Below are 60,948 nucleotides of genomic sequence, written 5' to 3'. Positions count from 1 at the left end.
CATGCTGAGGCACTCAGCTCCACACAGCTGTGCGTCCTCTGTCCCTTCCCCTCTATGACCTGTGACCCCTGCACAAACCTCAGCTCTCTTACCTGCTGCGGTGTAGCCAATCAGGAGGAGGAGGAGTCCAATCGAGAAGGTGGGGGTTCGAATCATAGTGAGGAGGAGGGAAGTGAATCCTGGAGGACAGCTGGTGACAAAGAGCGTGCGAGGAAAGCAAAAGAAAAGAGAGAATTCCCAAATCTCTTTCAGGAACAGAGTGAAAACTAAACGATGTCACTCCTTCACAGGTTTCCCTCTGTTTTCCCTGCGTTCTCTCTCTCTCCTGCTCTGGTTGCGCCTACTTTCCTCATGAAAACATTAGTTGAGCAAGAAGCTCAGTGTCTGAGAATGGGCGGGAGGGACGGACTGGGGAGGGGACTCTGAGGGTTAATGCAGGGGAACTCCAGTTATTCTTATATTATGGTTCCCTTTTTGTCTTATATTCTTTTCTTTTTTTTGTATGGATAACGCTCTTTACAGTTTTTTTGGAGTTTAACAATGTTGAGCTATACAGTCTAAACAAGGCAATCAGAGATAGCAGACTTCACCCCATTCACGCAGCAAGCCTCTGGCGCCCTCTGTTGGTCTTAGTGGCAAGTGCAGCAAGTGCGGAAAAACACACGCACACACAGACACACAGAGCCACCAAAAACAATACTTAACGAGTTTTTATTTTGTAGTAGTTGCTTATTTTCACCAGCAGGGTGCGCATTAATCACACACAAGCGATACTCACGGTCACAGTTCCTTTGTTTTTTCCCGGCTCGTCAGTTTTTTTCTTGCACCAACACCAACGAGAACGGACACGTTAGGACTGAGAGAGCAAGTTAATGTTGATAATTAGATGAAGAGTGGATAAAACTTTGTTTTGTTATTGATTCTGAAAAATATCCGCACCTGTGAGAAGGTTTTTGGTTTGCCGGACATCGCCGTTTTATCTTTTGTCGAGAGAAAACTCCGGTGAGTAGTAACCATTAACGCTTAGCATAGCATGCTAGCGGCTACCGACACGGGTTATTACCCACTCATTTCATGGATATATCATTATTATGTGCCGTTATGCTTCTGAAATTGTTTTTAAAACCAACCGGAAGTATATAAGAGTGTGTTGGGAGAATGTGGTTATTTTGTATTTCTGTGTGGATAATTGTCTTGTGTTAATCGAACTAGTTCTATGTGTTAGCAATTTGGCTATTGGTGTTACTGATATTTGACCTGTGCTATTGTGAGCTAATGCTACAAAGCTAAACGAACCTGCAGTTTTGTGTTATTGAGAGACAATCATTTACTGTATCATTCTCAAACGTAATTGAGCTATGATATGTATGGTAAACGTTAAGAACATTTAACAATATGTATTATACAATACACTGTCACTGTGAATGGTTCACGTTCATTGAATTAAGATTAAAAAGAGATAAACAATAATAATAATGATAAACTGCTGCTTTTTGGCGTATGAATCGATTCTGATGGTTAGCCCGGACCGAGGAACGTGGAGCAAAACACCGGCTTACAGGCGTGTGACGTCGGAAGCAGCTTCATTGAGCATCTGGAGAAAGCGCCACCCAGGTAGATGAACAATTACAACATCACCAAATACACAACCATACATTGAAGGACTAATACACATACACTGATGAACTGTGGACACTAACTTATCTGGACGGTTGACTTTATTACTTTGGGCCATTTTTTTATTTTATTTGCACTTTGAACAGCGTTACTTCTTTGTTCATATTGTCAGTCAGTCATCATCTACCGCTTTATCCTCTGCCAGAGGGTCGCGGGGGGTGCTGTGCCAATCTCAGCTACATCGGGCGATAGGCGGGGTACACCCTGGACAGTTCGCCAGTCCATCGCAGGGCCACACACAGATAGAGACAAACAACCAGTCACTCTCACACTCACTCCTATGGTCAATTTGGAGTGTCCAATTTACCTATCCCCACATTGCATGTTTTTGGACCGTGGGAGGAAGCCGGAGTACCCGGAGAGAACCCACGCACACACGGGGAGAACATGCAAACTCCATGCAGAAAGGCCCTTGTTCCAACCGGGGCTCGAACCCGGGTCTTCTCGCTGCAAGGCGAGAGTGCTAACCACTACACCACCGTGTGGCCCTGTTCATATTGTAAATTTGTTTTATTTTGTTATTTACAACTGAGGTTGTTTATTGCTAAATTCTAAGTTGATAACTGATATTTGATATATAAAGAAATATAAATTCAATCATAGCTGAACCATTTCATTTGTTGCAATTGAAGAGTGGCTTCCTGCTAATTATATTTTTGTTACTCTTTTTTTTATATACTGTATCCTCCATCAGCGAAACTATATCTTCTGATTTGGCCTAAATTTAAAGTACATGGCATTCACCACAGCTCATGTACAATAGACAGTGTTACATCTGTTACATATGTATCTACTTGTGAACACAATTAAGTGTTAATAAAAATGAAAACAATAATGAAAATAAAAAAAACAGGACATGAAAGACACTTGTTTTGTAACAAATGTGATTTGTAGCAATTCATAACAATCACATTAATATATTAGTCGTATAATAGGGTTCAGTGTTTCCCCTACAATATATTTATTAATAAGTAATGATGTTCTTGATCTTATTTAAGCGATTTTCTTCATTTCATTTTCTTCACCGTTTTACAATGGGTGGATCTCCGCACTGGCGTACACACTAACAAACACGTGAACACACACCTACAGCAGTGGCAGCCCTGAAAAATATTATTCACACCAAGGGCATACCCTCAATCTTAATCTTTGTCTTAGGAATTGGTCATTAGTTGGTCAGTCAACAAAAGAACAATGGCTCAATGATTTGGAGATGGTTTGGTTTTAAAGAGTCGGATGACCGGCAGCAAAATGTTTTCTGTAAATGTCGAAAACCTGTTGTAGGGCTCTCAAATCTGGCATTGAGCCTGACAGTCACGCTTTTCGGTCTTTTGTCACGCACTCCAGCCACACATTGTATTTCTCATGCGGAAAAAAAAATGACAATATAAATTTCTCTGTGGTGCGCGCTATCGCTATGGAACTGAGAGGAAACTGTTCTCTCAGCCCTTTGTCCTACTGCTAAGGGACTGTACTCGTTCCTTGCCACCCATCCCTTCATTGCCGCCCTCCACCTGCAAGCTGATGTGCTCCCTCACCTGGCACGCCTCGCTAAACTCTTCCAAAAAGAGGATGCCATGTTCCTGGCAATCAAAGAGCAGGTAACATTACTAACTCAAATCAGCCGCCATGTTTTATTTTCATGTTTATTTTGCATAAAAATAGGTTATTGCAATTGATCTTTTCACATCAGTCAATTTGGTTAATTTTCCAGGTCCCTGTCACCCTGGCCTTAATTAAAGGCATAAAAGTTTCTGGTGATCAGCAACCTGGGTCATAAGTGAGTACGCTCAATCAAAGTCTTGATGACCCTTTGGGATTGGGGGCATTCAGCATCTCTGCTGAACAGGAGAGAGAAAGAAGAGGAGAGGATGATTCAGGGGACAGACGGCAATACTGGCAGAGATTTAAATCGCAGGTATGATTATGTAGCTTTCGGCTGACTGTATTGATGTAACTTCAATTTAGTTGCTGCACAGTTTTATTTACAGTAATAGTTTACTGACGTTTTTTTCTTGCTGTTTGATCAGGTGATGGATCCATATTTGGATGGCCTCATTGCCCATCTCGAGAGGCGTTTCAGTGAGGTTGGAGTCATGGCTGCATTTGGCATTATAGGTCCACAAGCAGCTACACTCCCTGAACTTTAAAACCTGATATTGTCACATAACGTTATCATGAACGCTGTTCTGTGTTAATCATATCATTGAACTTTTGCCATAATGTCCATAATTTCTGGCCATAATGTCCGACCTGTCTTCCAAATATGAAGAGTTTGGTGTCCTGTACCCAACCATGAAGTCTACTGGTTACCATTGCAGGGACGGTCCCGGTCAGCAGTGTAAACTGTGAGAGGGACTTCTCCACCATGTACAGGGTAAAAAATACCTCTCACAATGTGATTTGCTGCTTTAAGCTATCAGTAATTTAAGCTATCACTTTTCAAGCTTAACAGTTAATGTATTTGCAGGTCAAGACAAACATCCGCAATAGGCTGCAGGCGGACCATCTTGCAGCCTGCATGCGGATCACGATAAATGGTTCCTGATGTGTCTGATATTGCATATCAAGAGACCCTGGAAATGTTCTTCCAGAAGCCAAAAAAAAGATCCACTGTAGCAACAAAAGATGCACACTTTGTGTATAAAAGCATTGCAAATAGTTGTAAGTAATTGTATCTGCAATTTGTACAAAAGATAAAGATATTGTAAAAGTTATTGTAATTGTTGTATTGTTATTAAATATAAATCCTGTTTGTTAACTGTCAACCTGTTTGGCCTGTTGCTCCTGCACCACACCCCAACATCTCCTTGTTCATGTTTGGCATTGTCTCAGTCCTTAGATCTGAGCTGTTTCCATTAAAGCTTTTCAACTTAACTCATCACTAACTCCAGAAATTCCATCCGTGGTCGGCTCACCTGATCAACAAATCTCCTTAACTTACCTTACCTTCTCCAATGTAAAGCTTAATAATACTTGTTTCAACCAGTGTGCAGCAGTTGGATTGTAGATCCTGTTTTTCCAGAATAATTAAATATCTCTTTAAGCATGTAGAAGACATATCTATCATTATGAGTTTATTCTTGTGTTTGCAGTCTTTTGTATAATGCTGTAAAAATGAAATAAAGACTGAGACTCGTAATAATTGAATATTCAGTTCACAGTGTATCACACAAATGCTGAGACTGATGTAGACGAGCTTCTGTTTGACTTAAACTGCACTTTTTGATAAAATCAGGCGAATAATAAAAGGGTGTCAAACGTTTCTCTGAGAAAATCAGGCTCTTTCTGTTCGGCAAGAAGTCTGACAAATCAATTCAGCAGCACAGAATGCCCTTTGAAATCATATTGATTGGTTCCTGTTATTCCCACTGCACTGACTCTCTCTTTCCGTCTGTATGTTTGAGTGACTCACACACAACTTCCCACACCCGGAGAATCAAAGCTATAATGAAATAAATGTGGTCATTTGCATTATTCCAGCTTGTCTTCAGTGTTGTGATCGAGTTTTCCCTCTTGTCTGGTCTCATCAGCAGGTCTACAGCTTACACAGCATAAAACAAAACCGGAGGAAAAGTGAGAGAATGGATCAAGTAGAAAAAAATACAGTCTAAGAGGACATTTTTAATCATAATAAAATATAACTAATAATACCAGAGGGATTTAATGTGTAAAAATGTCACACAATAAGGAATTTGAAGATGTTTTTGTCCAAATATCTTCTTCTTTTCCTTTCGGCTGCTCCCTTCAGGGGTCGCCACAGCGAATCAACCTCCTCCATCTCACCCTGTTCTCTGTATCCCCCTCTCTCACAGCAACTAACTTCATGTCCTCTTTCACTACATCCATGATTATTTCATTTTATGTTAATTTTAACTCAGTGGATCAAGTCAAAAAGTAAGAAAAACATCTTTTATTTGTTATTATTGGTACAGATTGATACAGAATTGCTATTTTTCAATTGTAATCATTCATTAGTCTGTATACAATATTAATGAAGATATTCAATATTAAGCTACAATAAAACATACAAATTACAACTGGCAACATTAATATTAAGTGGGATATTGATGTTTACATGATTTATAACATTCTTTTCCCCCCAGAAATTACAAAAGAAATGTACCATTCAAATATAAATAGGTGTTAATAAGTATCATGAAATAAAGTTCATCCTGTGACTCTTCATTAATGTATTAGCTGTTCTAGTTAAAGTGGCAGACCCATGCCAAGCACAGAGCGTCTACACGCACACAGAGCCAAAGGATCATGGGTCATCTGCCGTCACGCTGGAGGCAGTGTGACCTTCTCACAACTAATTCTGTCTTTCTCCAGTCTGTGTTTGCTTCAGTGTATTGTCCACCTGTAGTTATGATAACCCAGTGTCCTCACAAGCATTGACGGAGGAGGAGAAGCCTCATCTTCCATCATCATCACCTTCATATTTGCCTCACTACACCTTGTTTATGCCAGGAAGTCCACTCTGCTTTGTACCCGTGTGCTCCCTGGCCAACAGCAGCTTCCTGTCATTTCTTAAGGAGCTAAATCTAATTTGGATGATGTGTTTGTTTGCGTGTGTGTGAGTGAGTTGTGTTCCTCCATCAATGGATACAAAATCCCCCCCCCACTGCGTTTAAGACAAGGCATTAGTTGACGTTAGGTTTTATCTGTGCTGTGTTCTAATCCTATTGTGGATTTGCTGTACTCACAGAAACTATCAGCAGCTCAACTGAAACTCTGACTCTTAAGTAGAAGTCATGACCAAGCACAGATTGATTCAAGACCAGGTTTATACTGTGTATATATATATATATATATGTATATCTATATATACACGTGTGTGTGTGTGTGTGTATATATATATGTATGTATATATATATATATATATATATATATATATATATATATATATATATATATATACACGTGTGTGTGTATGTATGTATGTATGTATGTATATATGTATTTATATATATGTATATATACAGTATGTGTGTGTGTATATATATGTAACAGAATTTATTGCTCCCTGATACCTGGGTACAGATCTGGATTCAGGATGTTTTACTACTACTTTTAACTTAACTTAAAGAGATCAGGGAATGTGTTGACAGTGTTGGAGGGGGGGGGTGGACCTTGACCAAGTCAATTTATGCTTATCATTATATGTCAGTGCACACTGGGCATAATCAAAACTATGCAAAGAATCTGCAAATTCAAATTATCTTAGCAGCACTGGGAACTGTCAAAATGATATATTTTTAAATTTACTTAGAGATATTCTGCAGCACATCTGGGTGGAGGTAAGCCAGAAGATTCTGTTAATGACTTGACACAATCATGACTAAGGATTTCAGACAGTCACATAAAACACTCTGAACAATCGTCAGTTCTCTGTGGCCGGTGTGGAACTTGCTGAGGCAGAGAACTCTGCTTATATAACAGTCCCTTCACTACACTCACACTTATTCATGCTGTCTAATGAGATTAGATGTGATTATACATGTTGCTGTGGTGATCTGATGATATTTCCAGTGCCATTTCTTTTGCTCCTCAGTTGGGGTCTGTGCGACACGTTGGACATCCTATCACATCTGAATAGCATTTGGACTTCCTGCCGAGTTCAGTCAAGAGCCAATTTACTTCTCCTCCACTTTCCTGAATAGTCTGTTATCTGTCAACTGTCTGGCAGCATGTCCCTCTCCATAGCGTGATTATTATTATACATACAGTTTGTGTTTAAATTTATTTTAGGAAGACTTCCTGCTTCACTTTTCAGGCACTGACTGATGACTGCAAAATGTCATCTACTGCTGCCCTCTATATGGATGTAAAATATTTTTTCTTTCACAGCTTTTGGTGACACAAAAATGAGATGTTCTCTGCATAAACCTACTCATTTTACCCCCTCACCCCTTCATCTCTGATCCTCCACCCATAGCTGTACCCTCACCAGATCACTGGTCCTTAGATAAACCCTAAGTCTACATCTATCTCCTTAGACCGTCTGATTAGCACTAAGTCTTAGAAAGGGGAAGTAATCCCAGTCTGGGCCCATGAATAGAGAGCTGGGAGTGGCCAGGTCAGTGGAGAGATGCTGCTGGGCCCCAGTGCATGTCTCCCTGGGTAATCCTGACTTAAAAAGCCCATGGGAAGGTGAAGAGGGAGGGAGCTAAGTCAGGGGGTGTTACACCGTGGGAGAAAGAGCAGTCAGTGTCCTGTCATCCCTCGGACACCCTACACCAGCTGGCACAAGAGAGGGATTCGGAGTCAGATTGTTGTTGGATTGCAGCGGACAGTTTTTGACCAGGATGAACTTTGCTGCACAATTATTCTACTCAAGCTACTTGAGTGAGCGACTTGAGCGTTTGTACTCACCTAGACCTGCAATTAAAGACAACGAGGAGAATGACCCCTTCTGGCAAAGGTGGGAAATCACAACATGTAAGCTCCTGAATCCCCCAAACATGTCTCCCTTGCCCTGAACCGCCCTGTAGTGACAAATTGTGGGTTTGACTTTCAGACTGTCAGAGCTTCTATCTTCTGTCGCTTCTATTCCTCCTCCACATTCTTCCCAAGCAAACACATCCCTCAAGTCTTCTTGTTTCTTCCTCTGCCACCTACACCACACATTTATGACAAAAGAAAATCAACAAAAACAACTTGTTCTTTAAATCCAAATTGTGCTGTTATTGTGCTCAAATCTAAATTCTATGAACACCTACCTCTCACGTTTCCCCCAAGCTTCTCAAACTCCATCCAGGTCCACCACAAAAGGTCTCATCTTCCTATTTCTTGTCTCAGAATTCTTGTAGTGGAAAGACCCTCCTTACCTTTTCTCATTCTAGTAGACTTACTCCTTTGCCTGGTCTTCTCCTCATTGTTCCCATGTAATTGTGACTTTTTTTGCAAAATGCTCGTAAAAACTTGGGGAAAAAAAAGATTAAAGGTGTTTGATTGATTAAAAAAAAGAGTACTTAAAGTACAGCACTGTGCCACTGCTGTGTGCAAAACAGAAACTACATTGCATGTTGGGTCAGTGTTTGTCTTATAAATAAATAAATACCATTACTGCCAGGATTCAGTAGAAGAAAAAACTAATTTGGGATATACGTTTCATTACATCTAACAAGGCTGAAACAAGCCTGATAAAGAATGAAAGAAGGTTTTTGCAATCTGGGCCTGAATAACAAAAATATAATAACTGCAGCAAAAAATCAATCTGCATCAAACACAAAGATGATTTCTTTCCTCAGTCAGAAAAGGAAGTGGTACAGCAGCCAGCTGGAAGCACATCAAAAAGTACAGCTAGAAGAAAGATGAAAGCCTGATGGACTGAAACACTTTGCTTTTTGATGCTGTCCCTTCTTTTTTGTTTGCACCATTTAAAATGTTATGCACACAATTTTGCACCTATCAGCTTTTTATTCCATCTTCCTTCATTTTTGAGGCTTTGTTCCCCGCTGCCTTGCTGCTTATTTAACTCTCTGATGTTGTTTTGAAACAACAAACCCACCATGATCACAGGTGCAGACTTCTCGGGCTTCTCTGTCCACAGCTGTGTTTTATGGAGCAAACTGTGGATGAATATGGAGCTGAAAGTGGTTGATAGGTGGTCCACGGGGCAGTAATGGATCCAGAGGATGAGGTGAAAGGTTATGAGTGTGTTTATGGCAGATCACTGTGATATAAATAGACAGGGATTTTCTCTGGGTGCTGGCAGCACTGAGGAGGGAAATGCAGCATCTTGTGAAAGCTGCTTCAGTCTTACTCAAGCATTTTCTTCACAGGGTTCTTTTTTTTTAATGTCTTTTTATTCTTAAAAACTTACTCAGCTCTATCTGGACTGCAGCGAAACCAATCTGTCTTTAGGCTGCTACTTTTTTTTTGCTTGCAGAACAAATACAAAAAAACATGGACGATCTGTCTCCCCTGCACAGCCTCATTCAAAGTTTCAAACTTACTTGTTAACCATTTGTGATCCACTTTAGTGACTAAGTGCCAGGGTTAATCTCCAGTGAGTGTAATCCTATTATAATAGTTCTACTGCATAGAGCTGTTCCCGTTCAACTGTGAGCTATGGGATGCACCCAAAAGAAACGATCCTGGTATTTAATTGGGTTTTGTGCGATGTCATTTGAGAAATGAAACAAAATTCAATGATTTCATTCTGCTTGATTTTACACAATGTCCATTTACTGAGCTGCTATAAATCAACCTGTCCTGCCTTTGGGGCAACATTTCCACTTTAAACGCTGGATTATTTAGGAAAAAAAAAAGAGAAGCTGAATGACCCAATGAATCATAAGTTGACTAATAGATGTGATCTGTCACATTGAGTGGAAGCTGGGTTGACAAGAAAGGTGAACCAATTCATCTTGTTTGAAGGATTGGGCTTGTGTGTCGGCTCGTTTACGCACCTTCACACGAGGGTCGAGGTCAATTTCATTTAATTTCTTACCTGGGTTTGAGAAAGAATATCTAGATTCATAAAATGCAAGTAAAATTCTCTTGAGGAGCCTTGAGGAGTGATTTACCTACTGTCCGTTTATATATAACAATTCTTGCAAGAGGTCAGTTGAAAATAAATGTAATATATGGCTTTCACTTTGTTACCCAGAGAGGAGCTGCATCTGGGCCCCAGTCATTGCGGTGCCGTTCACAAATGTGGCCCCGTCAGTAATGGCACCAGGGGCCGCAGACCCACGCTCATTGAACCAGAACGTCTGAAGGACTTCGGTGAGGAGGAGCTTCTTAACGGCGATGTGAAGGTCCATGAAACCAAAGTGATGGAACGTCCTGAGGTCATGCTCATGGAGCCGCAAAAAACCAGGAGAGTCAGTGAGTTCCAGATTGTCTCCAGACCTCTGCCCCAGTACCTTCGCTTTGAGGACATCAGTGCAGCGGCCTTCAGGATCCAGTCAGAGATACAGAAGACACCCTGCACGGTACATCAGCAAACTATGTACACAAAATATAGTCTGTTACAGATTTATAAATCTGATGCTGCGATCATCCAAGTTTCCTTGAGTTACATCAGTTTTTATTTTTGTTATGCATAGCAGGGTAGATTGCAGGGCAATACTTCACCCATTACAAAGTCTCTCTCTGTGTGCAGTACTCCAGACTGTCCAAACAGTACGGGATGGAAATTTACCTGAAGAAGGAGCATTTGCACTACACAGGCTCGGTGAAGGAGAGAGGAGTGCTGTACCTTCTCACCTCCCTAACACAGGTAATACAGGAGCTGTGCACATATTTTGTTACCTCTTTAGAACCGTGTCTGGTATAAACACTAACCTTGTCAGGACTAGTAGTCCTCATGGAGACTAAACCTCAGTCCTAATGAGGCAGAAACTCATTTCTGAGATCAGGATTAGGATGTGAAATTGTGGTTAAGGTTAAGGTTAATGTTATGCATTAAAGGTCTGTTGTGTAAGAATCAGTAATATCTAATGGTGAGACTGCAGATGGCAACAAATAGAGAGAACTCCTCCACTCACTCGGCCTTCAAATACCAGAAAGGAATGTTGTTACCAACAAGCACGTACAGCTGTACATCAGCTGATGAGGTTTCCATCGAAACAGATGCTTGAAAGTTAAGTTTGTCCATTTGGACTGCTATAGAAGCAAGATGGTTGAACTTAGTTAACTCAGTTAAAGCACGTCCCTTGCCTAAAGTGTATACTGTATATGTAATAGGCTTATTTTAAGGCAACAAAAAATATATATATATATATATATATATATATATATATATATATATATATATGCTGGAGTTCTCGTGTGTGTGTATACTTGTATTTATTACCTTTTCTACCTCTTTACTACTGGTTTAGTCCTCATAGAGACCAAAACCTGGTCCTAAGATGTGAATAGTGGTGCTTTGTTTGAATCTAAATGAATGGAAATCAATGTAGTGTCCTATCTATCTATCTTTCTATCTATCTATCGATCTGTTACTTATTTACAAGTACCTAATGACTATGCTGTATGTTGGAACGTCATATTCAGTTCATTTAAGGCCAAAAACAAACCATAATACATCGTATTGTACTGTGTAACTTTCTAGATTCATCTTTCACCTCAATAAATATGTAAAGTACCATGAACATTTATCCACTCTGCAATTGCAAAACGCAATAAGCTCTGCAAAATCGTTTTCTCTCTTTAGTTATTTATTGCTAAGTATTTTAAGCTTGTGTTAACGTGCCCGCAGGAGCAGCAGAGGAATGGTGTGATCGTGGCCTCGGACTGCAACTTCTCCATGGCCGTGGCTCACCATGCCGTGGAGATGAAGATCCCCGTGTTTGTCATCATGCCATCGAGCTGCTCCTCGCCCCGCCTCAGGATCTACAGAGACTACGGCGCCATGGTCATCTCTTACGGCAGCACCAGCCAAGATTCTCAGAAACACGCTCGCCATCTGGCCAAAGAGAATGGATACCTCTATATGGAAGAGTCAGTCCCACTGATACAGGCCTTTTTGAAGTTAGATGAAGCAAAGCTGAGAATGTGTTTGTAAAATCTACTGCATTAATAGCTTCTTTCGTGACTTGACGTACTGTCTGTTCATGGTGACAAAGAAAGTATATATGAAACGTCAAGTCAGCTGATCATCATGATGCTCTGCAGCTCTTCACCTCACCTGCTCTTTCTCTCTTCCTTCCCTTTTTTTCTCCCATTGTCCAGAGATGAAAGTGCAGCGTACCTGGCAGGACTGGGCACGGTGGGCATGGAAATCTATGAACAAGTGCCCAAACTGGATGCAGTGATTGTTCCAGCAGCTGGACAGTATGGTCTACTGGCTGCCACTGCTGCTGCCATCAAACACATCAACTCACAAATTCTTGTCATAGTAGGTTTTGACTTTGACAATTCATGGAAGTGGAACACAATGATCTTTTTACATGGACAACAATATTCTGTTTTAAACCAGATTATGACAGTAGTCTGACTCTGCCAAAAGCATTTTTATAAGGTCAATAATCTGATTACTGGTGTCCATGACTATAGTACTGTTAACGATGAGGAAAATAAGGTAATTTCTCCTACATCCTCACTTCTTTTTGCAATTTTTCCCATGTTCCACTCTTTGCCCACAGCTGTCACAAACAGCTACAGCTCATTTTACACTGGGAGCACAGAGAAGCACTATTTCTATTTTCAATTATAAATATCATAAAATTGTGTGCTGTGAGACTATCAATCACATTCACCGTGGAGTTAGATGCAGTGGCGAGCATCATGAAACGCAACATTGGGGCTCATTAAGGCAGCCGTCGCGCACAGATTTATGACTGTAATCATCATAAATGTTTTATATTGATTGATATCACTACTGAAGATAATATAATGACATGTGATCAGGGGACGCTGCACATTTGTAAACAACGTCTTCATCAGCCTCGCTTGCGTATTGCGTGACATAGAAAATGGTAAATGTTAACATGCCAGTGTGGTGAAATGAGGGTGAGCACAATCATTCAAAGCTCCGTTGTGACTGATTCCATTTGGTGCCGTGGGTCTATAACTCTGTGTGTTGTTTATAGACGCACCGGAAAATGTTTCTAACACGTGGTTCCATCAACAGGGGATTGAACCAGAGGGATTCCCTCTGCTGTCAAAGTCTCTGAAAACAGACAGTCCAGTCAAAGACATGCACTGCAACCCCAATAAGAGGCTCTACGGAGGTAAGATTGCGAAATCATTGTCATTATCCACACATTTTCCCCATGGGAAGCCTTTTAATTTTCCTCCTGCAGTTGGTGAACATGATAATAATAGATCATTGGATTTATGTAACTCAGAATAACAGAATAACATGTTGATCTTCTGTGTGTTTGCAGACCTTGTGGCGCGTTCGCTTGGCGTAAACACTTTCCACCTGGCAAAGAAACTAGTAAATAAAGTCATCACCGTCAGGTAACACTTTATTTTGTCTCTATTCTTCTTTTTGACTTTTATGTCAGAAATCCATCACTGATCGATGGTTTACTTTAGACTGAAATAGAGTTATGGTATTTAAGAGGAATGAAATTTCATTGTCAAAGCTTCTCTGATTTTTTTTCCCCCCATTGCCTCAAAGTGAGGAGGACTCACTGGTGGCGATGCTGCGGTTTCAGGAGTTTGAACGCTCCACTGTGGACACTGAGGGAGCCATGGGGCTGGCTGCCATCTTGGCCGGACAACTGCCAGAGCTGAGAGGAAAAAAGTGGGTCAGATTTGTTAAAATTAGGGCTCCTCAAATGAAAATAACCCATGTCTGTTTAAAGAAGACAGAAGGACAGATATAAATATTGGAAATGCTCTAAAGTTTACGTTTTTATGGCATATTTAATGTAATAAAAACACAGGTGTATCATTTTTGAAACAGCTGAGGCCTAAAAAGCTCACACTTTGGCAGTAAAGCAGTATCACGTGCGTCCGTTTCAGGGTCGCTGTCGTGGTGAGCAGCGCCAACATGGAGCTGGAGATGGTGAGGCGGTGTGTTGACCGCGCCCTGGTGCTGGATGACCGGGTCAGTAAGTTCTGTGTGCAGCTGGGAGAGTGGCCAGGAGACATGGCCAAGCTGCTGGACGTCCTGTCCAGGGAGGACGTCAGGTAGAGTCAGAGCCTGTTCATTCTAAGAGCCTTTATTTCTGTCACATCATGCTGCTGTGTTACGTAATGTCCCCCTCTGATGCCACCTTTTTAATTGCTTGCTCTTTTTCTGTCATTTCCCTCCTAGGTTGCTGGACGTGTGCCATCGCAGACACAGTGATAAGTCAGATCTCTTTAAAGCAAAGGTAGGAGACTTTAATCTCTAAATTCATTTGTTTTACTCGCAATCTGTTCACCTACCTTTTCGTAAGTGCCCTTAAACTCTGGCTTGAATTTGGCAGAACTCAAGTTTGAATATGGCTCATTTAGTGAGATATAAATACAATATAAAACATTTTAATGCCGTCTCTTGACCTATTAACATTTTTAGAAAACCATACACTGCTAAGTGTTTCTAATGGAATGGCGATATTCATAACTGCCAAACATGCCAAAAAGAAAATATAAACAAAACAACTTATTTCAAAACAACCTTTATAAAGGGTTTTATGTCACTTTGAGTCTGTGGGAGACTGTGAGTCATACAAACACAAATAGTCAAATATTCATTGTATGAAAACATTTGAATAATTTAGCCTGATATGAGGTTTTAAAGTCATTTGTGAATATTGCAAAGGTAATTTCCTAATATTATGCACTCAGACACTGCGCTGGTCGGATACGACCATTAGGTTACATATAAAGTCATAACTTGGAGCGACTATATTAAGTTATGTCTGTTTTCCCTTTATGCGAAAACAAAGCCGCCACTGGATGGAGACCAACGATTCCCAGTGCAGAGAAACAAATCTTCTTGAACCAGTTGTTTTATGGCTTTCCTCTTATCTTTTTTTTTTTAAGCTTAGTGAAACCATTAAATTGTGTTGAACCAAATACAACTGTCTCTTTCTGCCTCTGCATTATTACCTCTGCAGTCCACACTGACAAATTGGCTCAGCACTTATTTACCAGCAATGTCAAAAGGTGAAATGTGCTGCATAATTAACTGGCCTAATTCTCGTGTGTGTGTGAGTGACATCAGAGGACTAACAGTGTGTGTGTGTGTGTGTGTGTGTGTGTGTGTGTGTTTACAGGTGGAGTGTGTGGTGGAAACCAGGGATAAGGCACAGAGCATTCAACTGCGCAAGGTACTGAGTGAGCGCTACCCTTCTCTATGCTGGCTGGACCGGTGATGGACACCAAAACAAACCGTATTTGATGATGATAGAATCAGACGACACAGCGTACACTCACTTGCAGACGATCACTATCATTAATGAACTATGTTAAGTGAAAGTCCTTAGGAAAATGGCTCTCTCAGCAAACCCAATATATTATTACAAAGTGGAGATCATTAATGCTGCTAATGCTTTACTTTAATCACGACACGCTGTGATTAGAATAAAGTGGTTAGACTGCATTCAGAATATAGTTGTTATAGTTCAACCATCAATTACTGCACTGAGACGACAGGCTCGGTCCTGTGGTGGTCTCATAAATGCACACTATATACTATTTTCCATCCAAATCCATTTTGTTTATGAACAGTTGTATATATTTCTGTATTTATACTGTCGTGTCAACAAGGAATAAAACTAGACAAACTCTGCACCTGACTTGATTTGTTGGTGATAGGTGGATGATAGAGACACGAGATATGAATGAAAGTGCATTGTTTCTATACTATCTGACCCTGATTATTGGCTGGAGAGAGCTCCAGTGGAGACTGTTTAAGAAGAGCTAATGCTCTTAAGTTCATAAGCAGAGGACACTGTGACCCTGTGACACCGACTCAGCCTCGTTTACGTCTGTTTACCCATGTGACACAAACAAACAAACATCTCCTGCTGTTAGAGCTTGATCCAAACCGACATCTCATACTGTGGATATGAAAAGAAAAAACAAACAAATCCCTATAGGTTTTCTGAAAGTACTTAAAGGTGATAAATGTAAAAGAAGTGCAACAGCGACCTTCAGTGTTTAAGATGGTTACTGCAACACTTGAAAACATTACAGGGGTGTGGTTGCCAGATTTTCTATAAAAAAAAAAACATTAGTAAGAAGATGCATTTTTACCCAGCATGACACTGTTCATGCATCCACATGTAGTATGTAGCATTGAGTACATGTAGCACTGACGTGCTATGAGCTGTGTTAAGAGTTAGAATTTGTGGCCCTGAAATGAAAGAATATTTTGTGGCTGCACCAGTTATGTGTTGTAATATGCATGATCATTTAGTGTCTTAATATCAAACATTTCATACATGTATCACCTTTAAGGCTCCATTTTTCAATATTTTTTTATCAAATTACTATTGTGATTAATTAGAGATTGTCATCTACTGTATATGTGGCTATTATGAGGTAATATCTCAACCCCCACTTTTGTCCAGGATGAAATGTCTTTGCGGCTTTTGTATGATTGCCACAGATTTGATTCAGAAATTAACAATCCATTGACTTTTTTTCTTTGGAGCACTAAAGAAAAAAGTGTGTCTGCCACTTTTAGACTGTTTTTAGTCTTGGGTCCTTGGTTTTATGTCATTTTAATTCCCATTTTGATTATTTGGATTATCTGCCAATCATTTGTTGCAATGTACCCTTATGAACACATTGCATGTGAGCTCTGCTGCAAGTCTGACTGTAAACTCTTAGTATTATGTTTAAATACTCTATTCCAAGCACTTTGAGAGGAATAAAAACAAAGGAATTCATCTGTAGTTAGTCAGTAGATTTTTCTTTTTAATACTATTATCGTTAAAACATTGGCACCACCATGAAAGGAAAATTGTATGCAGCTGTTCTCTTCCCATTGTTATTAATCCTGGAGAATGGTGGTGGCAGTGAACCGTCTGCAACCTCTCTGCCATTATTATTACAGGGGATAAAATACCCCTAATGCCACCGTGCATGCTGGAAGACCCATCATGTACAGCACTACATGAAGTCAGCTCAGGTCAGATTCATGATTCAAGAGAACCAATGATGAAAACTGTTAATGTCATAATCAGTAAACAATTAAAATAGTACCTAAAATCTATGGAATACAAAAGTTGTAAATCTTCCACATTTTAAGAGAGAAATATTAGCAGCATATCTTAAGTTATGTCTCCACTACAACAATATTGTATGAAAAGAAACACTATAGGAAAAGGGCTCAAGTGTCTTCCTCCAACTGTGGAGGAGGACGAGGCACAAGGAAGCCACTGTCATGGAAATATCAGCTTATGCAGGGCTGTCCTGTAGGTGTCTGCTCCCGCGGTCAGCGTTGTTTAGGATGCACAGGCTTGTACTTGAGGAGCAGGCCGAGAGAGGCGAAGCCATAGAGAAGTGTCTGGATGAACCACAGGCAGCGAGTGGTTGAGTTGGTGATGCCTTTCTCGCTGTGGCGACGCAGAAAAAAAAAAGAATTAGCATCTGTGGCATCTGTTACATTCTGGGACTTAAATATAAATTGAAAACTCATCTGCCGAGTTTATAAAGTGCAACTGGGCTTGTAAAGACTTTATTAATTATTATCTTGTTATAACCTTCTTCAATAGCAATATAACACATACAAGTTTGTGTGTGGCGCAAACACACTTACATCAGATGTGATCAATGTGTTGTTTTCTGTCCAGAACACATTTAAATCCACAATTTACTAGATTTGTCACCTTAACTTAAGCAAAAGACAGTCTTGAATCCCCTTACAGTGATCATAATTAAAGATATTGACTGATTTGCAAATGTTTTTCATGGTCATGTCATTGTTTGACATCAGTGTGAGCCTTTAAGGCTACTTCTAAGGAAACCAAAATGCCATACACGTTTGAGTGGTTTATTTTAAAAAGAAAATGGGACCACACCGCCATCTAGTGGACAGTAGTTCTTACCGGCACATCCTCATAGCAATAAAGGCCTCAAAGGCATGAACAGCCCAGGCTGCACACCACCTGTAACAGATGAAAAACAAATTAGATTCTCTCATATCTACATGACATTAAAAACACAACAGTTACATGCACCTCAGTGAAACTCCTTCGTTGTTCCTTTGACAGAGATGAGTAACATCCAGCTGCTGCTACATCACTTTATTTAACAGTCACATGACAACCTAACGGACCAACCACTTCACACATTTCAAACCACAAATGTTTGAACAAACGACCACCACTTCAACCCTCTTCACAGAAGGAAACACTCTAGTTTGAGGGGGCCCGTCCTGTGTGTCACGTGACCCATCAGCAAAACATCGTCCTTAGATTGATGTCTTTAAGACTTTAAGTGTCAACATTGAGGAGCTTGTGACTGGGGGAATTTGCTGTAACGATCTGCTTAATGTGAAAAACATTAAGGTCTCAGGTGATGAAGAAGCTTTTCAGCCTTGTGTGTTTACATTGCTCTTTAATTCCATTGATGCTGCACTCAAACATCTGTGAAAGTGATTTTTTTCCCCACTCTAAACAGGGAAATCTCACAATATTTCTGCAGTCTATGAAAACAAAGAAATGACTGTATTCCCCATTAAACTGTTCCTGTGACTTTTTGTCCTATTTGCCAACAATGGTTGGTGTAACAACAGCTTAACCACTTACCCTTTGAACATGAAGCCAGCATGATTTTCTGCAAGGTGTTTGCAGAAGCTGCCAAAGGCACCAAGTTGAGCAAATGGGACTTTTTCTGGTACAAACACGGTGCACTAGAAAACACAACACACGGCATTAGAGCATTGACACACATGAACTACATGAACTGTACACATATGCGTTACAGTTCGACTGAAAAACAAGAGTTTGTCTCTCTAAGAGCAGAGCTGCTCATTTTAACCTCTGACCTACTGAAAGTCTATGTCAACTTATGCTGAATTTATTCCACAATGTTCTGTCTCAGAAAAAACTAAAGGGCTTTTGTTTGTTTGATGACTATATAATAATCTGGCCTAGAGTCAGCTGACTCTGGTCCCGCTGTGCTGGTACATTTAATTTTAGTACTGGGGTGCTTAGGTTATTAGACAAGAACTAAGAACTGTGTTGGGAAAAGGCAGCCTTTGCGAGATCTTAATATATCACTTGTTTTACATCATAATGCAAAACAATCCAATTTCATATAAACCCACAAAATAATTACATTTTATATATTAAAGAAAAACTGTTTTCAACCAGATATTATTTAGTTGATTCAGTGTATATATGTGTAGTTCTGTCTTCAAGTCTGCTGGTGACACAGATCATGATAAATAGCTTCACATTTTGATTGTTGTTAATTGTACATTTTCCAAAAGATTATTTAAATGTCCTTTTTATGAGGATAATAGAGGTTTACACATGAATGTTTTCATGACATGAAATGAAAGCTACACACATGGACTCGTACAACAAACCACATGTCACACTCAAGTCAAAAAGACTGACATGTCAGGTACATGGATGGTGTATGGGGCCCTCAGAGGGCTATTGTTGGAAGAGCCCAGAGGGTTTATAGCTCACAGTGAAACTGCAAAACATACAGTTCAATGCTTAAACATGCAAAACATGTAAAAAAAAAAAAAAAAAAACACAACTTAGTTATTATGATATACATCAGACTCCACTGAAAATGTTTTACAAGACACCCTTTTTTCCCAAATCTATTTTTTTTTTTTTTGTTATTTGCTTCTTTTTCTCCACATTCTGGTCAAAATTCCTCAGCTCCACTTCTATCACATACCCTGGTATTTCATCCAAGTACCACCAGAGGAAGCGTGTGTACCACTGATGGTACATGTAACTAAACTAGCTAAAAATAACACCACAAATATTTATTTACTAGCCACAAAATTAGAAAACTGTTGTGTAAATAGCTGCCACGGGTGCAGGTGTGTTATCATATTCTGACACTCTTTTCTTTCATAGGACAACGGAAGATAACACTAGCTGGAGTTGGCTAACAATGACAGTTGTAAAGCGGACTTTGCCCCCAACGTTTGTTTGACCTTTAGCTCTAAATGAACCCTGACCAGGCACCTTAACAACAGTAACCTCAGAGTCTGCTTTTAGTAGTAATATTAGTATCATACAAAACAAGCGTTGAGAGGCGACACAGGTAAAATTAAAGTGTATGTATGAAACGGAAGACATTTAACGCAACACAGCACGGTGGCGAAAAATGCCACATATACAACACATTTCTTCTATTAAAAACTTGTTTGGTTGACTTACAGTAAAAAATCCCATCGAGACTGTCACCACGACAATCCAGAACAGGCTGGCTCTTTTAAAGTAATCGCACCCATCACTTTTAGCCATTGCTTTAAATGCTGCTCCGCACTGGTTTCACGCTCAAATACGACCGTAAGGAAACAACAGTACTAAGAGGACACTGGCGGCACCGTCACAGCGGGGAGGTGTGGTCTTTTTTTCAGACCACACGAATAAATACAATTACACATACGTCACATATATACAACATACTCGTTACAACATATACGTATTAACAGTTTTTGGTACAGATAACACAAGCAGCAGAAAAGAAAAGAAGAATAATACACGGCCCACGTCAAGGCTGCCCCCTAGAGGCTATTTGCTGTGTCTGTTCCATGTAACTGAATATGGGGACTCGAAAAGGAAACAATTTTGTGCATAGAAATAATAAACGATTGTTAGGCAACATTCTGTGTTGGTGATTTCATAATGTTTAAAATTTAAGAGAAAACATCTATTGGTTTTGTTTTGTGAAACACCCATGAAGCTGTTTCACCACAATATACAGCACAATTTCTCCAAATAAAGCTTTGGAGCCATTGGAAAGACAAACATACAAAGTGCATGTACAAATAAACAAAATAACTACATAAATACATCTAATATAAAATTATAATAAATGTTTACATACTGTGACTCTGTGATGTCATACACTGGCAGCATCCCTTATTTGCAGGATTATTCTAATTCATTTACATGAGGAGATAAGCTGATCAGTTGGTATTTTGTTATTCTGACATACACCCCGCTATAGAGACAAGACAAAACTAAACTAAGCTCTTTATACTAACTTTGCATTAGCTGAATAGCCTTTGGGCTGCACCAGTGTTCGCTTTTATCACTTGACTCTTTGTATGTAAACTTGGGCTCAGCAAGTATTTGATTTGCTGGACTGGTGCATTGATAAGAGTCTTTCCCATATTATTATCTTATCAGTCTAATTTTAGATAATGAAATACTGGGTCCAATTTGTTTTAAATTCTATATATATATACCTAGAATTAATTGAATGTATTACTTCACCTCAGGGTGTTTGGCAGCTTCCACTTCTGCCGAAATGTTGCATGTGGCGTGTAATTGTATTTAAATAAAGCGCAGGGCGAGTCGGTGGACAGTCAGGAGCCGTCTCCGCACATGGAGACATTGATTCTGCTGCTTGTCCAGATAAAGTTAAAAAGAAAGGGTCTGAGTCTGTTGTGTTTGTTCAGATTACCGTAGTAGACTTCAAGCTGCATTGTCTTCCAGTGAACCTAAGTAGCATAAACCTCTTTTGGTACTTTGTACTGAATGTGTTGTTTGACTATTGACTCAGTTTACTAACATTTACAGTACAGCTACAGCTGATAGTATAGATGTAGGTAAATTAAACAACTAAAGGTCAAGACTTAAGTGTCAATAAGAATAGATGACATATATATTTTGATTCGTGTAATAATGTGGATGTTTTTGAGCAGCGTGTCACTCACCAGAGCAAGGACAAATATGACATATTGAGGTTAAAGGCTGTTCAAGGCCTCGGCATTTCCATACAGCTCGGTCATGGCCTGGACATGTTAAGCCATTTGACAAACTTGACACCCACTTTGATGCACTTATTCGCTGTCATGAGCATGGTGTGTGGGGATGGAGTAACTGTCCAATTAATCACAGAATAATTAGCCACCTTTGTTTTTGTTGGTGTGATAACAGGGAGCTGCTCTGCACGTGAAAAGACAACAGGAGCCGCTGATAGGCTTCAGCTCAGAGAGCTATTATGTTTTTTGCCAAAGGCTGTAAGTTAAATATTTCTCTGAGGCTATTGTTGCCTGATCAGCATTCAACAGTTTGCAAAGCTGCCCGTGTTTGTCTTCCACACTCATCACATGACTCACAGTCCACAAATTTGAATTTAATGGGGAGTCACTTTCTATAATGTGTCTGTGGTCTCATCTCACAACATGTACATGTAGTTATATGCGACATGCATTATTATGATATATAATATATTCAGTCACATAATACTTTATTCCTCTGTTTCCATGGTTTATGGTTTATTTGGTTATATTCTTCTTGTATGACTGGTGTATAATATAACGTTTTCTATTCTATTCTACTTTTTTTCCGTCCCTTCTTGTACAGATTTTTACATGTTTTTAATGTTTTAAATCGTATTTTATTCATCATACAGTATTGTGCTTAGTCTTAGGACACCTGCAGCTTTGTTGTTTTTATGTCTATCAAATTTTGACATTTGGCATTTGGATTAGAATGATGTGAAAACATATAACATGATATATACTATAAATACTCAGCATACCATTATTTATAAATAGCGAAAAATGACAGAAATTGCATGGATGTCTGTCTTTTGTCTTCTGATCACTATTAAATGTATATATATTCCTTGGCACCAAAACAACATGATCACATGTAAGTCGTTTTCTGCGGTATCGATGGGGCTAATTACTCCCAAATTGTCCTTACAATAATGTCAAATTTGCCTTTGACCTTGCCACTGCTTTGATAGTGATTAGGTGAGAACAGGGCTCCTGTTAGGCGCCCATACTCAGCCCCCTCACCCTTCACTGAGCTTTGGCTTTACTGCCATGGCTTTCTGAGGTCTCAGGTGATCAATATAAAAGGTCCCCTGATCCTAACACGACTCACACTCAGACAACCTCAGTGAAGGAACCACACTATCCAGAGCTTCATTCATTTAACTGCTGCAATGTGGAAGGATTCTATCAATGGTAAGAGCTGTTTTATATAAATGTGTATAAATGTGAGCAAAACAAGGAGGGGGCTTATTTAGATGAGACATCTTTTTAGTCTATCTTGCTTTTTCTACTACACATTTTTTTTTAAAATGTGAAACTTTTGGAAGAACTAGTTGTAGTTGGAAAACAACAAATCAGTGTTTATTTACTAGGTATGTGGTGTCGGACATTATATTGGTGCCAATATAGAACCTTCAAATGATTCTACATTGTCTGCATTAGGAAGCAAGGATGGGCTGAAAGATATAAAATGTTGATAACTGGCTGAAATTATCCGGACATTATTTTGGCTTCCGTCTGATATATAACCTGCTCTCCTCCCTCAGATGATGCAAAGCCTGCAGCCTGCTCCTCTCGCAGCGCTAGCCGCAGGAAGAGAACCAGTTTCTCCAAGGAACACGTGGAGCTCCTACGTGCCACCTTTGAAACTGACCCGTACCCTGGCATCAGCCTCAGAGAGAGCCTCTCCCAGACCACAGGCCTGCCAGAGTCACGCATCCAGGTATACAGTCATTTTTTATTTATACGTACAGTATATAACACAAAACCTTTCCTGTGGAATAAATATGATGAAATGAATGAAAATGGGTTATTTATGGCCAGGGTTTTTAAATCAGAAGTTAAAAAATGTATTAATCTTTATGGATGCTGGTGTTGTTCTTAAATGATATAAATACATCTAAAAACATACAGCAAACATATTTGTGTTGTGAGGTATTTTGGGCTGTGGTTTGTTATCATAAAAAGCCTCTGTTCAAATTCACCCGACATAGAATAGTAGATACAGCTATCACGCTATCTCTTTATTTCTTTATCTTAAGAGACACAAGCTGCTTTTATCAGGGCCTTGTTTGACTGTACAACAGGCTCTAACAGCTGAGAACTACTACATTCGCTCTGTGCACCACCGCCCAGTGAATGATTAACGTGACAGAATGTGTTGCCTTATCTTTCCCGCTTTCAATCTAACCTCTTTATTTGTATCTTGTTCCTGTCCAGGTGTGGTTTCAGAACAGAAGAGCTCGCACCCTGAAGTGCAAAGGCACTAAGAAAGCCCTGTGGCAGTCTGACAGTCCAGTCCGGGACGCACTCCCTCTACATCATGGTATTGCCAGCAGGGGGCCCCAGGTTGGCCCTATCCCCCTGCCACCTCAGGGACCTCCCCCAGCCTACCCAACCCAGGTGAAGGAGGAGATAGAAGAAGCCTGCTACTATGGACAATGTCCTCCAGCGTACTCCACAATTGAGGAGCATGGACATTACGGCCCCATGCATGGGGTCCAGCAGGGCCGGCTCCATGCAGGCTTCAGCAGCAGCTCGAGCCCCCACCCAAGGGGCTACTGGTCCCATACAGGCAGCCAAACCCCACCAATCACTCCACTGTGGTGCCACTCTCCCCTGGAGATGAGAAGCTCAAGCCAAGCACCGAGCTTCATGTATCCAGGATCAGCAGAGCAGCAGCTGTACATGACCTCCTCCGCCTCACACTCCTCCACCCCTGACACTCCTGATTCTGGATACTGGGACGTCAGTCTGGAAAACAGCCCAGGTCAGTACTCACAGCTGGAAGATTCGTGGAGTGGGGTTTCTTTGGAAGGCTACAGGGAATCCAGACATCTGGAAGGGGTCCAGCTTGCCCCCCTGCCTGAGCTGTCTCTGCAGGAGATTCTAGGAGAGTTGGACGAGGACTGGCTGGGAGGAGGAGGAGGAGGACGACAACTGGACATCCATACCACAGATGAGAAAATGGCTTTCTGTTAATGACTCTGTTACAAGGATTTTCAGTGGACACTTTGAAATCATGTGTATTATTTTGATTTTAGTCATTTGATTAAGCTGTGCTGAATTAATGGACCATCAATGACCTTTTACTTCTTCCACAATCACTACAGGTTGTATGAGTTTATGTATTTATTCATCTATTCTCTATTTATGATTTTTCTGCACTTTTATATATAACAAAAAAAAACAAAAAAACAATAGTAATAAAGAATATTTCAGTTTCATTTGCCTTTCTCTCCGAGTATTTTTGGTTTCTTCACAACTAAGAAGCCATGGATTCCTCTGGCATCCAGATGTGAAAGGTTTGCTGTTACACTGAGCTGGGATGAAAACACAGATAGCACACTGCAACCAGTAGATGGAGCCTGTGAGTTAGCAGGAGGAGGAGGAGACAAGCGATTTCTTAACAACTGAAACCCATTATAAAACTATGTCGTAAAAGTAATAGCTGGTACGAATCTGCAGATTCTTGGGACCGCTGCAGTTTCATCAAAACCTTTCCCATTGCCATGTTATACAGTCATATGACCTTTTACACATTTAAGCCTTTTGTTTTTACTTTATTCTGCAATTCCTCATTAAAAAAAAAAAAAAACTGGTTTTGTTCAAGAGCTTGAGTCATTTACGGATTTAAAGTTTCACAGCTTGTTCCAATGGACCTCAGTTTGTCTGCCAAAAGGTTAAGTTTTCAGGTCAAGATGAAAGAATTATCATATTGCTAAATCCCCCCAGTGTGTATCAACCTTCTTGATCCATGACCTGATGACTCCAACACAAAAAAGCCCAGGACAGCTCACAGGATGTTAGGCTCACGGCTTCACACTGTTTTCCCAACAGTTGGATGTGCGTGTGTTGTTTACACTGTTTTGGCCTCCTGCCTTCATCCTCAAGATGGGAGGAAGGGTGTTGTCCTTTGGTTGGGGTCTGGCGTGGGTTCCTGTCCCCAGAAAAGAACATACAATAGGCAGGAGAGAACACAGCTCTTCAGCTCGCTGTACTCACTAAAGATAGCTCGGCGGAGGAAGCGTCGCAGACTGTCGCCATATGACGTGTGTCGGGCAGGTGTCCACCAACCCGATACTCAAAAAACAAGATGCAGACAGCTGAGGGAAAAGAAAACTGCTCATAAATCAAAGTGGCATTTCATGAAGGACTTTCTTAAGGCTTATGTTGGTAACAGCAGATCTGGATTAAAGGTAAAAAGAGATGTGGTGTCTTTCTTTAAACGGGACTTCTATGGAGGGTAGAAAAGTCGATAATGAACGATTTATGGATAAATAATTCAATTCAATTTTATTTGTGTAGCGCCAAATCATAACATATAATTATCTCAAGGCACTGTACATAGACAACATAATGGAAAGCAGAGAAACCCAACAATTCACACAATGTGCGGCCAGATAGTACAGATGTGCGGCCATCTGCCTCGACCGGTTGGGGTGAAAGGAAAAATGGGGGACAGTGGAGAGGTGGGGGACAGAAATGGGGGAGAGAAGAGGACAAGAGGGAGATGAGGTAGAGACAGAAGAAAGAGACCAGGTTGTAGGTTTATACAGGTTTATACAGTTTATACATTAAAGATACAAATCATTTAACAGTATTTGCAGAGCATGAGTACATTTATTAACAACTATATAACTGATTGCACAATCAGTGTTTATATCAAAATAATCAATTTCTCTGCCATAGAGATGTGGTCGAGGAAAATAACCTTGTGTCTTTACTGGCATCTTTCCACTGTTACCTCTTTAAAATAGCGACAACCGCTGGGTATATAAAAGTTGTCTGATGACTCTTCATTAAAAAATGTACATCACCATATAATAAAAATAATTGAACATACAACTTCATTTTATCATATCTTTTCTGTGCAAAAGTTCAATTAAAGCAAACTTGTTATCCTATTGATTTGATTGACATCATCTTTATGTCCTGATAGCATCAATAAATAAAGCTCTGACATTAATCACACAGAAGTTATATAACCGATACACCATGTTCCACATTTACAATGATACACCATGTTTTCAAATGGAGGAACCTTGTCTGTTCTCATCATGTGTCCATTTCTGGGCTGGTTCACGCTCACCTTTACGGCGACGCACGCGGGCACACATCCAGTTTACTCACCCTATACTCACTGACCCTGCAGCACTCTCTGGTGGCACACTCTTATTTTGGACAAAAAAAAAAGACAATGGAGAAGTTGGTAACCATGGAAACTTGCTTGAGATTATGAGAGAGGAGGATTCACCTGTACCCACTCATGTACAACTCAGTGCTCAAGGAATGGAATAAAAGGACTTTCTAAAAATGTGAGACCAAGCAGACGAATAAGGAACACCACAGACTGACGTAGATCCTTGTTAATGAACAGCACAGTCGGCACGTACACAGACGGGAAATGTGGAAAGAATGACTCGGCCCTAATGCCGTCATTCTACCATGATCATGATGGGAATTTTACTGAAACACTGGTGTTGAGAATGGTAATCATGTTTACTGTGATCATTGTCTTAGTTTAGCATGTTTAGCAGGACATTGGTTCTGCAGGGGTATTCTTTCACTTAGGATTTCAAAGTTCAGGAGTTTATAAAGGTCATGTCTTCATGTCATGCTCAGACTTTTTGTGAAAGTAATTTCCTGTTAAATGGCACTCACACACACTCACACACACACACACATTGATACAGATTATTTATGGGACAACTCCTGGAATACTTTGTTGAGAACAAGCTTTCCTCCAACTGCAAATCTGTTATTACATTAAATTCAATTTAAAGATACATGGACTTTATCGCAGTCTTCATCAGGAGGAGCCGGAGCTAATGCATTTTACCCTGTGTCAGCTGGGATTGGCACCAGTGCCACCTCGTGACCCTCATGTGGAGGATAAAGTGGTGGAAGATGAGTGAGTGAGTGAGTGAATTCTGTTGATTTCAGAAAGATAATCCAGGTGTGCCGCTAAGCTCTCACCATGAATGTGTGTCTGTGAGTCAACAATGGAAACCTTGTTATCTTTCAGACCTTCAGATTTCAGTGTAAACAGGAAATAAGAGACATTTATCGTGTTAATCAGCTGCTTTTCTAATTCTGACCTTGTTACGGTTGGTAGTGACGCTTCCAGACACGTTGTTTGTGAACTTGCAGTCAGCTGAGCCGTTCATGTGATGAAGGTTGTGAGGGCGTCTGTGTCTAGTGATGTTTTGGTGTGACCATCATGTCTGACATGACTCACTACTACTTCTACTCTTCTCCCCATTTTTACCACTTGGCCATTATTTGACTCCTTATCTAAAGACGTCTTAGTGTGAACACTATTGTATTTGTGAATACTGAAACCCCAGATGAAACAAGGAAACAGAACACTGTTTATAAGTGATGGGTTAATTTTATCGCTGCTCACCAAACACACACACACATACACAAGTATTTACAGCTCTGGTGTAGAACAAACTGGGGGCAGACAGGCGTGTGACTGATGGTTCTCAGCTGTTGGCAGATACACGGATGAAAACTAGCCTTCACTAAAAATATGGCTTGTAATTTAACCAAACCCTCGCAGGGAGTCCACGTTGGCCACGCGCTCTAATTTAGAAGCCTGTTTGAGAGTGTTTGTGATTGCACTGCAACACTCTCTCCTGTCTACTGCTGCCTCACTCTCAGTTTGCAAGATTGTGATTGATGTTAGTCACTGACAGGGAGGAAGTGTCTGTGTGTGTTCGTGTGTGTGTGTGTGTGTGTGTGTGTGTCTACTCATTTTTCTTATGTTTTAAGGACCTCCTCTGAAAAGAACAGAGACCTTGCCTGGACCAGTCGTCCTCATAGGGACCAAATCTTGGTCCTGCTGAGGCAGAACCTCATTTCTGAGGCTGGTTAGGTTAAGTTATAGTGTTAGACATTAACTGGTGACGATTAAGTTGTCAAAATGAAAGAATGTCAACACAGATTCCTAAAATAGTTGTGCGTGTGTGTCTACATGGGAGATCCTATGTGCACACTATATAGAAGATAATATCTGGAAACTGGATCGGAGACATGGGAGTAAGAAGCTCTTGCATTTGTTTGCCCATCCCAAAATAGAACCGCTTCCTCGCCAGACTGCAGCCCTCTGCAAATAGAATAAAGTAATTCAATACTATTGAATATTTGAGTTTCCATTCATTGTATATTAAATACGAATAAACACAATTCTATTTCCGCATCAACATCACCAGCTCTGCTGAGAATACACCACGTAAAGCAGCATGTCCTGTCTCTAAACACTTTTTTGTATTATGCCGAAATACACAATGCTGCAAACCCCAGTACGTTTTTATTGAATGCTCCACCTTTAAACTTAGCTCATACAGAAATAGAGAGTTCATATTAAATGTCAGCCACACGGGAAATAAGGTCAGCGGGCTCATTAATGAACTCCTGGGCAGCAGTTTCTTCTGGTACCTGCCAGTGCTAACATACTGTTCGGCAAACTTATAAACCTGACACCCCAAATGCCCTTCACATGTGGACACTTTTACATGCACAAGTCCTCACAGAAATATAATATATCGATGTTTTTGTCATACCATCGTAAAACGTGGCTGGATAATGTGCCAGCAGAAACTTATTATCACATATTATCAAAGTGAAACTTTCAGTATGAACACATGCGGAAAAACAAACACAAAAGGATCATGGTTTGTTGGTCTTCGTCCTTATTAGACTGAAGACAATGGGGAACATTTTGATGACACTAGTAATCAACTTCAGATATAAACTGTCCTTTATTTGTGATCAGATCTGTTGTGGCTGTAATGCAAACCATAGACTAATAAGACACAAACTAACAACTTTTTCATTTTGGACACCAGAGGACAAAATCTGGACTCCATTGAGGAGATGGGTGAGAGGAGGATGTTGGCCAAGCTGACATCAATCATGGACAACCCCTCTCACCCTCTGCATGAGACTGTTGGGGCCTCTAAGCAGCTCCTTCAGCAACAGACTGCTGCACCCACGGTGCAAGGTGGGACGGTGCCACCGGTCATTCATCCCGACTGCTGTCAGACTGTACAATGTAACACTCTAACAAGCTTTACTTGCACTGCTCCACCACTACTACCTCCACCATCTTGTGCTTACTGCCTGTACACCAGTGCATTTATCCTGTGCAATAGTTAGAATATTTATATTCTTTACTCTTCACTGGATTTATTTATGCATCTACCTGCAACGTGCAATATTCTCTAGCCTTCATTCCATGTATATAATATCCATAACCTATAGTTCTTTTTCTGTTTTACCTTTCTTTAACCCTCGCTTGTCTTGTGTTGTCTAATTTTGCTTTTCGGTCTTAACTGTTTTTGCTGCTTTTTGCTTGAGTGAATATCCCAAACTCACCAGCCACTGTATGAGGCACACAGGACAGGAGTGGCACTTGGTGTGGTCTTCTGTTGCTGTGGCCCATCTTCTGCATACTGTACTTCTGTATACTATGGCTGTGGTTACTGATTCTATTATTTCAAACGAGTCTGGCCATTTGCTGAACTCTGACATGACATTTTTGCCCAGAGAATTGCTGCTCACTGGATATCTTTTTGTCTGATCACTCTCCTTGTGATAGTAATACGTGAAAATCAGCAGTTTCAACCTTGTCGTGACCATATCTAAATAACTAAATCCATTTCAATTGGCTGATTGAACAAGTGTAACTTATAAAGTGACTGGTGGTTGACAGAATGTACTAACTACAGCTTACTCAGTCCCATGTTGACATTTAAGACGATATTTTATGGTGTAACATGACAGTGGCTGATGTCAGGAGTCTTAGCATGGGTGTCAGGTGCATCCATCAGAGATAATCTCAGCGGGCTGAGGTTAGTCATCCCCCTCCCTCCCTCCCTCCTTCCCTCCCAACCTCATCGCCTGCCTGCCCAGCCCAGAGCAGAGAGCCAGTGCAACACCTTCAGCAGGAGTACTACATGTATGAGGTAATTGTTGTTTGGTCATGTGAGCTGCTGCAGCAGCTGTCAAATGTGATGACAGCAGGAGAATCCTCAACTCCGCCCCCAAGAGCCGATTGGACACATCACAGACGTCTAGGGACCATCAACCAGGAGGAGATCAATCTGTAGAGGGGGCACAGAGTCCAGTTTCAACTGTAAAACACACAAAAAAAGCAAGATTAGAGAGGAAAAAGGTTTACACATATGATGTCTCGCTGTCTTTGGCCTTTATTTGAGTTTATCTTTGTACAGGAACACAAACACTTTCATGACAACGCATTTATAAACAAAGTCCTGCAAAGTCCAGCAAGTATTAGGCAACATTTTTTAAGAAAATATAATGCTATGACTGCCATAAATCCTGTGGCTCCCAACGGAATTTCAATATACCTGGGGTTTGAAGAATACCATTTACATGAAAACACAACTGACCAAACTTATTTTCAAAACAAGAGCTTGGTTTGTACGAAGATGCTGATTGTGGATAGATAGATAGATGGATGGATGGATGGATAGATAGATAGATAGATAGATAGATAGATAGATAGATAGATAGATAGATAGATAGATAGATAGATAGATAGAAAGAAAGAAGACTAATAATATGAAGATTGTTTCTGTAAACTAATAATCGGTGACTTTGGGATCAACTGATGGTTTTGGCTTTTCCAACTTACACTATAAGAACATTTGGCCTTGAGGGCAGGGCGACAAAGTCAGGAAGAGATATGATCTGGCATCTGCTGACTCATTCCCACCCTGTTTGTAGAAAGGCGTGCTTTATTAAAATGGTTATAAGTGGCCTAATTCAAGAAGACAGCCCACACCTGGCTAAGTGCTCTACAGAGGTCATACCTCTGTACCCCACCCTCCTTCTTTCATAAACACATACCTTCTCCTGTGGCTTCTCCATCTGCAGCTCCCCACTCCCATATCTCATCTGTCCCATTCACACACACACACACTGAGAGCACAGCAGCACAGGAAGAGTGGATCATCTGTTAATGTCCTCAAGTACAAAGTCATGTGAAAAGCAAACAGAGTTCCCTAAATTTAGAACTTGGAGTCTGACTTGAGTTACAACATTCTGGTATCTAAACAAACAGGTGGGGTATATTCTCATATGTTATGCTGAAAGACTCTATGGTTGGACAGATGCACGTCTAGCCAAAATTAGGATCATATTACATTTGTCTTTACTTTGGGACTGAGTGAGACTTGCAGCTGGCTCGATGTATAGGCCCAGGAATACAAATATAAATTGTGAGTGACTTTAAAATGATATCTAGCTTGCATCACGGTGAGGAAAATCACAAAATTAAAGGTCCATTCTGTAAGAATCAGTCCGGTTTTAGTCGGTCTAATACAATAATTCTGTTTTCTTAATGCCATGACAACACATTAGTCCGACTAAATCGAGCTAGTCTTAGTCGTACTTGGATAATACGATTCATAGTCCGATTACTCCTGCATGTATACGCTTAGTCGGACTGGAATTGGACTTGGCGTTCTGCGTATGCAAGAAAAACTTCCTCCCCGGTCTTTGACCCGGAAGTAGAAGGAGACGGAGTCAGACGTACACGGCCAATAAATCGATTTTCTCTGCATGTATACTCGGACTGTGCAAATTGTCCGATTGCCAGTCTTAGTCGGACTATGACCTTCGCTCGGTTAAACTGTGCATGTAAACATACTGAGTGACCGCTCATGTTGTGACTGCCAAGACCAACAAACTCCTCTTATCCCTCCCTTCCCGAGGGTCAGTGATTTTTCAGAGGGCTGTGATGCCGGAGGTGACGTACTGAGGGCCGTAGTGCGCAGGCCCAAGGGCTGAACTACGAAATATAGCCTTTACCGAGACGTTTTTTTTTTTTACTTGCCTAACCTTAAACCCTGGGGTGCTCTTTTCCCGAAATTTAGTTTGTTTCTTGTACATGACATAGTTTTTGTTTCTTCTTCCACTTTTCTGAGATTTCTCTCAAAATCTTCTATTGTAGTGAAAACTTTGGGACTTCTATCTTGGGGAATAGTTGCCAGCCGGCCCTTGGTACGTCACTTCCAGCACCACAGCCCTCATGCAACACTTCCCCAGCACTCTAGGGAACTACACTGGTGTACACTGGTGTTCGATACAATAAAGTTCAAGATGACGGACTCCTTAAAGCAAGGCCCTTGCATAATGTACACATACAGGGCTCAATCTAAGGCTAAAAACAAGATTATTTTTTTAAACGGTTGTACATTTATACAAACACACTTGTGGGCAATATGTTCAATTGGTCTTTATATTAACAAGTTGTCCCATGGAGTTGGATAGAGATGGATAATTCCTGTTCTCAAATATCTTCCTAATACTCATTGTCTTCAGTCCACACTCTTCCACCAGGCGGAGTGTACTTTATACAGAGTCCCTTAGTTTCAAACCCAAACTCCGCCCTCTCCCAGTGCACCCACCTTGTTCACCAGCAGCAGCAGCAGCACACAGCAGTAGCGGTAGCAGCAGCGCTGTACACCGGGCAGTCGGAGGAGCACAGGCGTGGGGACACACCGCCGGGGAGCGGGCACCAGAGACCGGTAACACCACGGCGGAACTTCCCGGCCGTTTCTTGGTCGTGGGGAAAGCGCGTGAACACCGTCATCATATGACTGAAGGTTCCTCTTAGTTTTATCAGCTGTGAGACGGGAACTCCTTCAGGGCCAAATTTGGGAGTAACGTAGCCGCTGGTGGTGTGGAAGAGGAGGAGGAAAAGGATGCAGTTCCAGCTCGTCTCCGAGCGCCGCGCAGTCCGCCTCCGACGCTGCTGATGCCCGCCGCACGGGGATCACCGCCCAGCAGCAGCAGCAGCAGCAACAGCAGGAGGGGGTCAGGACCACAAGGCGAAGGGGACTGGTAGGGATGATGAGGACGGTCAGGTCGGGATCATGGCTAACGGAACCGGTACCATAATGTTAAAATGCGTCGTGGTCGGAGACGGTGCAGTGGGCAAAACGTGTCTTTTAATGAGCTATGCCAACGACGCCTTCCCCGAGGAGTATGTGCCCACAGTCTTTGATCATTATGCAGGTATGCTTGCACTTCCTCTTTCCTTTATTTTGAGAGTGTCAAATAATAAACCGTGAAGTGTTGAAACTGTTACTACTCTTGTGTTCTGCAATGATTTCTCGGAATAAACGACACAAAGAGAAAATGCTTGAGTGAATTCCCCCCATTTCCTCTGCTTCTTCTTCCTCCAACTGCATTGGCTTGCATCTGTTGCTATAATCAAAACCACTTGTTTGCCTGCTTCATAGCAGAGAGAGAGAGAGAGAGAGACTGGGGGACCCTGGTCCACCCTCCCTCTTCTTGCTTCCACCCCACCCTCATTCTCTGTCCTTCCTCCTCTCAACTGCTCATTTGTCATTTTCTTGCAGTGAGTGTCAACGTCGGTGGAAAGCAGTACCTGTTGGGACTGTATGACACAGCTGGTCAGGTACAGTGTGTTTTTTTTTTGTTTTTTTTTTTCACTCTGGCCAGGTGCCAAGCATGTCAAGGACAGACACATACACATACTGTCTCCCACCTCCTGTCCCCCCCGTTCTATCTCTGTCTCCGTCTCACAACGCACTCCTGGGACCAGTAACTACCCGACATTGCCTCCTTTCACGCCCACAGGCTTCACATTAACGCCAGACACTAAGCTGCAACAGGTGATGGTTTTTTTGCTCGTGGGTTTATTGCCAGAGTCTGGTGTGCCATGGACAGTTATGGCAGTGAAGGGGTTTCAATAGATGTATTATGTGGAGAACAGGGCTCCTATGTTCAGTAGTGATGTCACAGGTTTGTTAATAGGGCTGCCTAATGCCTGGGCTTTCTCTTTACAATGTGCCATTCAGTGGGCAATAGTTAAAACTGCACACACACACACACACACACACACACACACACACACACACACACATTCACACAGTGTTACACTTAAAGATACAGTCTAATTTTACTGATTGCGATGGTAATGATTAACTGCTCAGCGCCAGCACAGATTTAATTAAGAATGTGTTAATTAAGCAAACTACAATGTCGGTTTTTTACCTTCCGTCTTTTGTGTTTTCGGATAAAGTTATTAAATACGTAATTAGCAGAGTACGAAGCTGTCTCTGAGCTTCACCTTCACCTTAGTGTTACCAAAGCTATGGTGCTGCTATCCCGTGAGGACCGTTACTTTTCAAACTGGGCTGGAACAGAAGTATAACTTTTTTTTTAAAAATCCATTCCTCTGGAACAAAACCTCTTGTCGACTTGTGGAAAACAAAATGCGTTATGACTCCTGGACAAGAAATGTGATAAAACACATGTCGGAGAGTTTCAGAGTGGGAGTGAGCCTGTGGTCATCTGTCGCATAAAACAAGTGTGTCTGTTTGTACTCATCCGAGGACAGGAGCTCAGGATGGAGAGCAGCCATTCCACATTCTGAGTATTTTATGACCCTGCAGATGAAACTCGACAATGAAATACAGTGTTTTTCCAGCGATGTTGTGTAACGAAGCCTGTCCGTGAAACATTTTTCCTAAAATATCTGTTAAACAGTATTCGTATAATAGCTAACCCTGATCTGAAGCAGTGCTTCTCAACCCTTGAAACCCACCAAACCAATCAGGCTTAGGCCTGCACCTCTGTCCCTGCATTTTGATTCCCAGCTGTTCTGTTTCTGGTTGGTCTTGAACTTGCTGGCTGGTGACCCCCAGTAATGGTTGCAACCCAAAGTTTGAGATCTAGAGTGCTTGCTCAGGAACATACAGTAGTTCTCTCAGTCTCAGGACAGGAATTTGACCCAGTCGTGTCTGTCAAACAAGGTGGTAACAATGGAACGTTGCTTGAGGTTATATAAAGAAGTCTACCTGTATCCACACTTGTACAGCTCAGGACTCAACGACTACAAGGAAATACAATTGAGGGTGAGCTCCTTGAGAGAAATTGCCACAATTGGAATGGAGTGGATGCATGCATGGAATGCTACAATAATGCAGACCCTCAAGTATAAGGGTCAAGTATAGAGCTGCATCTATCGATTATTTTCTTGATTAATCGTTTGGTCCTTGTCAGAAAATGTCAGAAAACCTTAAAAAATAATCGGTGTTCATCAAACCTGGAAATGATGATTTCTCAAATGTCTTTTTTTTGTCCACAAACCAAACTGATTAACTTTTAATGATTTCTTTGTTATCCAGAGCAAAGAAATGATGAAAATACTCACATTTAAGAAGCTTAAACAATCGGAAATCTTTCGCTTTAATCATGAAAAAAGCTTTGAAGCGATTAATCGATTGTCAAAATAGTTGTCGATTAATTTAGTAATCGATTAATAATCGATGCATTGATCAGTTGTTTCAGCTCTAGTCAAGTCTGAAGGGAACTGCGGGCATCTCGTACGCACATGTGGAAACGTGAAGTCACTCTCCACGGATGTGCTAGGGCTGTGTGATGCATAAATATGACCTGGCCCTAAAACTAGGATTAACTTTGTAACAACGGTTATCGGTATATAAAAAAACACTGATCTACTAATAAATTGAAATATTTTCACCGACATTTATATTTAAATAGGTTTATTATATATTAAAATGAATCATAATCCAAAACCTTATCAAAACACTGCAGACATTACAGTTAGTGAAAAGTATGTATAAAACTGAGCAAAATGAACATTAAATACAGTTTTAAAAGAACTGTGTAATGTTTATAATCGCACTTACAAAACCTTACATAGGTTAGATAATAAGAGTAAGTTGGACAGAGAAAACTTGACATACGTCATGAACTGAAGCTTAAGGTTAATTTACCCTCAGTTGTGGATTTGATCAGATTTTGTCCTCTTAGAAGGGGGAAAAATGCCCGAGGACAGCTGCTCTCACACCCTCACTCCACCATGTCTTAACTTCATAGCAAACAAACGCGCAACGCTTATCTCGCAGGTTTTCCACACTGTGGTTATCAACAGCGGTTACCATGGTAATTAAAACTAATAGGGTAACCTTCCCCAGTAAATACATGACACGCTTTCAATGAAGACTACAAGCTACCAGAGAGCTGGATGTAAAGATTGCACAACTCTGATTGCAAAGATAGTTTTTTTCCTTTCTTACAAATGTTTCATGAAGAAGGAAATTAATTCAACACAATTTTTAACTCCAAGGACACGGCATATCAGCCGCGGTGCACCTATTCTCGGCTCCTTAACCCTTTGTTTCCGACTATGTTGAATAGTTAACACTTTCCCTTGGACCACATTTAACCGTGTGATGTCAGAATGAGTCACAATCTGGAATGCAAGCTGCTGAAAGGTCACCTGGGGAATATTCAGTCGCTTTCTCTCTGCTGCACATTAAACAGCTACCTGTGGCTACCCTCTAGAATGCAGACGGTTGAAGTGTTGCCACTCGGTTGTAAAAAGAGGAACACGACCTTATTGTCTACTCTGGTGTGTTTGATGGGGTTTATGTTTGTCGGAGGGCGGTTTGTTTTTAGCTGATTCAGAGTGTCTCTGAAATGGAGAAGTTCTCCCAGATGTCTGCCGTGGCTGCTGCTGGCCGCCGAGGGTAGAGTTACTGCTCTTGAAAAATCCCCCCACCCTTCGCCCCCCCCCCCCCCCCCCCCAACTCGCTTGACCTCTTATGCGGAGCACAAGGCCAGCTGGTAATGTTTATAGCTTCAGCATCTGATCAAAGACCTGGCGCCCCAATGAGAGGGGGGGAGAGCGAGAGAGAGGGAGGAAGACAGAAAGAGGAAGAGAGAAAGATGGGGGAGGTTATGGAAGGAGGAAGGGGTTATGACTGCTCAGAAATGCGATTAATTCAGTCTTTCTTTAGTTTTACTTTCTCTTTCTCTCTCTCACCTTATCCCGAACCTCCCAGCGTCATCCTCGCGTCTGGCCCGTCCTTCACATGTTCAATTTAGCTTCACGCTCCCTGTAACATTTATATTCCTTGCATGGCTGGAGCTCCCACAATGCTTTGCCGCTCCATAAGCATATCAGCAGCGTTACAGATACATGCTGCCGCCCTGCCCTTGTCACAATGGTGTTACATGTCAGGCCACAGAATCAGGATGCAGCGTTTAGCTGAGTGCCTCTTTGCTTTGTCTGCGTCTGCTATTGTGTGCACGCTGCCACGTCGCTCCGCCAGGCACTGTACAGTATATTGAATTATCCCATACGGAATGTCTGCAAAGTCTGTTTTGCCGAATGTAATAAGGGAGCAGAGGGAAATGTCTTTACTTATTCATTCTCCTGCTCATGCTGCGCTCAAGAAAATCTCACATTGCTGCCTGAGGAGGAAACTGGAAGTGGATGCTAAGTGCTGTGGTACCATGGTAACAATTTAGGTAGGGGAACTCTGGAGTTGCGACACTGTGGGATCCGTGACCCGCAGACCTGTCCACTTTGTTTTGTTGGAGCGGCCCTCATCGGCTCAGGCCTTAAAATGCTCTCACACTCAACTACACAACCCTGTAATCACCTTCACCACTTCACCTCACCCATTACCCCCTCACTCTTGGTACAGTCTGATGAGTCTTTCTGTGACTCAGCAACCCAGTGTGCAGTGGGGATGAGAGGGTGACAGGTGGGTTTAGGGTCGAGCAGGAATTGTGTCGTTACTCAGGTGCTCAGAACTTTTAATGTGCCTCAGCTCACACTTACAGCTCCAGATTTGACACTTCTCCATTTTAATGTTGCAATCAACCAGTGTTTAGAGGATGTTCAAAATTTGCTTCTAATAGGGTCGACAATATTAGATTATATATAAATAAATATATATATGTAGTTTTTTCCCTGTGCCCAACGGCAGAGGTCATGTTGTCTCTTCTGTAGTGAAATTAACATAATATTTTGCATTCTCATGTCGCAGCAGATGATTCATTGAGCAAAATAAATAAATGGAAAACAAATGATAGTTGTAGAGGCCGGCAGCATAGAAGTCAAGGAGGTAGCGGCTTATTTAGCCTACTGTTGCTTTGTGACAACACCAACATTTGTGTTTTCACAATTTTTTGGGGGAATTTTTTGATCTAGAGCGGCAACTATAACGATTATTTTCATAATCGATTAATCGTTTATTTTCACGAGTAATCGCTTGGTCCATAAAATGCCAGAAAACGTTGATCAGTGTTTGTCAAACCTGGAAATGATGATGTTCTTATTTTGTCCACAAACCAAAATAATGATTTCTTTATTATCTGGAGCAAGGAAGCCAGAGAAAATTCACATTTTAGAAGCTGAAACATTAAAAAAATCTTGTTTTAATAATGAAAAAAGCTTCAAACTGATTAATCGATTATCGAAAAAGTTGACGATTAATTTAGCAATTGATTAATAATCGAGTAATTGTTTCAGCTCTAGATTTATCGAAGTGACACAAACTTACCGTACGGCAGCAGACTAGCAGTTCGTGTCTCACCACGTGCTAAAAACGCTGATTTTCTCTAGGAAATCTTTGGTTTGAGATAGTGAAAAGTTTACAAGCTTCAGTTTCCAGCCAGAAAGGCCGTCTAAGAGTGTGGATTGTATTAGATGAGCCTGCAAATGTTTTGTCAATACACATTAATAAAGTGTTTTTGTGTTTAAGGTATGATTAATGGTCATTAATCACCTTAATGACACATTAATGGTCATTAGTCATCATTAAAGGGCCAGTGAAATAGTAACAAGCATGAACAGAATTTTTTCTTCTCTTCTCACCCAGTTTTGAAAAAAAGAAAGAAGACAAATTTAACATCAGATTCAGACAAAACTTTGCCAATAGAAGAGTCTATTTCTGGGTCCTGCTTTCCCATCCAGCAGCCATGTTAGATCCGCCGTCTCTGACTGTGTTGACTTAGACAGTTTATGGAGCCCCGAGGAGGAGATAGAGGAGAGATGGAGAGAGCGGTAGAAGGAGGGGGCGATGGAGAAGAGAATGACTCACTGATACCGTAGCACTCGTATGTCATGGAGTCAACAGAGACGGTCGCACAAAGAAGCTTGAGGACGGCGACCAAGTGAAGTCTTTTCCTGATGGAAATGCATGGACAGAGTTTAGTGTTAGGATTTCATAGCATACACACTGAGCCACCTTGTCTCTGTCATTCCTTTCTTCGAGGATCATAATATTTACTCTGCAGTCCTCAGTGCCTTGGAGACACTGTTATGCAATGTGTCAGTGATGTACACAAAAACCTTTTTAAAGTTGCTCCTGCTGGAAACTTCATCCCCCAAATCCCTGAAATGGCAGCACGCGTGTTAACATTTCAAACGTAAGACTGAGCAGTGAAGCCATATAGGAGAATACAGTCAGCCTGCGCCTCAGTGCATCCACACACCGAATGGCTGTAGGGCAAAGCGTCAGGAGTGTACTGAGGAGAACTGTGCGAGAGGCCGAGGTGGGTCTCAGGAGCTCCACGCCTGTTTACTGTAAACTGCTGAGTGGTTTACACGAAGTTCTTTTATGTCTTGTGGTTCATTGGGGAGCTCGAGGATTCACCAGTGCAAGCAGAAGTCATAAATATAGAGTGGACTTGATCTCATGTGACTGTAATGAGTTGTGTAAAAGGTACAATTGTATCTGACGGGGCAAGCCATGTAATGCTATAGTGAAACAACTGCACCGCTTTTAATATTGCTACATCATTGTGATTTCAATTTCCAAAGAGACACGTTTTTTTATATGTATACATTTAAACACTCATATGCTAATATATGAGATATACTGCGATACAATATAATCCCAGAACATTTTCAGTGTTTCCCAACCCTGCCCCTGATTCATTTCTGTGAAGCAGTGTGATCGATCACCCCCGCTGAGCGGAATCAAACGGACCTCGGTGCGTCTTATCTTGCCACTAATGTAGTTACCACTAGATGAGAATCTGCAGCCTCTGTGCTCTGTGATGTAGCACGAACATGTGCTACATCCTCACTAAGGCGGCATTAACCTAATGATGTGTTTCGTATGAATATCATTTTCTGACATAATCGCAGATGAGGCGGCTACAGTCTCAAACGCTGCACATCATAGCGCACCATCAAATTCCAGCACTTATGAATCAGTCCCGCTCACCTATTGGCAGTGATGACCACATTTATCTATACACACTGAGAAATGATTAAAAGCTGATGATAATTGTCACATCAATGCACTGATTAGTTGTTGTCAATGAGGACGGCCCTTTTAAAGTCTTTTCGGTTCACTCCCTCGATTAGCAATCGTAAAAGCAACTTAATATTGTGTCATTTCTGTAAGTAGAGCTGAAACTATTTTGGGTTATCAACTATTTTGATAATCAATGCATCTGTTTAAGTGTTGTTTTTTCATAATTGAACAAAGTTTGTGTGATTTTCCAACTTCTTAAATGTGAGTAGAGCTGCAACTAACTATTATTTTCATAATCGATTAATCTGTCGATTATTTTCTCGATTAATCGATTAATGGTTGCTCCACGAACCAAAATGATTGACTTTGAATGATTTATTTGTTATCCAGAGCAAAGAAATGAAGAAAATATTCATATTTAAGAAGCTTAAACAATCAGAAATCTTGTTTTAATCATGAAAAAAGCTTCAAACCGATGAATCGATTATCAAAATAGTCGGCGATTAATTTAGTAATCGATTAATCGTTTCAGCTCTAAATTTGAGTATTTTCTGGTTTATTTGCTCCACGTAACAAAGAAATCATTCAAACTGATGGATTTTGGTTTGTGGACAAAAACAAGACATTTGAGAACTTCATAATTGCCAGGTTTGACAAACACTCATCAACATTTTTCTACATTTGATGACATTTTATGAGAGAATAATTGATAGATTAATCGATCATGCAAATAATCGTTAGTTGCAGCCTTAGTCACAAGAGACAACGGTTTTCAAATGGTCAAATCCAGTGGCGTAGAGGCTGAGGTACTTTGAAGTGTATGAGTGAGACACTACAAAACAATGGATCCTACATTTCTCACGGTTCATCTCTAACTGTACCACTAAAAACCCACACGTGTGAAATGTGGTTTATGCAAATCATTTGTCTCAGCTTGCATGAAGCAGCTGGCGGTTTGTTGTCATCAGAGCTTTATCACATCAGAAAGATCCGATAGTGTCAGGTAAGCTGTCAGTTGACATCCCATCATGTGACAAACCACAACGCTCTGGCACCACAAGGGAGTAAAAGAAAAAAAAAAAAAAAAAAAAAGCTTTGAAGAATCACCATCACCAGTGTAGTTGTAAAATCACGTACTCATTTGGAAGTAAGAGTACGAGCAACTCATACATTTTTAAACTATATCCACTTGACCCAGATGAAGTCTGCAATATACGACCCTGGGGTGCAGAGTGTTTATAATCTACTTAATCTACTTATAATCTCATACAAAGTCGGTACGCCTTAAATTAATTTCACAGGCAACAAAAGGTGACACACTCGACTCGCTGTTGTTTGGAGAATCTTTCATAATCATTTCAGTTGAATCCATTTGTGTGAGGAGGCCTAGTCTCTAGGGTCAGTACTGAGCTGTGTGTGTGTGTGTTTGGCAGTGAAAGACTCTCTGTCCTCTTGCAATCTTGTCCTCTGGCACAGTGGGATGTTGTGTCTAATTTGCTTTGATTTCAGCGAAGTGCACAATCATTTTTTTTCACGACACGAGAGAGAGACTGAATCACTCCCGAGTCTGAGTCACGTCTAATCGCTGGAGATTGAGATTAATAGATTTGCTGTGTCTTAGAAAAGCCATGTGTCATGTGAAGAAGAAGTGATGAATATTTATATGCGTGCAAGTCCGAGACTCTTTCAAAGGGGTTTATCTTTGGTGGGGGACAAGGCAGCATTTGATTGGGTGCACAAAGGGCAGCCTTGGTTTGTGAATTATCCATTTACGCCACACAAATATCAGAGATGGCACTGTGTCAGTTTTTCTTTTTTTTTCTTAGAGACTTGTGGTGATGCCTTGTGCTTAGCTTGCCTTAAAGGACTGCAGATGTTAAAGCTGCAGTGCGTAACTTGAGATGACTTCTGTTATTGTTGATGTCATTATTGGGCCTCTGTTTGGTCTTACGGCGCTTTTCCACTGTACAGTTCTAGCACGACTCGGCTCTACTCTGTTCTTTTTGCTTTCCCGTTAGTGATAGTACCTGGTGCTTTTATGAGTAATCTGCTCTGGCGAGGTTCCAAGCGAGCTGAGCCGATGCTAAATTGTGACGTTGACAGACTGCCGGTCACTGATTGGTTTTTAAAAAGAATGAAAAGTCCTGAAAACATGCGTTCATCTCCAACATTTAGCTAGGAAATGTCTGAAATCGCAATATTTAACAGCTGTATTTTAGTTCAGTGACTGTCAGACAGTCTGCGCTCACTAAATGTCTTAATGAACTGATTCTAATGATTCAGTACACTGAAAAACAACTGCTTTCCAAGTCACGAGACATGTATGATGACTCCACCCACGTTGAGGAGGTACCTGATATCCAACCCGTGTAGAGTAGAGCTGTTCTGAGCCGAGTCGTGCTACAACTGTATAGTTTAAAAGCGCCATAAGGGAACAGAATCCAAGCAATACTATCAGATCTGACTGAGGGAGCGTTTGTGCGCTGCTGAATGAGCAGGTGAATTCACTTCTGAAACTTTTTTGTGGAAACCTCTTTGTGTTTTCACTCCAACAGCACCCAATCTTTATTTGTCGCCACCACCACAACAATATTAACATTAGTGATTAGTGGAATTAATGGATTCACTCAGCCTCTCCCGACTCTTTTTTTCTCTCGCTCTCCTTGTCTCGTGCAAACACACACACCAGGTTGTCCAAGATATGTATTGGTTATTTTCAATAAAAATATACCAGGAAATGTTTATTTTGTCCATATCGCCCAGACCCAGATGTCTGTCTCTTTTGACAACATCACTTCCTGTGTGTAGCACTGGCGATACTAGTGCGATGTGTTTACTAAACAATAACCATATTGTAATATAATGGTCCGGGCGATCTACTGTGAGCGCAGCGTAGCCGCGCTGGCTCCTCCGAGGAGTTAAAGTCTGTCTGCATTTGGAACTCATTTTCTTTAATAAGCTTTAATAATTCATGAATAATAATTTCTCATACGTTAGATAAAGGAAATGAGTTAAGTCCCTGCACTGTCCCTCTCTATACTGACCTCACATCTTCTCATGAACCCACGGTTAACCATTGGTGTCCCATTCTCTTGCAGGAGGACTACGACCGCCTGAGGCCGCTGTCCTACCCAATGACCGATGTCTTCCTCATTTGCTTCTCTGTGGTTAATCCTGCCAGTTTCCAGAATGTGCGAGAGGAATGGGTGCCTGAGTTGCAGGAATATGCACCCAGTGTTCCGTACCTGCTCATTGGCACCCAGGTTAGTCCCTGAAACACTGTTAACGCCACAGAATTTTGTAAAATTATAATAACATAATAGATCAGTTTGTTAAATTCAAACACAAATGCAATGAAATTCATTAAATCCAAGAAGAAGAATCCAATTAAACCCTGAGGGGCATTAGCATTAAAATAAACAAAAGACATAAAATGTCAATTTTCAGCAAAACCTTGCTCTTTTGTCCATAAACTCTCAGTTGGTTCATCATGATTGATGCAGGGTTCCCATGGGTCCTTGAAATCCTTGAAAGTTTGTGAATTGAAAAATGTTTTCTGGTAGAGTTGGAATTACTAGTGGAGTGGTGGACCCTGTGCACTGTCTCTCTGATTCCATGCAGCACAATGAGTAAGCATGAGAGGGCAAATGACGTGATGCCTGGCAAATTCCAAGATCTTTAGAAAATTCCAACTTGCCCCAAAGATCCCAGGGACAATCACTTGGCCAGATGCACATCAGTAAAAGTGGACACCATGGACGAAGCGGCTCTTACAAAAGTTGCCCTCCCATCTTAAGGATGGTCCTTGAATTTGAGCAAATTGGTCCCAAAAAAGTCCTTGAAACGTCCTTGAATTTGATGTCCACCAAGGTGTGGGAACCCTGTTGATACAGCCAGCAAAACCAACGCTGAAAAGAAAGTGGAATCTAGCCATGTTTATCTTCTGTTACTTTATTACTATTTTATTAGTGTTCTTTTACTTAAATGGACAAAGTAATCATGTGACACCGTCTGCAGACAAATGACGCAAACGGCAGCGCAGTAACATGTGGTGTTTTTTACAAGCTTATGTTTATATTTCTCAGAAGCTACTTCAACAGACTAACTGGACTTGAAGCTTGACTTCAATGTTTGCTCTTGTATGACATGACCACAAACAATGTGGAATGGGAAGACATGTATGGAAAAAGTCACGGGTATTGACACATAAGACATATGATGGAATTCATATGATTGATTTGAAGTGTCTCACTTACACGCCGTTGGTCTTCAGGCTGGAAGAGTTTGAGAAATGAAGAGTGAATCTGACTTAGTATTTGGTTCATTAAGGGTAAGAAAAAAGCCTGAGAATTTTAGGACAGGATACAGTAATTGTCCTTTTACAACTGGGTTTTTTGGTTTGGTTATATTTTTTTTTTTAAATTGCAATTTCTCAAGGAAGGTTCGGAGTGCATCTTTTTACCATTTACTGCAGGGACAAACATTGGCAGTTTTAAGTACAGTATTAGTAGCAGCAGCAGCTGGTAACTGATATTTAATCTTGCTTTAGTGTTTTTGGCTTCTTTGGGGGCAGTGGAACAAGCTGATAATAAAAGCTGACTCATGATTACCTCACCAAGTTGTAATGCTTTATGCGTTATTTAACAGTTGCCTATTATACTTTTCTGTCATATCTCCTCACTGTGCTTTAGCAAAGTGCAAAAAAGGGTATCGACACAAATTGTTATTTTATCATTATGTTATTGAAAAAGACTTAACGTCATTAGGCTTTAAATGCACAATAACAAAATAGATGATGTCAGAAAAGCAGCAGTGTGGGATCATGGGAATTCTCATCTGGTTTCTCTGTGCATGTGTGTGAGTAAAGCGGGTGATGTCATTAAATGGTGACCTAAATGCAACAGTCAGCAACATTGAATCGGAGGGATAATAATAATAATAATAATAATACTAATACATTTGTTGGTGCCTTTCTTGACACTCAAGGTCACCTTACATACAAATGCAAACATAAAAATACAATAATTAAAGACAATAAAATATAAGCACACGACTTAACATTTGTATTTTAACTTTTTAATTATTATTATTATTATTATTACAATAATAAATGTTACCTATTATATATTTCAGTTAAATGTTTTTAAACCAGTATTTAACCTATGCAAAGATGCCTGTCATCTTTAATGGACAGATCACTGAATATTACTTTAATCTTCTTTTCTTGAGCCTTAAAAGCAGCAGCAAATGCCTTTTTCCCTCTTAAAAATCAGAGCTTTGTGGTCTGTGTTCCCAGGAAACCAAAAGCCTGCGCAGCCATGGCTCCGTGGTGATGAGGAGGATGTAGTGGGTGTCTGATTTATCTTGCATGAGCTTGATGTTTGCTGCTCTTTTATTTGCTCCTGTCATAACTAACACACACACACAAACCACAGCAATTAAGGTAAGGGTTAATTAAGGCTGCTCCCTGTGCACACACATTATTCCTGAAACAGTGATGTTGTGTGTTGGTGCCGTGAATAAAACGGTGCGGAACCTCGTGTGTGGTGAAATGGTTTTGCACAAGAACAGGAAGTGTGGATCAACGTGGCTTTGTTTCAAAATGAGACGAGACAACACTGTCGGTTACAAGGTTCTTTGACTCAACTATTTGAGGACTATTTTTATAATCATAAACTCAGAGAAATGCTGTAATTACAGTAAAAAAAACAGTTATTCATTGATTACTATATTAATTAACAACTATTTTGATGATCTATTATAAATTCCAGTTTGATTTTCTCTACAATGGGAACATTTTTAGGTTTATTTTACACCTGGACAATAATTCAATAACAATATATCTTGGGGGATATGACAAAGCAATTCAATATATATTAATATTGTGAATTAAAATATATTGATTAGGGCTGCAACCATTATTTGATGAATAACTTAATCCTCAAATATTTTGATAATCGATTCAAATCAGTTTGACTGTTTTTTTCAGTAATTAAATTTTTCTGGTTTTTAGCTCCTTAAAAGTTGACTCCGTATAACAAAGAAATCCCTTAAACTGAATTTTACGGACCAACGAAATATTCGATTAATTGAGAAAAGAATCGACGGATGAATCGATTTATGAAAATAATCTTTAGTTGCAGCCCTAAGATCGATATAATGTTCATGCATTGGTCAAACATATATTGAGACTATTCCTAATCTTCTGATTCATTTTTCTGTCATAAAAAGGTTCAAATCGACAAATCGCTTGTTTTATCAAAGGCTACTCAGGAGTAAAAATAATCAATCTTTAATTTCCTGCCATTTATTGGGGCAATTATCAATAAAGACTGACGAGAAAGACCTTTATGAAGTTTTTGGACATAATTGTCCAGCCTTAGTTTCGTTCCACCTTGACGAATCCTTCATATTTCTGTTTTCTGAACAAAGCGAAACATTTGAAAATTCCCAATTGAATGTACTGTATGTTGCATCAATGTACAGATTGTAATAATCATGAATTAAAATGGTAGTATCTTGTGTGTCTTTCAGATTGACCTTCGTGATGACCCCAAGACCATTGCCAAACTGAATGACATGAAAGAGAAGCCAATAGCTACAGAGCAAGGACAGAAACTGGCAAAGGAGGTTTGTATGTGTGTGTGTGTGTGTGTGTGACTGCAGCAGTGAAGTCATGGTGAAAGAGGAGAAGCCTCTGCTGCAGCATCGAGGTGTCACGTCCAGTTAGCTCCTTGTGAGTTGTCTCTGTAGGAATGTGACTTTCTACAGTGAAATTCTCCGAATCAGACGTCTGCACATTCTTTGCCTGGAAATCAAGCCGGGAATAAACACGTTCTGGGTCGGCATGGATGTCCAGCAGAGCCCGGGACGGGACGTTGCAAACACCAACATGTGGGCTATGATTAATGATTCCTATCAGACAGAAACCAAGAATATGTCAAGCCTTACAGTACAGTCTGAATTCATTTGGAAACAGTGTGTCCGTGCTGTTTTGGCAACAAAGAATAGGTTTTAAATGAGTGCTTTTTCATGATGTTTAAGGCTACAAGGGTCTGATAAATTCCTTACATTGATTTTACTCCACGAGGTACGATTACAACATGCAACAAACGGCTTCCTGCGTTGCAGCTATGACACTCCAATATTAGCTCTGCTCACTCGTCATTAGCAGCTAAAGTTACTTCATAATATCAACTGCAGCCAAAGCAAATAGGCTACTGCTAACCACATACAAACACAGCAGGTTACAGAGACACACTCACTGCTTAGCCTCTGAGAAGCACGTTTGGTACATCATGAGGCTCTTAAAGTCCACTATAAACACGTTATTTTGTTTACCTGTGGCAGGTTGGTCTTTATGTTATTATTCTAGCTCTGTTTAGAAGCATTTATCTGTTCAAACTGCTTTTGAGCGGGATGTCTGTGAAACATTTGTGGACCACTTCTTTGTACTTTCAGTAATACTCCAACCTGGTGCCGTCGTCTCGCTTTACTAGCGCAATGTTGCTGTTACCACATCTGTCTTGACATAAAATCAATCACTTCCTGTGTGTAGTGCAGGAACGTTGCTGGGCAACACGAGATCGAAGCACGGCTACACTGAGAAACACAGACAGGGTTTCTGCAGGATCTTAAAAAAGTCTAAAATGATAATAATCTGAATTATAGGCCTTTTAAAAAAAAAAAAAAAAAAGTTCACGAAAGTTACTTAGTTAGTTTGGTTGCTCTTATTTCACTTATTGTAATATAACAACGGACCAAACATGGAACCAATAACTACTAATATGTATCAACGCACACCCAACACAAGCCAGTCTGGCAACGTGAGGATTGGATTAGACATTTTCATGGTTTTCAAGCCAGTTGAAAACCAGTTTCAGGCCTGCTGCACCTAATGTAAGAGGACGCTACAGCATGGGACGTTGGGAATAAAAGCATCACTGTCGAACACAAAGCGGCTGTAAAAAGCCAACAGCAAACGCTCAACCATTCAGCCATTATTGTTCCACATTGGGAGCTGGAGCATAGAAGTCCGGCCCCAGCGTGACCCATTCTGCAAATCCTCCGGTTAGCAACCACAACACACACACTACTCACACTTCAGCGCACACACACAACCACACGCACCACATGCACAGTGAAGGCACTAGCTGTACGTTTTTTTTGAGGTGACTTGTTACTCTTTGAGTTCTGTGTAGTTATGTTCATTCTATGTTAATTCTATTTTCCTTTATGTGCTTCATACTTTTTTTTTGCCGGTCTGGACATAGAATTGCATTCACAATGGTCTTAAAAAGTCTTTAATTTGACTTGTTGAAAGGCTTGATCAGCATTGTGTGAACTACTTTGACAATGGACATTTGTTTGTATTTAAATGTTATGCACAATAGTTTAGTAGAATGCCAAATGCACTGCAAGGATGTTCATTAGAAAGCTGTAGATTGGCACATATTGAAATGATGACCAGGATTAACATTTTATATCTGTTGTATTCGTCATTGATGTCGTGTCCCTTGTTTTGTCGTCAGATTGGTGCATGTTGTTACGTTGAATGTTCAGCACTGACCCAGAAGGGCCTGAAGACGGTGTTCGACGAGGCCATCATTGCCATCTTGACTCCCAAGAGAAAGAAGGGAACCCTGAAGAGAAGACTGGGACCTCGCTGCATTAACTGCTGTCTGATCACGTGATGCATAAATCCAGAGATCGGTCAGCAGCCAACCCATAAACCAAACCAAGACTGAAGGCAAACGACAAACAGAAGTGAAATGCACAGACAGCAGTTTGAGACAAAAAAATGTGACTGAAATTGGCAAAAAAAAACACAACACAAACAAGAGCTACTTTTAGCTGCAATGCTCTTGAAAGGCCATATGTTTCTCTCCTGCTGTCCATCACTGGGGTTGAGGATGCAGTTTACTACCAAAGGAGCACAAAACCCAAGTCACTCTCTTCTTCGTAAAGACTTTTTGCCTAAGAGTACCTTCTTTTATAGCCATTTTTAATCTTTTTTCCTGTACAATTGTTGTATGCTGTCATACAAAAAAAAAACATCAATGGCTATTCAGTTTTAATAGAAATGCTACATTTATGGAGTTCATATAAGTTCTATGGTTTTGAAAGATAGAGATATGTGTGTCCAAATTAAGGAGAAAAAAACAAAACAGCAGCTGATTAATAATGAGTTGCTAGTTTAATGAGACACTGTGACGGAGCCCAGGACGTACTGTTTCTCTGGACACACAGGCCCAGTTTCCTCTTTGATTTATATCTTGCTACAAAAGCCTTGTTGGTCCACAAAGACTGTCTACAACTGTGAGAACCTGCAGATGAAACATGCAATGCTTGGCATAGTGTATGTAGGTGGTAACACAAATCGATAGTGAAATTCAGATTTTGGACCTAGAACTGTATTATTTTCAAAGTTTGGAAGTCTTGTGTTGTTTGCCTTATGATAAAAAACCAAACCCCATGATTTTATAGTGTGGCATGCCAAAACATACTGTAAAATAGGTCTGGGGTTGAGGGCCTCACCAGAGAAGAGGTTTATTATCCATTTTTACAATGTATATTATCCAGAGTTTATGCTTCTGTATCTCTAAAACAGTTCATCCAGACTGTGCAAAATTTTATTTTGTCTACAAATAGCTCACCTATTTTAACCTTTTTGATTTGAAAGAATGTGTTCTCATTTTTATCACGTTTCAAGTTTTTTCCAAAGCGCAAAGAAGAGAGAGATGTCATTTCTAGAAGGGAAACGGATTCATATCCAACATCCAAAGAATCAAATGCACATAATGTTTTTCATCAGACGCTTGCCGAAGTCACGAGACAACATGCACAACGTGAAGCACAGTTCCACCACTCAATCTCCCCAAACACAGCAAAGCACGTTCCGCTGCTTTTCTTTTACAAACCAGCCCCGTCTCCTTTTGAAAAGGACTGATTGAAGCACAGAATATGCACACTGGTTTATGTAACAGCACATTTTCTAAACATCTCATCTCCCCAATCCTGTAACAACGCCTCCTTATACCTGCCAAATGTGAACTTTTCAACGACAAAAAAAGGAAAATACGCCAAAAATTTCTTTCACTTCACTTTCTGTCACTTGCACCTGCTGTGTGTAGATACACATTTACAGTGGTAATATTGTCAGTCTTTAGTGGACATATACACACGAACAATAGCTTTCAGTAAATATTCACGCTCAGTGGTGGCAAAAGTGAAAAATATGGAATATGATTGACTTTTGATCTGACACTTTATTAGTAGTTTGATATTGAAATACCATAAAATAGTATCACAATGCCAATGACTTAGGCTAAATGACAAAAAACTATTCTGTGAGAATAAATCAAATGCAGATTAAGGCAGATTAAGAGAGAGGGTGCAACCCATTCTGCATTAAGTTCTAAAGACATAGCGTTTATGTAACTTGTCTATGGAAATAACATTAGTTTGACCTGCACCCATGCACTGAACACACAGGTCAGCCAATATTTGCATTGTTAGGTCACAGAAATAGAGATGATGTGTGAAATATGCTAAGATATCAGTGAAGCCTCCAACAGTTTAATGCAACAAAGCTTCCAGGCGTACATAACTCGAGCTGAGGATGGAACATTTTCTTTCATTCCACACACATATCTGCTCCTCTTGTTTTTGTGCATTTTTTAAAACCACAAAAAAAGGTGACGTTGATTAAAGGTGCCAACTCTTGCTTCGTGTTACTCTTCTGTTGAAAATCAGACCTTGATGATTGAAAAAGCTTTGATGTAAACGGTGCTCCTCTTCTTCTCTGTCCCAAGCCTGCAGTGCATACCAGTCTTTTTTGAGCAGAGCAGTGAATTGCAGGGTGAACAGCCTTCTCTCTTAAAACTATTTTGCTTGCTTATGTTTTGTGAAAAGGTCCAGCCTCAGGATCCAGGACCGAAGTGCCACAGCCACCAATGCATTCTCCTGTTATTGCTCCTCTCTTCTCAATAAATGTGTTTACTGTGCATAATATCTCAGCTTGGAGGGTTTAACTTGTGTGTGTGTGTGTGTGTGCTGTTGAATGAAGTGAAATACACATCTGCAGTGTTTATTCCTGGAAATTTGTGTTCATAATGGTTCAGAAAGCAGGTCAGCGGAATTTTAGAAAGAATATGTGGATTTATACTGTATAGGTTTTGATTTGCTCTCAGAAACTCTCACTTTGTGATACTCTTTCAAATACCTCTACTTTTTTTACGGGAGTGTTGTGGAGCATCAGCGCCACTTGCTGGCTGATATTTGGACATAATGTCCTTTACCTTCAAGCTTAAACTCTGACATCAGAGAGCACTCCCACTGTTCAGTGACGTTTCTCCAAAATGGATAATTGGGCCAATGTTTGGATGTGACGTGCATGAACTCAGAAAACAAACAAGAAAGTCAGAAAGGGTTTTATTGGTTTGTATATTTTGAAGCGCAACTATAGCCACAATGTTTTAAAAACTGCTGGGATTACAATCAAATATAGCACCAAACGACGCAGTATAGATTCAATGTTCATGGGCATAAAATATTGCACAGCATATTACTTTATAATTTCAACCTTATTAAATGTAATAAAGACTCCTTTTGCTTCGAATGTTTTATATAAATATGTTATAATTGATATTACTGTTACCATCACTGTAACATCACATTATTTGTATGTATATGCACTTTTTTGCAAATGTGGAGGATGTTTTTCAAATTAATTTGAATTGAATTAGGTTTGTACAAATCCACATTTGTGAGAGATGTCACTGCACCATTTGCACTTTTATTTAAAACTATGTGTAAACCTATAGCAAAGGTGGAAGTTAAGAGTCAAGAGTTAAAAGTCACGCAGCTTCAATCGCCACTGCCACTCCAGCTGCACCCCAGTGCGTCTTTTATGGCTGATGCGATCTGTTTGTTTGTTTTTTCATCTCAAGTTTCAACTGCACTTGAGATTCTTCTGTGCACTTTGAACACTGTGCCTAGTGCAGTTTACAAAAAAAGAAGAAGCACTAACACACATCTTACTGAAACCTGATGTGACATTTCCTTTGGTGTGGGAAAGCCAGCAGAACAAAGCGTGTCCCATCAGTCGACATAATGTTGTCCATGTGATATCTTTGTCATATTGGTGCTTCATGGACTAATTAGACCTTATTAACTCATTCTCCACAGCTTAGATCGTCGTGTGTGTTCTTTTTGTTACTAGGAAATCTTTTTCCCCCTTTTGAAGAACTTAGGCCTCTAATTCTCAGGATAAGAGTGACCAGATTACATTGTATTGAAAGAAGAGTATCATCTTGCTTCACTGATTAACTATATATTCGGAGCCCTGGGTTTTAACTTTTAATTCTAAGTGTAATCTGTAACTCTGCTTTATTATTTTTACATGTAAGTACATCCAAGATAAAACAAGCAATGAATTTGAAAATGTTTGACTAAAAAAGAAACAAATCTGCAACCATTTTAAAGACAGTTGCAGGCTGTGCTGTAATGCTGAGATTTAATGGAAACACTGCCCACTGGAGTTATCATGAATGACTTTGTAATACTTCAAAATGATTTATTATATGGGATGTATGAGAGGGGGACAGGAAAGTCAGCTTGGCTTGTAATCAGAGGGTTGGTCAAGGGCTGGTTTACCTCTCAGCAAGGTACCCAATCCCTGTTGCTTCCCACTGGACACTCTAAATGACAAAATGTTCTAGTGCCAGTTTCAAGCCTGGATAAATCTGAAAGGGCATCCGGTTCAATGTCTTTTAATTTGACATGTTTCCTGTTTGATGGTTCCATAGAGAATGTTTCTTTATAGTGTATTATGAACGTAACACACGTTGCTCACTTGAGTGATGTAGTGATAAAAATAGCAAACTAATGACAGCACATAGGATGATTGATTCTGTATGTTTGCCCTTTCTCCCAATGTCAGCTGGGATTGTCCCCTGCAGCCCCTGCAACCCTCATGTGGAGGATGAAAGTGGCATACAATGAATTATAACTAATATGAAGAGTAAAACTGATGACGGAGCTAGCCACACGGGTGAAAAATGGGAGGCCTAAACAATAACCTTAATGCTGAGTTGTGTTTGAAATTAGACAGAATGAGTTAATTCTGCTCTTGGAGCAGTCCATACTGTTGCCACAAGATGGCAACCCTGCCTTTGTCTCCAAACGAACAACTTCCAGACAATTCATTGCGATTGAGTGTGCGTTAAGATTCTTTCCATTCATGAATCAAGTGTTTTTGCTTGGATCATTTGGGGTTTTATTCCACTATGTGAGAATTGCAACTATTTCAACAAATATTGTAGGATAAATCATTAGTTCTTCAAGTTCTATTCTACAAAGAGTGACGTTAAATGAGTTGAAGTTACAATAAAGGAGGTACCGACACATTACAGAAAGAGGAAAACTCGAAATCATTTTGTTAACATAGCCAGGAAAAATAGACAAACATTATCAGCAGCCCTAAAATAATTCAGGAATAGGTTTGATTAAAGAATATGAGATAAGAATTGAAAAGGTGTCACCAAATCAGTTTATTCATACCTTCAGTTTTATTGATTGGACAAATTAATTCATCCATTCGTTGCTTTTTTCATACAATCTGCGAACAGAACAGTGACGCTTTTTATCATTTAAAAATGATTTCAGCATGAAATATTCTAGGTCATCTTTTTAGGAAACAAAACATTGACTACTTAACATTCTACCAAACCACCGTCACCCCATCTATTTAATATCACAACTGATCTGCATCCAGAGCTATTTATGCTATTTATACAGTGACAGTCCATGCCCGACCACTGTCTCCCAGCTCTTATGATTTGTATTAGTCAATGAAATTCTCTTTTAGTCATCTGCATATGGCGCACAAGACGTCTCACAGCACACATTATAAATAGTTAGTGGTGGAGGATGGGACACTTCTTGTCATTTCAACTGTTTTTTTATTTATAACATAACGGGCGAGATTGTCGTCTGAACTTTTTCTTTCAGATCCAAGTGAGTAACACTCAGTGGACTCGCAAAAATGATGCAGCATTTACATGGTAAGAGGTCCAAAACTATGTGAATAACACCTGGCTATATTCTTTCCTTTCCTTTCGTGAGCACACATTATATCTGCTGGTGATTACCCCTGAACCCCACCTCAGCTCCAGCCAACTACTACAACACTTGCACCATTTCCACTTCCCATTATACCTCGTGTCATGTGCACATGAGTGATGGGCCTCCAGGAGATTACCTCATGTGTGGGTGAAATGACTATGAATGGCCCTTTCAGAGTTTTTAATTGTGCTAATATTTACTTTGGTACATATATTCACTGGTGAGGGCTATTTCATGCCACATCTAATTCTATAGCACTTGAGGTTTGAGAGGGTGGATTTGACACTTTATCTCCCATAGGTAAAAGCCCAATTCCAGGAAAGCTTGTATGTACAGTCATCCTGTGTTATGCAAGTGGCCCAGTGCAAAAATAATGTGTGGTGATTTAACTGAACACAAAATGTGGTTGGAAAAATGCATCAAGAAAGAAATTTCTTTTTTTTTTTAATTAAGGTTTAAACTAGATGTTTACATGTGGACACTGGACCCTCTTGAGGACACAGCATCTTAATTTAACAAAGGGCTCAGTTTATAAAATCTACACCTGCTTATGTCACAACAACATCTTACAAGTGAATCTCTTTGCCACTTTTTCCTCAATGTTAGTTTGTGCAGCTTTGACAGCTGCTCACTCTCCCGCACCAAAGTCAACAGAACAAATAAATCTGTGATTTGACATCACAAGCAGTACAGTTTATTTCAGTTCAGTTGATACCAAAACAACAGATCTATACCATTTTTGGCACCCTTCTGTTGGAGTACCAAATGCAGTGGTCTGGCACTGGAGCAAGGTTGGAGAAGGACTCAGTGATTGGTCGACAGAGGATCATCACTTTCAGGAAACAACAAAAGGGAATAAAAAAAAAAAATTAAACATATTGTGTACTAGGACAGAGAGGATTCAGGAAGAAAGAACATGAAATGCCGGATATCCTCCATTGCTGCTGTTTGTTTACAATATAGTTTTCTTTTCCTTTGTTCATTTTATTAGAGGGATAAACTGTGTTTTACTGGTATGATGTCACTTTCATGCTAGTTGCATAACTGACACAGCTATCACTATCTGGTCTACACACATTGGTAGTTATCATGTATTATGCTTCAAATGATGTTTTCATTTTTGTTTTCATTGTGAAGGCTGCTCTAACAGTGTTTAGATAACCTGTATTATAATTCTTTATGATTATTTTTGTAGTTGTTGTCATTATTATGCAAACCAGTCTGTCATTCGTGATCAGTTTAATGCTGGTCACATAGGGACCAGCATTAAAGAAGTGCAAACAGAGTTTGAGGTGCATCCATTTAACTTATCTTCTTTCCTCTCCTCCCTGAGTTTACCATTACTTTACACGTTACACAATATTACAATTTTCTGACTATTTATAGGCAACTATGGGGTTACCTGATTCTGATTTATAAAGGGAAACTGGCATGGGACGTGGCATGGTTTTACAAATCAGAATATTTATGTGCTAAGCGCTTTATGTGTTTTGTATGTACACCAACTTTTCAGGTGAGTCCTGCGCACAGATTTATAAATAAGGCCCCTGGTATTAACATCCATCCTGAACCAGAACATCCTGTCAAAGTCCGATAAAGATGTATCTGCTGTTTATATGTTGCATGTGTTAGTGTGCGGGAGTGACAAAGCTCTACTCACACTGCTGTAACGTGACATTTTATTGAGGAAAAAGATACCATGATAAGAACAGTGTTAATACTGCTGCGTGGCTACAAAAAATTGACATACGAGTGCTGATTAATGTTAAAAAATACATGGTCAGGAATGTGAACACATGCATATGTAAACCACCTATGAATGTGTTTTTTGTGACTGGACCTGAGGACACATTCAGGACAGCCACATCAGGTGCATTCATTCCTGTGTTAGTGCTGTCCATGAAAGATTGGGTCACAGAGAACAGATGTTATTATCAGTTACTTTGCGCTTTATTGATGCAAGTTATTGCATCTCAATATTGAAATGAATACAAACCAGTTGACAAAGGCCTTGGGCTTTTCAGGTTCCCAGACCAGCTGTTCACTTTAGGTAACTAAAACAGAAAGAATATTTAATTATGACTTGAAAAGTAATTATGACTTGAAAAGTAAATTGTTAAAATTAAACTTGTGATTGTGTAAGGCTCTAACACACACAGCCAAAGCTGGCCCTCTAACCTGGATGACATCAGTGAGTCAGAGATGCGGCCTGCTTTGGGACTCCTTCAGGCAGCATCACTGCACCTACCCACGTTACCATGTAGCTGCCAGCGGACTGTCTTAGCCTCTTCTGTCAGCTCATTGGAGACACAGAACGCCCATCACCGGGAGCCAGCACCGGGCCATTCCCCATCCGCATGTTCCGTCGGAAGTCGGCGCCCTTTACCTCTCGTCCATTGGACTACTCCGCTGTCAGTCGGGCTAAGTCACGCTGAAAAGCGTCCGCCTCCCCGGCTCTCTGTCTGCTGAGAACGCCGTCATACTGGCTGCTAGAGGCAGCAGCGACCACGGCTGAAGCGAAGACCCCCACCATGACGAACGGGCTATCTTGGTGGTTCAGGATTGATTGAACTTTAAAATATATATATTTTAAGTAATATTTAACGTATAGATGCTGTCATATTCGGGATGATGCCTCCAGTTCGTCGCATACGTTTAGTGCTTTCATCCGACACCGTGGTCCGCAGAGGGGATATGTGCCTGACTTCTCTTAATAGCCATTTTTTGCAGACAAAGAGAGCTGTTGAGTAGGGCTTTCAGAAGGCACACGGGTAAGATATGACTTCTGGAAACAAACCATGGCTTGTTTAACATTTCACATGTGTCTACGTAGCATTTTTAAAGCAACAAATCACCACTTGGTTTGATTTTTAGAATTCATGTGTCGATTTTTCACAAGCTAACACGCAACACCACTAGCTGACTGGCTAGCCAAGGCTAACTACAGCACCAGAAACCCCTATTCTCGTGAATGCTAACCGTTAGCATTTTTGACAGCTCACAAACCCGAACCGCAATTTAGTCGTGTATTTTGTTACCGGGAAGAAAGTAGATTTAGTATTTTGTACACATTGTTGAAGCCACTCTCTTAAAAATGTTTTGTAGGAGCATGACTTATGTTGTCTTCTTGGCTTAAGATACATGTAGCGGTGTGTTGGGTCTGGCTGTGGATGGTTAACACATTAGCATGTAAGCTAAGTTGGCTGGGTCCAGGGAAAAGTTGGGCCTCCAGAAAGGTAACGGCCTTTCATTCGTTTCTGTAAACCAGCGATATGTTCGGTTATTGTGTATTCGTTGATATAGCTGTAAATGTGCCTGGTGGTGTTAATAAACCACACAGTCCACGGTTATCTGATTTGTATGCTGTTCAAGTTAAGGCTGATTTATTGCTGTTAGAATAAGTTATGGTACTTGTCATGAATTATAAACAGTGTTTGTTTCAGGACGCTTTTTCCACATAATTGGACTTGATCGATCCCATCTCTCTCTTTTTTTTTTTGGATGTATTCTAAGTTAAAGGGTACAGTGTGTAGGATTTAGCAACATCTGTGGGTGAAGTTGCAGGTTTCAGCTGATTACTTCTCAATATATCCTTCCCTCCCAAGCATGTAGAAGAGTCTGTGGTAGCCTTAAGTTTTCATTTAAATTTAGAAGATGTTTAGTTTGTCTGTTAAAAACATGGCATGCTCTGTAGGTGCAGAAGGTTCACTTCTGATGTATTTAAAACAGCAATCCATACATTCCAGTGTTTGTACACTTTTAAACAAAGAATAAATCACTGCAATTATTTTTAGTGGATTTTGTTTACAGGGAATAGTTCCCTTAAATGGTGTCAATGATTTGCATTAAAGTAATAGCTCAGGGTTTTTTGTGTGTTTGTATGAGGGTTATCATGCAATCAGAGTGCACCACTGATTCTGTGAACCTGCCGGGGATTTGTCAAATTGACAAGAAGTGTGTCACTTGCAACTTCTGCAAAATTGCAAGCCAGCTTGTTAACTTCCGGTCAGTTGTCGCCAAGAGGAAACTTTTTAATATTCTTTAAAAATGCAGTGCACAGCCTGCACTCAATTTTGTGATTTGTCACTAAATATTTTCAACATTTCTGCAGACACTAACTGTGAAACATCTCTGCATCTTTGGCTGACGGCTTAATGGAAGTGACCGTGCATATGATCAATGGCTTTGTAAGAGAAATGACTGCCAGCAGTTACAGAGGAAAAAACAGATTTTAACCAGTTCACACAAAGCTCGCCAAATGAAATGTACGCCTCCTTAAGTAGATATATTTACAATATGTTTGTCAATTTTTCTAGCAGTAAGACAGGAAATGCACTGGTACAATTGAGTGCTCTATGGATTGCTACCTCCATTTGCAACTTCAAATCTTGTGACTTTGTTGTTTGAACTCCATTGTTCAAATTAAACTTAGTGACACAATCTTACCTGTATCCCTGCAAGCTAAAAATGCTGATTTTCTTGGTGTACTTTGGTGTGGGACAGTGAGGGGTATGCAGACTTCTAGCTTGAAAAGTCTGTTTGGCAGTGAGATAATGCACAAGACATATTTTAATACACTGGAGGTGTAGATTTTATTAGGTGAGCCTTTTAAAAGGGTAACATCAGTTTTTCCTTCTGTATGTCCCTGCTGCCAGCCATGTTATCAGTGAGTGCAAATGTCCAGGTCCCATGCTGGTTCGCAGACAGAGCAGAGTGCCTGGTGAAGTCTGTGTTGATAATGTGTTGATATTTCACACTACCTGACTTATCCCTTTCAAGAGGTAATGAATGATCTGCCTCTGTTTTGTGGAGGTCAAAACTGGATAGCTTGCCATATCATCGTTTAAGTGATATTTAGATTGAAATGACAGCAAGAGTCAATGTGTCGAATCAGTCTTTTGCAGAGCCTGTTTGGCTCTATGGCCTCACACATATCTGTAAGAATGCAAGATGCTACCGATATTTTATTAACTCTGGTTGGATCTGAGCAGAGAAAAAGCGCCCTCCCTTAATCTTGTCTTTTCTCCAGCCTTCTCTTAGATCAGTGTGATCCCAGGAGAATGGGTGTGTTAAGCTGCCCGAGAGTAGAAGTAGCCTAGTTCTGTTTCAGGGTCACTTAAAATGGTTGTAAACTGAATTGCACTGTTGATGTGGCCATGACTATCAGTGGCAATTATCCCTGAGAATTATATAGGGGTGCTATGCTAAGGTTAACACAAACATTTAAATTTCTTGGTTGTAAAGTTGTCACTATAGTGTTCTTAGTTTTTTTTATAAAGTGCTTTGCTGCAAAATGTGCAGGTTATAAGTTGGTCAGCATCACAATCTTTACATTACATAAATGCACTGAGAAATGCACAAGCCAGATAAGCTAACCAACATTTTGACAGATTCATATTATTTTCTTGATTCAACTCCCAGGATTCTGTCCTTCTGTCTTTTGCTTATCAGGATAAACTTCTAAACACAACTCAATACATTTTTGTTGAATTGTGGTAGAATTTTGCTAAATTATTAGCATGTTTTAATCGTACTTGGTAACAAGTACGATCTAGCAAAATATCTTGGCCACTTATCTATTATGATCCATTAGCAAGCTGAGGGGTGAAAAATGCCATCCTGGATGGAAAATCTAGCCTCTCAAGATGAAACTGATATAATGCTGACCTTGCTATACAGTTCATAAGGGGGAAGAAGCAGGCTGTGAATGTGTAG

At 40.4% G+C, this 60,948-nt stretch overlaps 5 protein-coding genes across 6 annotated transcripts in view; 4 read left to right on the top strand and 1 right to left on the bottom strand.

Annotated features, from left to right (window-relative positions):
• Nucleotides 1–723: 723 nt before the first annotated feature.
• On the top strand, nt 724–15,868 carry LOC131474421 (L-threo-3-hydroxyaspartate ammonia-lyase). 2 transcript variants are annotated; one of them, XM_058652264.1, is made up of 11 exons: nt 724–1,002; nt 10,298–10,625; nt 10,796–10,912; nt 11,897–12,138; nt 12,370–12,535; nt 13,271–13,370; nt 13,527–13,602; nt 13,766–13,891; nt 14,113–14,280; nt 14,408–14,465; nt 15,354–15,868. In XM_058652264.1, exons 2-11 carry the CDS (start codon nt 10,467–10,469, stop codon nt 15,450–15,452), a joined length of 1,311 nt encoding a protein of 436 aa, XP_058508247.1. In that variant the 5' UTR covers nt 724–1,002; nt 10,298–10,466; the 3' UTR covers nt 15,453–15,868. The 2 variants fall into 2 exon arrangements, with proteins under 2 accessions (XP_058508247.1, XP_058508246.1); XM_058652263.1 differs by lacking the exon at nt 724–1,002 and adding an exon at nt 7,815–8,104.
• A 1,109-nt stretch (nt 15,869–16,977) lies between these two features.
• Nucleotides 16,978–20,614, bottom strand: tmem254 (transmembrane protein 254). Its single transcript, XM_058652266.1, has 4 exons — nt 20,439–20,614; nt 18,837–18,940; nt 18,135–18,194; nt 16,978–17,642 (listed from the first exon to the last, which is right to left on the bottom strand). Exons 1-4 carry the CDS (start codon nt 20,523–20,525, stop codon nt 17,522–17,524), a joined length of 372 nt encoding a protein of 123 aa, XP_058508249.1. The 5' UTR covers nt 20,526–20,614; the 3' UTR covers nt 16,978–17,521.
• Nucleotides 20,615–23,105: 2,491 nt separating this feature from the next.
• Nucleotides 23,106–25,242, top strand: LOC131474198 (protein gooseberry-like). Its single transcript, XM_058651956.1, has 3 exons — nt 23,106–23,209; nt 23,563–23,738; nt 24,236–25,242. The coding sequence occupies exons 1-3, from the start codon at nt 23,188–23,190 to the stop codon at nt 24,995–24,997; spliced, it is 960 nt and encodes a 319-aa protein (XP_058507939.1). The 5' UTR covers nt 23,106–23,187; the 3' UTR covers nt 24,998–25,242.
• An 8,229-nt stretch (nt 25,243–33,471) lies between these two features.
• On the top strand, nt 33,472–50,273 carry LOC131474053 (rho-related GTP-binding protein RhoQ). Its single transcript, XM_058651779.1, has 5 exons — nt 33,472–34,069; nt 34,417–34,475; nt 44,205–44,369; nt 47,641–47,736; nt 49,638–50,273. Exons 1-5 carry the CDS (start codon nt 33,928–33,930, stop codon nt 49,797–49,799), a joined length of 624 nt encoding a protein of 207 aa, XP_058507762.1. The 5' UTR covers nt 33,472–33,927; the 3' UTR covers nt 49,800–50,273.
• Nucleotides 50,274–57,555: 7,282 nt separating this feature from the next.
• The window catches only part of socs5b (suppressor of cytokine signaling 5b), an 11,662-nt gene continuing 8,269 nt past the window's right edge, over nt 57,556–60,948 (top strand). Inside the window, exon 1 of the mRNA XM_058652185.1 lies at nt 57,556–58,004. The gene's annotated coding sequence lies outside the window, so the exon portion shown is untranslated. The remainder of the gene's footprint in view (nt 58,005–60,948) is intronic.

This window comes from Solea solea, chromosome 15 (assembly GCF_958295425.1).
Source record: "Solea solea chromosome 15, fSolSol10.1, whole genome shotgun sequence".
NCBI lineage: Eukaryota > Metazoa > Chordata > Actinopteri > Pleuronectiformes > Soleidae > Solea > Solea solea.
Note: the sequence above shows the minus strand (reverse complement) of the source record. Positions and strands in the feature narration are given on the sequence as shown.

Excerpts from the sequence above, each read along its gene's own strand:
- LOC131474421 (XM_058652263.1), top strand. The coding sequence starts at position 7,989 with ATGAACTTTGCTGCACAATTATTCTACTCAAGCTACTTGAGTGAGCGA. Across the intron at positions 12,536-13,270 it reads ACTCACAAATTCTTGTCATA|GGGATTGAACCAGAGGGATT; the intron begins GTAGGTTTTGAC and ends TTCCATCAACAG. Across the intron at positions 14,281-14,407 it reads CTGTCCAGGGAGGACGTCAG|GTTGCTGGACGTGTGCCATC; the intron begins GTAGAGTCAGAG and ends TTTCCCTCCTAG.
- tmem254 (XM_058652266.1), bottom strand. The coding sequence starts at position 20,525 with ATGGCTAAAAGTGATGGGTGCGATTACTTTAAAAGAGCCAGCCTGTTC. Across the intron at positions 18,941-20,438 it reads TCTCGATGGGATTTTTTACT|TGCACCGTGTTTGTACCAGA; the intron begins GTAAGTCAACCA and ends TGTGTTTTCTAG. Across the intron at positions 17,643-18,134 it reads ATTGCTATGAGGATGTGCCG|CGAGAAAGGCATCACCAACT; the intron begins GTAAGAACTACT and ends GCGTCGCCACAG.
- LOC131474198 (XM_058651956.1), top strand. The coding sequence starts at position 23,188 with ATGTGGAAGGATTCTATCAATG. Across the intron at positions 23,210-23,562 it reads GTGGAAGGATTCTATCAATG|ATGATGCAAAGCCTGCAGCC; the intron begins GTAAGAGCTGTT and ends CTCCTCCCTCAG. Across the intron at positions 23,739-24,235 it reads TGCCAGAGTCACGCATCCAG|GTGTGGTTTCAGAACAGAAG; the intron begins GTATACAGTCAT and ends GTTCCTGTCCAG.
- LOC131474053 (XM_058651779.1), top strand. The coding sequence starts at position 33,928 with ATGGCTAACGGAACCGGTACCATAATGTTAAAATGCGTCGTGGTCGGA. Across the intron at positions 34,070-34,416 it reads AGTCTTTGATCATTATGCAG|TGAGTGTCAACGTCGGTGGA; the intron begins GTATGCTTGCAC and ends ATTTTCTTGCAG. Across the intron at positions 44,370-47,640 it reads ACCTGCTCATTGGCACCCAG|ATTGACCTTCGTGATGACCC; the intron begins GTTAGTCCCTGA and ends TGTGTCTTTCAG.